We start from the raw sequence: 72,089 nt of genomic DNA, 5'->3' as shown, positions 1-72,089 counted from the left end.
TGATAAAGTTAAACATACAACTTTTACCTGAGCGTTCCACATCAAAGTCAACCTGTGTGTATATAGACATATATAAAATGAATACACACACACACACACACACACACACACACACATGCACAAACACACAAACACATACAAACACACATATACACACATAGAAAGAGAGACAGAGACAAAGACAGAGAGACAGAGACAGAGAGAATAATAACCAACTGCATCTTTATAGCAAGTAGCAAGTAATTTCTTTGTACTATATTCCTTTAAAAGTGTGAATTTAATAAAGCACTCCAACAGACACATATGTAGGTTGTCTATTCATCCAGGTCACACTTATGGTGTGCCAATAGTTTCTGCAAAGAGATGTAAAGGATGTGATTTCCAAAGGTGAAGTAAACTCAGCTGAAACACTGAAAGATGACAAAAAGGAAGTATTCACTCATGTCTGCTTACTCATATCAAGTTGGGATGGCGAAAATCAGAATACAATATACTCTTGAAAACTCTTCTCAAAATTATATCTTGAAATTTTTTTCTCCTATATTACAGAGGAGATGGTATGTGAATGTCATTGATGAGTTAGAAATAAGTCAATCTGCATATATATATGTATATGTGGTATATATACAAAAATATACATACATACATATATGTACACATTCAATTCATATACATATGTGTACATACATATACATACATATATAGATGTATATACATATATATATTGTGTATATATATACATGTATATACATATATATATTATATATATACTGTACAGAGATTAGAGATCATATTATACACTAAAAGTTTGAGCTTATGAGCTTATGATGTAAAACAAATAAATTATGAATATTTATTTCTTTTTTGTCATATTGTTTTCTTATTTGAAACTTGTGCAAATAGTGTTTCTTTCATGAAATTAGCTGTGAGTGACAGAATCCTTAACATTATTTTCAAAAAGAATTGAACCAAAACGTGTTATTTCTGTCTTTAATTTTTTCCTGATTTTATCAGTCCCTTGTGGCACAAAAGATATTAAAATTGTCAGGCAACATATTTTAAGGGCTACTGTTAAAGCAATGTTTTGAAATAAATAAACAAGCCATTTCCCCAAGCTTAATAGGAATGGAATGTCATGTGCCCTCTTCCTCCGTTAGTACCTGTGGCAACAGGCCTAGAGAGACTTGTTACATTTGCTGGAGATTTTCATTAAGTAGACATTATATTACATTCCATGGTATTTATGTTTGGAAGTGTACAAAAGTTCTAGTCCCATGAAAGTACTAATATGTTGTTCATTGCTGTGAATACAAGTAGACTGAACTTCTGGATGCCATACTCTTTATTGAGTGTATTGAAGAACAGCACCCTGAATAGTATAAATTTTAAAGAAATGCATGGCAACAAATGAGAAAGTACCTTCAATTACTTAGCATCAGTGAATTAATATCAGATTAAGGGTTATTAAAACCACACAGTTCAGACTAGGCACTACAGAAATATGATTTGTTTAAAATTGGGAGCAGAGGTCCAGGCTGTGCCATCACTAGTGTCCTTTCCTATTACTCCTCTACCTTGCACCATCCCGTGTTTACTCTTGCAAGCAAGAGAGTTGTATACCTGCTCATGTTCCACTGTAAATTTTACTAATGTACATTTTTTGCCTCCTGAGCATATTAATTAGAGGTTTCTAAATGCTTATTACTTAATAGCACATTTCTAGTAATAATGTTCCAATTCCCACATACAATATATTTTTTATTATTTGCCCCTGTCTTTTTTTTTTGACATATAAAATCCTGATATTGGAATATTGCCTAAACTATTCAAGCAGCTTAGTGCTTTCCTCAGTGTCTGCACACCTTCCCTCTAGAATTTCACAGCAAGCTGTGTCTTATCTTGTCTCTTTCTCAAGTATCTGATGAGAGACAGCTTTGCAATTCTCAAGGCATGCAAAACTTTACACCATTTTTAGCTCAAAAAGTTCCTTCTGTAAAACTTAATAGCATATAAATCCAGCAATTTATTATAATTAAAGATACCCACAATGCTATAAAGATAATATTTCTGATTAAAAATGTGTCTTTAGTATTTCAATACATATAAGTTTAGATATCACTGTAGGATTTTGCAATTCACACTGTTCTTATTACTACTAAAATTAATAAAATATGAATATAATATTTGTTTACATGTAGTCTGATTACTAGGGTATAACTGTATAAACCTCATTAAATATTTTAAATAAATGTGCAAAAGTTCTGTTCATGTAAAACTTCAATTTGAGTTCAAATTCTAATGGAAGGCAGTAGGTTTCCATAAATTATCAGTGATATAATAAAGTCTTTGGATAAAGGAGTACCACATCATAATGGAGACAGGGAATATGCAATAGTGTTAACAGGACAAATAAAGCCACACTGTAGCTTGAGCCAAAATGAGCTGAAATATTAGTAGTAAGTTAAATATGAAAGTAAATAATCAAGCTTAGTTAATGCTGAATTTTGCAAGCCAATCAAAAGATTCGAATCTTCAGTATAAGTGGAACAACAGGTGAAGTGGTCTATGAATCTAGATAGAAGTTTTCCCTCTCTGTCTTGGTACTGTGTGTGTGGTACTGTGTGTGTGTGTGTGTGTGTGTGTGTGTGTGTGTGTGTGTGTGTGTGTGCCTTTCCAGCATTGAATTTACAAGCATAAATCTGTGGTTGGTGTGTTCACTAACTTTAAAATGAATCACCTGGGAGTCAATTTGGGGATGGTTTGTGGAGGTATTCATAAAGTGAGGGAAGTTTCCTCCATCACTCTCCTTGCAAGTTCATGGTGCCTCAGCAAGAATCATAGCCATGGCAATAAAAGAGAGGAAATTCCAGATAAAATTTGAAGGAAAGTCCAAAAGTTTGTAATGGAGTAGATATGTACTATGAGCGAAATATGATGACCCGGAGAGAGACACATCTTGACTTTCAACTATCTGTATCCACTGAGAAAAATGAATAAAATAATGACAAAACTGATCTGCAAGGTAATTAAAATGAAGCTTTCACCCAGAAACACACTACCATGTAATTTCAGAAAATACAAACATCCAGAGAACAATAAAACTTTAGCTAGTGGATCATTGAACTGAAACTTTAATGGTGACTGTGAACACTAGTATTCCATGAGTTCGCAAGGCCTTCAAATGACAGGAATTATTAAATTATTATTGTATACTCAGTGCTTGGAACACACAAACCCATCAATTAACTACGATTTTGAGAACAAAGGTTAAACAATGAACATGCTTCATGAAGAAATGTCTTATTTGTTTAATTCTTAAAATAAAACCAGAGTTTGTAAGGGTGACATTTCTAATCTAAAAGAGAACAAAGGGGGAAAAAGAACTTATTTTATTAAAGTGTTTTTTTTCAAATACATGTTCATTGAGAATCAAATATATTGTCAAAAAATGAAAGAAAAGTATATATAAAATCTTCTAAAAACATATACACACTTATCTACTGTTATTAAATACACCATAAAAATAACAATCTTAAGCAAGGTGGTATTTGTTTTTGCTTGTTTAGCTAAAGTCTCATTTATGTGTACATGTGTAATTATATTTGTGATTGTGTTTCAATGTGTGCATAGACCGCTTCTGTTTTCACATATAACTTGCTTCTTTTTTTTTTAATGGTCAATTTAGTAATTTTTATTTATTTTATTTTCATACACAGGGTTGTATGATCACTTCTTTTTTTTTATTCGATATATTTCAATTGATTTCCCCTTTCCTAGCCCCCCCCCACTCCCAGAAAGTCCCGTAAGCCCCCTTCTCTCCCCCTGTCCTCTCACCCACCCCTTCCCACTTCCCCGTTCTGGTTTTGCTGAATACTTCTTCATTGAGTCTTTCCAGAACAAGGGGCCACTCTTCCTTTCTTCTTGTACCTCATTTGATGTGTAGATTATGTTTTGGGTATTCCAGGTTTCTAGGTTAATATCCACTTATTAGTGAGTGCATACCATGATTCACCTTTTGAGTCTGGGTTACCTCACTTAGTATGATATTCTCTAGCTCCATCCATTTGCCTAAGAATTTCATGAATTCATTGTTTCTAATAGCTGAATAGTACTCCATTGTGTAGATATACCACATTTTTTGCATCCACTCTTCTGTTGAGGGATACCTGGGTTCTTTCCAGCATCTGGCAATTATCAATAGGGCTGCTATGAACATAGTAGAGCATGTATCCTTATTACATTGTGGGGAATCCTCTGGGTATATGCCCAGGAGTGGTATAGCAGGATCTTCTGGAAGTAAGGTGCCCAGTTTTCTGAGGAACCGCCAGACTGATTTCCAGAATGGTTGTACCAATTTGCAACCCCACCAGCAGTGGAGGAGTGTTCCTCTTTCTCCACACCCTCTCTAACACCTGCTATCTCCTGAATTTTTAATCTTAGCCATTCTGACTGGTGTAAGGTGAAATCTCAGGGTTGTTTTGATTTGCATTTCCCTAATGACTAATGAAGTTGAGCATTTTTTAAGATGCTTCTCTGCCATCCGAAGTTCTTCAGGTGAGAATTCTTTGTTTAACTCTGTACCCCATTTTTTAATAGGGTTGTTTGGTTTTCTGGAGTCTAACTTCTTGAGATAACTTGCTTCTTAAAGCAAGATAATCAACTGTCATAAGTTCAATGGATTTAAGTAGACATGTGGTAAGGGATTCTCAAAAATATAAAAAAATAGAATTATTCTGAAGTTATAAACAATATTTTATGACTGTGAATACATACATATTCCAATTTGATGTCTGTTGTGTTTTTTGGATTCTTGTTACATTCTGTTGTAGTTAATCAATTATTAATTTACTAAATCTAGGATCACCTAGAGTTAATGTGGTCAGCCATTATTTTGCTCTTGCTGTAAGGTTTTTCAGCTTGCTACCATGGCTTCCTCATCAGGACAGACTGTAAGCCAATAAAGACTCTTTCTCTATGAGATGATTTTTAAATACATTTTGTAACAACAACAGAAAATGTACATGGAATGCACTTCTCAATAAAAACCTGGAACTATTTATTTCTGGGATATGTAAAGGATAGACTCAGGCTTCACTTCCTCCAAACCCAAACTTCTCAATCACACACTTAGGAGATAAAAACATCTTCAATAGCATGTTGAATTCATAGTATGGTATCTAAACAACTTATCCACGTGGAATGTTCATTACTATCCCTCTGACATTAAATCTGGTGAATAACTGCTCATTTAAGCCTTTGAAGCCATTCCACTTAGATTGCCCATAAATACAACATGCCAATACTTCTAATGCCTAAGAACATTTTTGTAAGCATCCCCTCAGTCTTTACTTTATCTAGTTCAGTTTGCAGCTCGATTACTTTAGAACTGACATTTTCTGATTCTCAACTAAGGGCCCCATCATAAATCATTAGCTATGGGAATACATTACAATTTTCTAATTTCATTTATTTATTTCGATTTTTCTTAAAATAAAAAACAATTTTAGTCATTTACATTTCTAATAATACCTTTTCTGTTACCCCTCTACCAAAGCCACATTCCATCCCCCCTCTCTTTCCCTCCATGAGGATGCTCCTCCAACTATTCACCTACTCCCTCCTTACAGATCTAGCATCCTCCATGCTGGGGTAACAAGCCTCCTACTCCCCACAATGATGTCAGATAGGGCCATCCTCTGCTATATATGTATGTGGAGTCCTTGCTCCCTCCATGTATACTCTTTGGATGGTGGTTCAGTCCCTGGGGGCTCTGGATGGTCCAGTTAGTTTTGTTATTTGTTTTTATTTTAGTATTGTTTGGAAAATGAGCTACACATTGCTTTTAAAGTTATTTTCATGAGCAAAAGTTTCTTTATATGGCTCAGCAGTAAAGACACCTTTTGTTTTTCCTGTTTAACAAAACACTGTAACAGGCTTTATGTAACAGATCTGAAATATCTCTGAAGTGAAGTTATTGAATCAGTTGATGTTAAACAGCACAATTAGGATGATAACACAATGATAACAATATGTGATACAGACTCTCATTGGATGAAATTTTATTCTATCTACAGTCAAGTGTATTTTGGGTATACCTTTCTACCTACTTATCAATATTTCATAATCTTTACAAATATTAACCCATTTGAATAACAAAGTGAATGAAACAAGTAAATAAAATCAATAAATGTCTACATTTTTAAGGAATGGTAAAATGAAAAAGCCTTTGGAATAGTATGAGGACCACTTACAGGGCAGGTTTTAGCAGGAAATGAGAAAATGCAACTCATGATGGAAGCTACCAAGTGATCAAAAGAAAAATGGTCCCATATAACGATGATTTCTGGACATCTAAGCTAGTAAGGAACAGTATAGTTTGGCTCTAAATTATTATATTTAAATGACTTGCAGTTTCCATGAAAAAAAAGTTCTTCAATTTTCACTAGGAGGAATAAACTTTTTCAACAGGAAGATCATCTAACAAAAAAAAATCCCAAATAAAGCATTGAATATAGATATCACACTGAAAGTCTAAAATTGGATATGATTTACTTCCTAAAAAAGATAAGAAAGCTAATTTATTCTTGCACTTCCTTGTTTAGAGACACTGCAACTTACTGATGTATTTATAGTCATCCATAAAGTTTTAGGAAGACAGAAGATTTTGCTGTCAGAGAGAAGCAGCCAGCACTTAACCAGAACTTTCCATGTTCAAAGAAAAAAGTGACAAGTTTTATAAGAAGATAAAAATGATTAAGAGTTAGGATCTTCTTTCAAAGTGTTCACATTATGAAAATATAGATTTCTTTTTCTATTAAATTATTCTATTTACTTACATTGCAAATGTTGCCCCCCTCCCTGTTCCCCAATTTTCATCTGGTCCACCTACCCATACCTGCCTCACCTTTCCCCTGGGGCCACAGGTTTGTACAGGATTAGGCTAGGCACATCCTCTCCCAGTGATGCCAGACAAGGCAATCATCTGCTATGTATGTACCTGGAGCCATGGACCAGCCCATGTGTGCTCCTTGGTTGGTGGCTTAGTAAATTTACAACAGTGGTGAATGAGCTTTTCATACAGGTATGCATGCTCTGTACAGAAATTTTCAGAATGGTGTCTCCCGACCCCCACTAGAAGTAGCAAATAATTTTATACAGACTTGTATCTTTAAGGATATGTAGGAATTCAATACAGAAAATGTGTCTCCAATGTGGAGGGTACTAGAAAGAGAAAACCATAAGTTCCTCTGACAAGAAAAATAAAGGTTTACTGTGAATGCTGGTGATTGAAGATCTAGACAGATATCACATACCAAATTTCAATCAAGAGCAGGTAAACAATCTAAACAGGCCTATATCTCACAAGGAAATGGAAGTCATTAAAAACCTGCCAAACCAAAAAAGCCCACGGCCAGAGGGATTAAATGCAGACTTCTACCAGACCTTAAAAAAAGTCTTGATACCAATTTTCCTCAAACTATTCCATAAATTAGAAAAAGAAGGAACAATAACCAATTTATTCTATGAAGTCACAATTATTCTGATACCTAAACCGCACAAGGACCTGACCAAAAATATCTACGAAAATATACTCAATTAAATTCTTGGAAAACGAATACGAGAACACATCAAAACCATAATTTATGATGATCAATTAGGCTTCATACCAGTGATGCAAGGTTGGTTTAATAAACAAAAATATATTAATGTAATCCAGTATATAAAAATATTCAAAGAAAAAAATTCACATGATCATCTCCTAAGATGCTGAAAAAGCATTTGACAAAATATAACACCCCTCGTGTTAAAAGTATTGGAGAGATCAGGAATTCAAGGCTCATACATAAACATAATAAAAGCAATAATGACAACTACTTCAAGTCTCTCAAGAAAGAAATCAAAGAACAACTCTGAAAATGGAGAGGTCTCCTATGTTCATGGATTGGCAGAATTAACATACTAAAAATGGCCATCCTACCAAAGGCAATCTGTAGATTCAATGCAATCCCCATCAAAATCCCAACACATTCCTTCAAAGACATGGAAAGAGCAATTCTCAAATTCATCTGGAAAGGCAAAAGCCCCATAAGAGAGTAAACAATTCCTAACTATAAAAGAACAGTTGTGGGAATCACCATTTGGTTTTACTACAGAGCAATAGTGATAAAAACTGCGTTTTATTGGTACAGAAACAGACACGTTGATCAATGGAACAGAGTTGAAGACCCAGAAATAAAACCACACATTATAGACACTTGATCTTTGACAAAGAATTCAAAAATATAAAATGAAAAAGGAAAGCATCTTCAATAAATGGTGCTGGTCTAAATGGCTGTCTGTATGTTGAAAAATGAAAATATACCCATATTTGTCACCTTACACAAAGCTCAAGTCCAAGTGGATCAAAGACCTCAACAGAAAACCAGATACATTGTATCTCATAGAAGAGAAATTGGGAAAGAGCCTTGAACTCATTGACACAGGGGCAAGCTTCCTAAACAACTCCAATGGCTTATGCTCTGCAATCAAGAATTGATAAAAGGGACCTCATGAAACTGGAAAGCTTCTGTAAGGCAAAGGATATAGTTAATAAGACAAATCTGCAATCTAGAGAATGGGAAAAAAAAATCTTCACTAACTCCACATCCCATAGAGGGCTAATTTCCAAAATAAATAAAGATCTCAAGAAGCTAACCACCAAAAAAAAAAAAATACCAAAGGACCCAATCAAAAAAAAAAAAAATGACGTATAGAACTAAACTGATTCTTCACAACTGAGGAATCTTGAATGACTGAAAAGCACCTAAAGAAATGTTTAAAATCCTTAGTGATCAGAGAAGTACAAATAAAGAGGATCCTGAGATTCCATCTTATACCAATCAGAATGGCTAAGATCAAAAGATCAAAACCTCAGGTGACAACACATGCTGGAGAGGATGTGGAGAAAGAATACTCCTCCACTGCTGGTGGGATTTCAAATTGGTGCAAGTCTGGATATCAATCTGGAGATTCCTTAGAAAATTGAAAATAGATCTACCTGAAGACCCAACTATACCACTCTTTGGAATATACCCAAAAGATGTGCCACATGCCACAGGGACATGTATTCCACTATGCTCATAGTGGCCTTATTTGTGATAGCCAGAAGCTAGAAACAACCTAGATGTCCCATGACAGAAGAATGGATACAGAAAATGTGGTTCATTTACATAATGGAATACTACTCAGCTATTAAGAGTAAGGACCTCCTGACTCAGTTTTCAGGCAAATAGATAGAACTACAAAGTATCATCCTGAGTGAGGACCCAAAAGGATATACATGGTATATAATCATTGATAAGTGGATGTTGGGAAAAAAAGTGCAGAATACCAGAGATACAGTCCATAGTACTCAAAATAGTCAACAAGTTGATGTACCCAAGTGAGGAGGACTCAGACCCACTTGGGAAGTCACAAGGTGGGAGGGAGGGAGGAAGGGACCTGGGAGGGAAAATGGATGGAGCAAGGGAGTGGGGTAGAGGTAGAGGGAAACCTGATCTGGCATTGGGGGAGGGAAAAGGACTGAAGTCCTTAGGTCTAGCAGAAAGAAGGGAAATCGGCAACCTCAGGAGATAGGAAGTTGGGGGGACCCTTCAGAGTGCACCTGAGACCTGGGAGATGAGAGACTCACACACAGGATGAAAAGGGAGGGACCTTAGATGAAGTGCCTGACAGTAGTAAGAGGTAACTTATAGAGTCTACCTCCAGCAGGAAGACAGGGCATCAAATGAGGGAGAGGGAGCCCATTGCACAGTCATAACTCTGACCCATAATTTTTCCTGTCTGAACGAATTAGATGGATGGAAATGGAGAGGAGCCTAAGGAACAGGATGTACAGCAATAGGCCCAAAGTGAGATAGATCCAGCTGAAGGGGAGGTCCCAAGACCTGAAACTATTACTTAGGAGTTCTTACATAAAGGGGCCTAGCATGACAGCAATCTGGAAGACCCAACAAACAGCTGAAAGAGTCAGATACAGATATTTGCAGTCAGCCAATGGATATAATCAGCTGACCTCTGTTGTTGAATTAGGGAAAACTGAATTAAGCTGAGGGTGACCCTGTAGCAGGACCAGCAGTCTCAATTAATCTGGTCCCCTGGGAACTCTAAAACCCTGGATCACCAAATAGGCAGCATTAAAAAATATTAAGGAATGCTAATGACGGAATTTTCATATGTATTTATCAATTTTGAAAATAACATTCCTTAATGCTATCCAAAATACTGCAGTTTAACCAAACCTGCATCTGTATATGGAAGTTTATTTATCATTTGATGTCATTTGATAATGTAGAGTCTTTTAATCTGCTAATTAGAGGGAAAATTTTGTGCTATTACATGGGTAGATTGTCAGAGCACTAGGATATAATGATATCAGTTATAGCTTCAGGGTCAGGCATGTGCATGGTTTAGTAAGACGTTGTTGTTTTTTGTTTTAGAATGAAAATGACTTAAGAAGTCTTTACTTTCACTCAATAAATAAATGCTCTGTTATAAATCCTGAACTAAGAACTTGTGACTTGGGAAAAAATGGCAGTTGGAAACAGAAAGAGGGTATCTCAGGTTTCAAGACTATCCTTACTCTCCTGAGTAGACTGACTTTCTGTGTAGCAATCATGCATGTGCTGAAGGACATGTGTGCTCTACAACAGGTTAAAATAAGCTTTGCTTCACAGTCTTAACAGTTCAATAAGGGTGTCTCTTTTCCTTCCTTCGATCATGGTTCAGGAATGAACATCCTACCCTTCTTTGCCTACCTGACTATAAAACACATTCTTTGATTTTCTTGGAGGAATCTCTCTTGCAGAAAGCAGAAAACACAGATGGAATAACAAGCTGCAAGTTGTTTATTTTTTCCCAGCTGAAAAAGAGCTCTAAAGCGTTATTTTTTACAAAACGTGTTTTTCATTTGAGGAAGGCAATGAATCAGTAATGAGTCCTAAGTATTCACATCTATATATATACGTGGGTGAAAATAACATACATGTGGATTCAAGTCATATATTCATATATTCATATATATATATATATATATATATATATATATAAAATTTGAGACTAAAGAATCAATAACCTTGAATTCAGAATTTAGTATCTTTCTCTTATTTTTCTGTAATTCCTGATTGACTAGATACATTCCTCATGTCTCAATTGGTATCCTGAGACACTGACTTTTAAAAATTCAAAGCTTTATACATTTTAATTAATCATATTCACAAAAAGGAATGGAATCCCTTCTAAGAAAATGTGCCTTCTACTCCAACATCAGAGGCTAATGCCCTGTGGTCAGCTGTTCTCTTTGCTTGCTCATCCCCTTTTCCTGAACTAAGCTTTCCTGGCATATATTGGAACTGTCAGATACCTGTTCTCCTAAAGTCTGCAAATGCATCACACAGCACTTGCTTGCCTACCTATCTCTGAAACACTGGCACACTTCTCTATGTACATCATGTGGCCAGCATTTGATTTATTGGCTGCTTAAAATGCTTTTGTTTCAGAGAGCTGCCTTGCAAAATGCATTTCTCTCCTGTTCTTCCTGGTTTCAGCTCAAGAGTAGCATGGTTCTGTAAAAGAATTTTCCCAAACCATTTTTAGAATTTTAGGTTCTCTTTGACACATTTCCTTTTAACACTTATTATTCAAAGATGAGCATGCTACTATGAAGAAGTACTTAAACTTTTAGGGGAGTTCTTAATTTTAATTAAACTAGCCTTTGCAACTAGTTTACTTTACATCCATTCTTTTCAAGGAAAAATATAAACAATACAAAGGAGCTCTCAGAATTCAGTTATAAATTTTCCATATTTTTGTCATGCCTCTGTTATGTTCTATGCATCATATGATCTGTGGTCCCACTCCAATGGCTCTGTTTCTTACATTATCATTTCATCTACAGGTTTCTAAATGGTATCAGTGACTACAGTCTTTATTTCTTTATGTATCCCTCAGTGTTATCTTAACCTCTAATTTACACACGGGAGAGTACACCAAGTCACATGCATAAATGTTGTAGCATCATTATACAAAGTCTGCACATTTATGCCTATGGGAATTTATAGGTTTCAATTTCTGAGTTACTTTTGCATACAGAATACAACTCAAGTATTGTTTAGCTACCTACTCCCCATGGTTCTTATTTAGAACCTCAAGAGTAAGCAACAACAAAATCCTAAATAGTAAGATTTCTGTAGACCATATGTGAACCGTGCTCTGAGATTCTCATCAAACCACTTTCTGCACCATAGTATACATATCATTTACATGTCATTACCAAAAGTTACTTATCTTCATTCACACATTTTATATTTTTTCTTGTTTTCATTCTCTTCATAGAAGTTTTCTGCCTTTGAGCACATCTTTTATCTTCTACCTACAAATTTGTTAGAGTCAGCTTAGATATCACCATTTTCCAGAAGATTTTTCTCATTTCCTGAGGCCATCTTCCATATTTTAATGAAAAGGTGGAGACATGATGAAAATACAGAACTTTCTGTGTGAAAATTTATAATTATCAACTGACTATTATATAACTGCAATTACATGCAATATGGTGCAGGAGTTCAGCACACAATAAACTATTGGATAGATGTAGATACATATTGTGCAAGTCAGTATAAAGAATAGTTAGCAAAATAATTATGAGGAAGAAGGTATAAGTTGGATTGGAGGAAAATTGGATCCATAAATTCAGGGGCTTGCTTATAGGTTTCAAAGTAACATACGTCTTTGACTTGTTTTGGCAGACAAAATTGGAAAATTACTCAAATGGTTTAAGTAATAATTTCTGCTTAAAGGCATGATCAGTTACCTTGTTTCTGTTGCATCATTATGACATTTAAGTTACATAATTGGGAATTTACAATAAAGTCATGTTGTCTAATAACATGCTATTACTTTTAGAATACCATAGTGATATATATATATATATATATATATATATATATATATATATATATATATATATATATACTCACACATATATACAAATATGTCATATATGTATACGTATATACCTAATTCATAATTCATAATTTTTCATTGTCTTATGTTTTTTTAACAGTTTAGTCTCTCAGCCTAAGTAGTACTTTCTCTACATTTAGAACCAAATAAACACATTTATGCAACATTTAATGATAGACAGATATTCTGTGAAATTTCATTAGGCAATTATTCAAATATTCCCTCATCATTGCTTGAACAAGTTAGACCACTTAGCATTATAATCTTATGGAAATGACATAGAATGCATGATATATTGCCGTCTCAGTTAGGATTTTACCACTGTGAACAGATACCATGACCATGGCAACTTTTATAAAGAAGAATATTAATTCTGGCTAGCTTACAGGTTAAGAAGCATAGGTCATTATCATCAAGGAGGGAGCATGGCAATATCTGAGCAGGCATGGTGCAGGGAGAGCTGAGAGTTCTACATATTCATCTGAAGGCTGTTAGCAGAATACTGGATTCCATGAAGCTAGGAATGAGGGTCTTAAAGCCCACACCCACAGTGACACATCTACTCCAACAAGGCCACACCTATCTCAAAAGGCTACAAATTGTAATAGTACCACTCCCTTGGCTGAACATATACAAACCGTATCAATTACTGACTGTAGAATACTAAACGTTGAACAAATGTACCTATGTGTCTATGTATTGGTGTGTGGTATATATATTGGAAGTCTAGGGGGTGTAGGGTGTCTTTGTGGTCATCACAGAATTTCACATGAGATTTCTCTATACAGTTTTTATGAATGTTTTATTCCATTCATATTCCTTAATGTTTCATTTATAAAATCACTATGCATTTGTTAAAGATAAGGATTTAGAAGTGTATGCTCACAGCCAACCAATGGACTGTGCACAGGGCTCCCAATGGAGGAACTAGAGAAAGAACCCAAGGCGCTGAAGGGGTTCAGCGCCATAGGAGAAACAACAGTATGAACCATCCAGCACTCCCAGAGCTCCCAGGGACTAGACCACGTACCAAAGAGTACATATGGAGGGACCCATCGCTCCATTCGCGTATGGAGCAGAAGATGGCCTTGTTGGACATCAATGAAAGATGAGGCGCTTGGTCCTATAAAGGCTTGAAGCCCCAGTGTAGGGGAATGCCAGGACAGGGAAGTGGGAGTGGGTGGGTTGGTGAGCATGGGGAGGGGGGATGGGAAGGAGTTTTCCGAGGGGAAATGAGGAAAGGTGATATTTGAAATGTAAATAAAGAAATATCTAATATAAAAAAAAATCAAAAGGGTTCCCTTCACTGTTATGTGACTTAACTTCTAAAATCGTCAGCCATAATATGTAGGTTCACTCTGTGGAAAAAGATTGTTTATTTATCAGTCTATTTCCAAGGTGCAGATGAGAATAAGAGCCTAAGGATGCTCTGACTGTCAGATCAAAAGTACATATCTTTAAGGAACACATACCTTTTTCACCCTCGCTACATAATACATTATAAAATAGATTGCTAGTTTCCTCCAGTGCTCCTGTAGTCTAGACCTTTATCTGCAGTGCAGGCAGGGCCAGAAGTTCAGAAGCTGCCAAGTGGTTTTGTGTTCATTCTTCAGTTACCTGATTTCAGGCTTGTGTGTGTTCTGTGTTAGCAGTAAGGACAGACATTTTTGAGAACTTCATTCATAAGAAGCACTCATATCTGCTCTCTTTCGTTGTTCAGGTGAAAAGGGACCCACTTCTTCATTTCTCTGGACTTTTGCTATGTTTCAAATGTGTCCAGAAGGATTACTGTTGTTCCTTATTTTACCCATTCCTTGTTCCCAAGCATGGAATAAATGTAATAACTTTTTATTTTCATTAGAATTCTGACAAGCTTTGTATTTTCTTGGTCAGGTTTATTACAGGATGTTTTTGAAGCCATTGTTAATAGAATTAGTTTCCTTGTTTTTTACTCAGAATGTTTATCATTTCTACTAGAAGGTTTGTTATTTTCCTGTGTGAATTTTGGATCCTGTTACTTTGATGAATGTGTTTATCAGCTATGGGAGATCTTTGGTGGAGTTTCACTCTCACCAGTGAGGCATCTTTCTAGAGCAGTTTCTGATTAATATAGAGAACTGCGGAGTGTAAATAACAAAACACAGCTCATGAAACCCACCTGTAGAAGAGTACTTATTGGCAATTAATTGGTGCAGGGGAATGCAGGTCCAGTTTTTTTTCCTTTTCGTTTATTTGTTTCAGGGATGTAGCAGCATTGAGGGTACCCAGGATTTAGTAGAATACCAAATAGTTCAAATTGGAATAGTACAGTTTTTTCTTTTTGCTTTTTCTTAATGAATGCTAATATTTTGTTAGGATGATTTTAGATCTCAAAATTGGCTCCACTATGTTCATAGCTGCCCTATTTATAATAGCCAGAAGCTGGAAAGAACCCAGGTATCCCTCAACAGAAGAATGGATGCAAAAAATGTGGTATATCTACACAATGGAGTACTATTCAGCCATTAGAAACAATGAATTCATGAAATTCTTAGGCAAATGGATGGAGCTGGAGAACATCATACTAAGTGAGGTAATCCAGTCTCAAAAGATCAATCATGGTATGCACTCACTAATAAGTGGATATTAACCTAGAAAACTGGAATACCCAAGACATAATCCACACATCAAATGAGGTACAAGAAAAATGGAGGAGTGGCCCCTTGTTCTGGAAAGACTCAGTGTAGCAGTATAGGGCAAAACCAGAACAGGGAAATGGGAAGGAGTGGATGGGAGAACAGGGGGAGGGAAGGGGGCTTATGGGACTTTCAAGGAGTGGGGGACCAGAAAAGGGGAAATCATTTGAAATGTAAATAAAAAATATATCGAATAAAAAAAAGTAAAAAAAAAATGGTTTGTTTTTCATCAGAATTTTCTCAAATACTATGTCAATAAGATATTTTATTCTTACATAGTTTTTATTAGCTTAAACTTTTTAGTGTTTTATTAATCATATTCTTTTTTGTGAAAACTACAACTTTAAACCAAAAACTTAAAATTCTGTAATAATCTATTCAATTTTGTTCTTTGTCTATTTAATATTATGTGGAATTCAAAATAGTACTTTGCATTTCAAACAGCCATATTAGACCAGGAAGGACTCACTGAAGCTTAGCCAATGTCAAGATTTCTCACCAGAGACTTTCTTCTATGCCATCTCATAGGAGATACAGACAGGATCAAGGACTGTCTGGATAGAGGGTTTCCCTTGTGATGCTCAGGACATCTGATAACTTCAATCACAGGCCATCAGACATGACAAGTTTGCCCAAGATGTTACTTCCTTTTTGATATTGAACAACTAAGATGGAAAGATCTCATGGAATCAAAGAGCACAGCAGGTGTATGAAAAAGTTGGCTTAGATAAACTAGGTCACTAGACTGTATGTGGAGCTTCATAATTGAACCCTGGCCCCAGGTTTGTACTTCACTAAGACAGTGCATTAAAATAAACTACATATACTTCAGTGCATTAAAATAAACTACATATACTTCTGCTTGGATAAAGTCACTTTTGTCTTCCCCATTTTATTAGCTTTTTTCTTTTGACCCAGTTGGTGGGGATCTGTTTAGTCTTTCTGCCATCCAGGACTATATGTTGCACTCCTTTTAATCCTGCATCTGTTTGCTTCTTTTCTTTGATCATTGTCATTGTGAACTATGTCTAATACAGATGAATTAAGTTATGTGATTATATATATATATATATATATATATATATATATATATATATATATATATATATAAATTTATTGCATCTACTAAATTGTTTGGTGGTCAAATGTCCTTATGCCTACCTATCACTAAGAAAACCAGGAATGTTATCCATGTGGGAGTGTTTCCTCAAAGGAAGAAATAAGATTTTAAAGGAACTTGGCAGCATTATTCACAAGGTATTGCTTTATAGAAATGTATGCTGCAGGATATTAGGGTCATAGATCATTGTATCAAAGTTCCTGAAGAAGAAATCCTAAGTGGCATGATTAGTGTCTCTTTAAAGAAAGCAATAATAGGCTATTGCTAGAATCTGGGAAAGTAAAAGATACATTCCAGTAGAAATCCTTGGATGTCTAAGATTCCTGGACCAAATTAAGCTTCAAAAAAAATACAGTAGTGATCTAGGCAAAGATATTTGTATGCTACAAGCAACAGAACTGACTAGCTGGGATATCCAGGTTTTTTAGGGGTCAGATCATTCCATTAAAGACCTAATATTCCCATCCATCAATTGTTGATCATAGGCTTGAGTCATTGGTGTTCTGTTCAGGAATGTACCTCCTGTATTAATCCCTACAAGGCTATTTCCCAATTTCTCTTCTATTAGATTTAGTTTATCTGGTTTTCTGTTGAGTTCCTTGACTTAGATTTCATGATTGTTGCAAGGTGATAAGTATAGATCTATTTGCCTTCTTCTACATGCAGACATGCACTTAGGCCAGTACCATTTGTTGAATGTGCTTTTTTTCTTCCACTGTATGGTTTTGCGTTCTTTGTGGAAAATCAAGTATTCATATGTGTGTTGGCTTAATTCTGGGAGTTCAATTCTATTCCATTAATCAACCTGTCTGCTTCTGAATCAATACATTCTGTTTTATCACTACTGCTCTACAGTTCAGCTTGATGTCAGGAATGGTGATTTCTCCAGAGGTACTTTTATCATTTAGGATTATATGGCTATCCTGAGTTTTTTTCCATATGTAGTTGAGAAGACTATTAAAATTCATGCTGGAATTCTTATGGGATTGCATAGAATTTGTAGATTGCTTGTGGTAGGATGGCCATTTCTTTGTGTTAATTCTACTGATCCACAAGCATAGAAGATCTTTACATTTTCTAATATCTTCAATTTCTTTTTCATGGACTTGAAGTTCTTGTCATGTTAATTTCCTTGCTTGGTTAGAGTTAAACAAATATATTTTAAATTATGTGTGGCTATTTTGAAGTGTGGTGTTTCCCTAATTTCTTTCTCTGCCTATTTATCATTTATATAAAAGAGGGTTACTGATTGGGGTTAATTTTATATTCAGCCACTTTGCTAAAGTTGTTTATCAGCTATAGGTGTTCTCTGGCAGAATTTTAAAGATTGCTTATGTAAACTATCATATCATCCATGAATAGTGATACCTTCACCTCATGAAACTAAAAAGCTTCTGTAAGGCAAAGGATACTGTCAACAGAACAAAATGGTAGCCTAGATATTGGGAAAAAATCTTTATATATATATATATATATATATATATATATAATTTGTCCCATAATGAAAAGACTACCTGAATCTCTGAAAAGATTGTAGGATTTTTAACACTTATACAGTGTCTAATGCTGTTAAATATTATGAGATATTTTGAAGTTGTTATATTATGAATTGTCTTGAGTCCATGGATAAAGGGTGTTAGAGTGATATATCTTTTTTCAAATTATCAAGGATTGGATTGTTAACATCATAAAATGTACGTTGTTTAGAATAACTGAAGAGTCAAATAGTTAACAGAAATGAAAATGTACCCTATAATATTGACAATCAACTTGAAAAACAAACAAAATTTATCTAACTTGAAAGCCTCCAAAAATCAAAAGAACAAAAGAAAGAAAGAAAGAAAGAAAGAAAGAAAGAAAGAAAGAAAGAAAGAAAGAAAGAAAGAAAGAAAGAAAGAGAGAAAGAAAGAAAGAAAAAAAGAAAGAGAGGAAGGAAGGAAGGAAGGAAGGAAGGAAGGAAGGAAGGAAGGAAGGAAGAAGAGAGAGAGAAAGAAAGAGAGAGAGAAAGAAAGAAGGAAGGAAGGAAAGAAAGAAAGAAAGAAAGAAAGAAAGAAAGAAAGAAAGAAAGAAAGAAAGAAAGAAAGAAAGAAAGAAAGAAAGAAGCTAACTGAGTATCAACGTTCATCACGTTTTATGAACTGACTTCCCTGACATGATAAACTTTAGCCTATGGAACTCACAACCAACGTGAATGCTCTGCCTTGTTCTCACTCCTCCTCTTATTCTCCTGTTCTTCTTCTTGTCTTCCTCTGCCTCCACAATCTCCTCTTCCTCTCTCTTTTATTACTCGTCCTCTTCCTCCTCCTTCTTTCCTCCTCTTTCTCCCCTCCTCCTTTTCTTTAACAAGTGCTTTCCTTATGTATTCTTGCCTGACCTCAAACTCGTGAAGATTTACCAGTGTCTATCTAGAGCATTGAGATTAACATTGCACCACTACACTCAGCTAATGCTTTCCTCTTCAAGTTATTTTAAAATGATTTTATTTCAACCATGAAACAATGCAGCAACTCTTAATGTGGGCAATGCCATTCAATGAAGTGGTGTCTCCAACTGCCTATAAGAAGAAAACTAAGGGGCACCAGTACTCAGTACTCCCTGATTTGTCAGTCATTTGATCCCAATGAGAAAAATAACTATTAGAATATGTTGCAGCTCATTCTTGTTAATAATATCAATTGGACAAAAACAGTTTTAAGCTACGCATTATAGCCAGGTAATTATATCATATTTGGTTTCTAGAAGAATGTATCTTGATTCAAATTGAAAGTTTACAGGTATATAGTTTTTCAATACTAAATTTATACCATGGGAATTTATACATAATAATGATTATATATGATCCACTTTAAACTGTATGAGTAATGAGTTAAGTTACCTTTAATGAAAGGCAATTATTTTTTAGTTAAGGATTCATCAGTTATTGTATTATAGTGCCTTCACATGGCTTGCTTTTGCTAGTTAAAGAGATCAAATTAATCTTACCTCATTCTACATTCAGATAAGGGAAACTAGAAAAGACATCACTTTGGATATTACTTTATATTATTAAAACTTTATTATTGTTTTTCAAAAAGTAAAATGCCACCTGTAGATGAGATGGAATTAACACAAAAAACTGAATTCTGGCAAAGAAATGTACCTTAAATGTTCCTAGAAGCTTGATGGCTTTGTAACAACATGTAAGAAATCCAAAACAGCAAAAAAAAAAAAATGTGTATCTGTGTGAAAACTATTCCTAGAAGGTACACTAACAGGATGTGTATCACATGCAGATAAATAGACAGGAAATAAATTCAAAGTTAGCAAACCTGTTCATGCATTTCTGAAATGAAAAATGTTCTGGAATAAACATGCACTATATCAGCACATTTTGTTAGGGATGAAAAAATGAAAACACCAATAACTATAAACTGAGAGTTATAAATTACAGTCTCTCTAACAAATGAAGAGTAATGAATAATCTTATCCAGGGTGAAATAGAGAAAGCTAATTGGAGAGTTTAACTGCTAAGCTAATAGCATTGAAATGAAATGAATAGGTTTTTCTGTATTGTAAGTTTTTCTTTTATAATAGCCTCATTAAAAATAAAATGCTTAAGATAGTTTTAAAACTAAATTTATAAACTGCAGTTTCAGGAAGTAAACTAGTTTATCTTGATTAATGGATTTTCTTCTTGAAAACAGGTTTACTTTGCTCAAACCATCTAATGCATGGAAATATTTTAAGGTATTATGAATTTACCATTCTCTAAGTAGGTCTGAATATGTTCAGGATGATTTTAAAGGAATGTTGGAATATATAAGCTTTATATAGAAAAATTAATATGAGAAATTGGTGCCAGAGAAATTGTGAGAGTATTCTGAAGAAATTCAGTTTTCATGCGTTTTCCCAAGTGCTTTTTATGCAAACATTTACATTTCGAGGGGTATTGCTGTCACAGACTTGACCGTGTTGTATTGGGGAAGATTGTGGTAGCGTTTAAACAATGAGCTAGAAAATGTGCTGAGCGATCAAAAAAAAATAATAAAATAAAATATCCCTTGCACAGGGTGATGGTGCTGCTCACTAGTGAATCCTGTTCTCTTTCCCACAAATGAATAACATGCAAATTTCTAAAGGGTATCTTTGAATGACATGGCAATAGGAAAATTGTTATCCTAGAAACAATGTGGTGATGTAGCTCTTAGGTTTTGGGTAGTTTTTTGTATGTGATTGGAGATTAGTTTAATTCTCAGCTCTAAATAATCAAGAATAACCTGAGATAGCAGATCTCCATAAAGGAATGCTTAAGTTACTCTGTGGCTTTCCCTCTGGTATAAAATTCAGTTCTTAAGCTAATGGAGAAGACCTCCCCAATGTGGGTGCACAGCTTTCTATTTAAAGGATCTTGAACCCTATAAAAGCAATAAAGTGAGCAGAGTGTAAGCATGCACACTTTGCTTCATCTTCTGGCTACGCCTCCTTCTGGCTATGTGAACAGTGCTGTCAGGTCCGTGCACTTGTAATGTTTCTGCTATGAAGGATGTTAACATGAGATTGTGAGCTAAAATAAGCATTTCCTCTCTTAAGTTAGTTTTGTAAGGCATTTTATTACAGCTACAGGAAAGAAAGCAAAGATAGCAGGTTATTATCTTCATAAATTTGAAACCGGAACTCATTTTTGTTACCTGGATAGGTCTCTTTGACTGCTGTACTGGGTAACATGAGCATTCTAACATAAAACATGCATGTCTTCTCTTATAGTTCTGGAGAACAGAAGTTGAAATGACGATCAGTTTGATAACATGAAGGGCTGTGATTTTAAATAGATTGTAAAGGAAGGCGTTCCTTACATACTTCAACTTCCAGTGCTTACCTTCTTGCTTAGTCTTTCTCTTCTCTAAGGACAGCATCTGCAAGCTTTTCTATCCTCTGTTTTCAGAAAACCTCCCTCTGTGTTCTTAGAAAAATGAATTTGATGTATCTATAACACAATTATTAATGCATAATAATCTCCTCACTTTCAGATTACTAATTCTGTTGCATCCCAAATCTCTCTTTATGTAGAAATTAGGTCTTGAATATGTTTTTGAGAATTTAATTCGTATCCTCCTGTTTGGATTCAGCATGAAGTAGTACTTAATTGTTATTGTCACCTTTGCTGGGATAAGAATTATCACTCATTTTTCCCTTCCCAGGGAGTTACACATCACACGCTTCCCCCATCCCCAGGAGTCTTCCATGGTACTTAGCCTTTCTGGGTCTGTGAATTTTAGCACAATTATCTTTTACTTTACAGCTTATGTCCATTTATATATGAGTACATACCATGTTTGTTTTCTAGGTCTAGGTATCTAATCTTACTGTAACTTGTTATCCCATGTTCAGTTGATACCACTGGGAGGCCTGATATTTTCTAAAGGAAAATGGTAAAGGAGTATATCTGGGGAAAGGGGAGGGTTGGGGGTAATGGAAGAGTAGAAGAAAGGGTAATTGAAGTTAGATTCATCCTATGAAATAAAAAAAAATAAAAATAATAATCATAAACTACCTAGAAATACAGTTAGGGGAACATTCATGAGGAAGTTGACAGAAACAATAGACCATTCCAAACAAGGGAGGCACAATCCCATAACCTGGGGTTCCAAACTAAGGAAATGGGTAAAGAAAGTATGCTTCACTAATTAGTATGCTTTTCTTCCTGACACTGGAGGCCGCATGACTTGCTGTCTTTTGTTCCTGCCACCAGGCCTGCCTAGCCATGATAAACTGAATACTTTTCAACTCTAATCTACAATAAACCATGTCTTCCTTAATTTACTTCTTATTGGTTATTTTGCTCAAAACAATAAAGAAGTAGATTGTCAAGTAAAATGAGTTAGGCCGCAGCACCTATGACCAGGACATACATAGACAATGGAATGAATAATGTACATAGGATGCATAAAACAAAAACAAAAACAAAACAAAACAAAACAAAAAACCAAAAAATCCCCCCAAACAAAACAAAACAAAACAAATGGTGTTTAACAAGATACAAAATTATTAAAAATCTTGAAATATTAAGTTTAAAGATACGTTATTTACAACGTTTCAGTAATTAAGAGTACCCCTAACCATTTGTGCAAATGGTCATATACACTAATTTGACTCTACCGTTGGTGTTAAGTAATGTAACTTGGATTTGAATATCTCTGTATGTAAGACAATTCCTTCCATCTAGGAGGGAATTCTTGTCATCCCATATTAAATGAGTCATTGAAAAGCAAGTATAAAATCTGTACCAAATGAAGATTTAAATAAGTTACAGGGCTTTTTTTCAGTTAAATATTTTTATTCACTTTATATCCCGGTATCAGCTCCTCCTAATACCCCTTCACACACATCCTCCTCTGAATCTCCCTCCCCTTCTCTTTTGAGAATGGTGATACCCCTCTAGGTATCAACCCTACTATCTCCTTTACTCCCCACCCCAAACTATACTTCAAGTCACTGCAAAACTAGCATCCTCCTCCACAAAAGACAGGTAAGGCCTCCCAGGTATGGGAACTGGATCCACTGACAGGTAGGCCTCCGATTCTGGGATCGCTCCTGCTCATGTCTCTGGGATTCACAATTTGACTGGAGATCAAACTGCCCATCTGCTTCATATGTTCATGGGAAATGGTCCATGTTTGGTGACTCTACTTCTGGGAGCCTCCACGTGTACAGGTTATTTGACTCTATTTGTCTTCTTGTGGAGTTCCTGTCCTCTTGCAGGCCCTCAATCCTTCCCTCAACAATTCCATCTGAATCTTCAAGCTCCATGGAATGTTTGGCTTTGGGTCTCTGCGTATCTTTCAATTGGCTACTGGACGGAGCTTCTCAGAGTACTGTAATGCTAGGCTTCTGTCTGCAAATATAACAGAATATTATTAATAGTGTCAGGGATTGGTTCTTGACAATGGGGTGCATCTCACTTAGGGGAAGTTATTAGTTGGTCATTCTCTCTGTCTCTGCTCTGTCTGTGTCCCAGCACATCTTGTAGACTGGAAATATTTTAATTCAAAGGTTTTTGAGTGACATTTTCTTATTCCTCCTCTGGGAGTCCTGTCTGGGTATAGGAAGTAGCCACTTCAGGATCCATATCCCACACTGCTAGAAATCTCAGCTAGAATCTACCCAAAAGAACTGCTCAGGCCTTCTCCATTCCACATCTATGGCACTTCCTAGAGATTGCCTCCTGCCATCATTGAGTTTTCATTTTCCTTCTACTGTTCTCCAAGTATCTGATATGCCCCCTTCCCTGATTCACATCCCAGTCCCTGCAGAACAAATTCCGAACCTCCATCCATCTCCAATATCTATTTTATTTACACTACTGAAAAGCATTCGACTATCCACCCATGAGCCCTCCTTGTTATTTGTCTTTTTGGGATCTGTTGATTATATAATGACTATCTTGAACTTTATGCCTAGTATCTACTTATAAGTCAGTAAAAACCCTGCATATCATTTAGGGTCTGTTTTTACAACACTCAGCATGATATTTTATAGTTCCATCAAATTGCCTTCAAAATTCACTTACTTAGTAAGTGAGAATAATTTCATTCTGTAAATAAACCACATTAACTTTATCTCTGCTTCATTTGTAGGATATCTAAATTATTTCTAATGTCTGGCTATTATGAATAATAGCTGATATGAATATAGTAGAGCAAGTGTCCTTGTGGAATTTTGGAACATCTTTGAGTTATTTGGTTTGTTGATGTCTACTTTTTTGATTTCTTTATATGTTTTAGATATTGGACTGTTGTCAGATATAGAGTAGTTAAGATCTCTTCTCAATATGTAGGCTATAGTTTTGTCCTAGTGATGGTATCCTTTGCCTTACAGAAGTCTTTCAGGTTCATGAGGTACAATTTATTAATTGTTGATCTTAGGGCCTGAACCACTGGTGTTCTGTTCTTGAAATTGTTTCCTGTATTGATGAGTTAAAGGCTAGTTCCCAATTTCTGTATAATTTAATTTAGTGTATCTTGCTTTATGTAGAGGATATTGATTCACTTGAACTTGAGTTTTGTGCAAGGTGAGAAAAATGAACCTATTTGCATTTTACTACAAAAAGATATCTAGACAGAGCAGCATCTTTTCTGGATGATACGTCCTATTCTCCATGGTAGAATTTTGCCTTCTTTTTCTAAAATCAAGTGTCCAGATATATGTAGGTGTATGGGTTTATTTCTGGGTATTTGATTTGAGTACATTGATTAACATTGCTGTTTTTATACCAGTACCATAGAGATTTGATTACTATTACTCTATAATACAGTTTGACGTCAAAGATTGTGATATATCCAGAAATTCTTTTATTGTGTAGGATTGTTTTTCCATACAAAGCTGAGACTAGTTCTGTAAAGAGTTGTGTTGAAGTTTTAATGAGAACTGCATTAAACCTGTATATATAGCTTCTGGTAAGATGGCCATTTTGCTATGTTAATCCTACTAATCCATAAGCATGGGAAAGCTTTAAATCTTCTAATATCATCCTCAGTTTCTTTCTTCAGAGACTTGAAATTCTTGTCATAAGGTTTTCCTTGCTTAGTTAGACTTACACTAAGATACTTTATATTATTTGCAACTAATTAAATTCTTGTCATAAGGTTTTCCTTGCTTAGTTAGACTTACACTAAGATACTTTATATTATTTGTAACTAATTTTAAGCGTATTTTCTCCCGAACTTCTTTTTCTAGGTTTCCCATCTCCAGGATTGCCTCAGTTTGTGTTGTTTTTACTGCTTCTACTTCCCTATTTTCAGATCTTGGATAATTTTATACATAGCCTTCATTTGTTTGGTTGTATTTTTTGTAATTTCATTTTCTCTTAAAGGCTGATACCATGTGTATAATATTGGTTTTAAGATTATCTTCCTGGACTTTAGTGTCAATAGGATATCTAGGAATTGCTGTCGTCACATAGCTGGGGTCTAATGGTACGATATTGTCCTGGCTCTTGTTTGTGTTCTTACACCTCTTTTTCTTGGTATTGGCTGGATGATACTGATGGCAGCAGGATTTCTCAGGAAGGTGTTGAGTGCTGTGGACCAGACAATAGATGTTAGAGTATCTTGACTCTTCTGGCTGTATCCAGTGGACTGCTCTAAGAAGGGATTGATTGGTAGGGAAGTGTTCAGAGTTTGTTAGTCTTTATTATCCAGGCCTCCACAGATAATCAGGATGCTCTTGGGGTTCAGAAAGAATCCTTAGTACTGGAGGCCAAATGCAGAGTTTGAAAATGGAGGTCATGAGACCACCCACTAGCCACCTCCCTCAGTAAGTAGTTTTAAGAATGTAAAATTTAATAAGCATATCTGAAAAATTAATTCATGATAGTTGTTAGAAAAAAGTCTGAGGGTGGACAGATGTACATCATGGGTGAAGGCTTCTCCTCAGTATATGTGAGGGCCTGGTTTGGATCTTTAACATGTCAACAAGAACAATACCAACAACAACAATAATGACAAAAACAACAAAATTAACAATAATACAATAAAATGTTATAAAGATGAAAAATAGTGCAATTAAACTTAAAAATGAGACCTCTGAAGAGATTAACTTGAGACACCTACAAACTGCTTGATAATATTTAAATAATAAAGTCTGTGCACTGTGACAGACACTTCCAGCAAGGGCTATCAATATAACTGCAATAGAACCTCTATAGTGTAATCCCACTATGAAATTAAAGTATGTCCAAGATAAAGCTGTGTAGTTACTTGACAAAGAAATCCAACTTATCATATACCTGTTGAGGCGAAGTTTTAAGTTTTCATATTCTATTTACTTCAAAAAGAAATAATAAAAATAAAAAGGAAATTTAATGAAGTAATTACCTGTTGGTAAAGACAAAAGAGAATAGGAAGTGTAGAACAGAATATATTTCCAAATTGTAATGTATTCTAAATAATAGTGACTCTAGGGGTATTCATTGTCCAATAGTTTGAGGTAATGTCATAATAAGTGAAGATCATAAAAGATCCAAACAATATTTTTTGTCTTTTGATTATATATATATATATATCACACACACCACACACTCACACACACACACACACACACACACACACACACACACACACACACACACACATATATATATATATATCAATAGACGATATATAGAGAGGTGACAAAAATAAAACAGAAATTAATAGGAATGATTTAGTCTAACTGTAGAAAAAAGTTAGATACTGAAATATGTTAAAGTTAGAGAATAAAGTGCTTGGGAACATTTGGGAATGTATTTAGTATCTTGAAAGACAAGTGTGTTGGCATAGAATTATTAAATAACTCTAAGTATGTAAAACATCAATAAAATTTCAACTATTGAAAGACAGAGGATAAGGCAACCCTTTGTCAAAAGATTTCACAAGTACTTTAATAACCGATGTATGTTTTCTTTTTTTTTTATTCGATATATTTTTTTATTTACATTTCAAATGGTGTTCTGTTGAAATGTGGCAGGTATTAAAATCAAGAACTTATATTGCAAAAATAATTTAGAACTATGATATTCTATCCAGTTCTTAGAAACAACAGAATAAAAGTAAGTTAGTTAAGAAAAATATTGAAGTTTATAAATACACATGAACAACTATGAGTATTTGTGAAGATTACCTGAAAAGTTTAAATAAAAACATTCTGGACAATAGAGTTAGTGTATATATAGATATATATATATATAATGTCAATACATGTTAAATATTCATTACATATCTATCTTTATATATATTATCTATCTGTCTGTTTATGATCTCTAGCCCAATTACTAAGAAGTACTGGTTAATGAACTGAATATACATGTAGTTAACATGCTTTTCATTTTATTAATAATATATGTAGCTTTATAGAGAGCTTGAGTAAGAGTTATCTCTTTAGTGATCCAGAACAAAAGAATAAATTTCATATTAACCCTGCATGTATGAACAATGCTGTTCAATTAGGCAGTAAATGAATGTTGTTTTATAAGACATGTGATATAGAACTTCAAATTATTGGTCAGGGATTAGGTGCACAGACTTCTTGAAATAACTCAGGCTCTTGTTTTTAGTCTTGGATGTTCACCATAATTATATTGTAAGACCCTATTGATAAAGATAACACAAACGTTGATTAAAAGTATTAAATAAATCAATCTTAAACCCAGTGGAAAACTTTTTCCCTATTGACTAACTTTATAATGCTTAAATTTGCTTTGAAGGCTATTAAGCAAGAAAAAACATCTCAATGACATAGTTAGGCTAGAAGATCAGCCTGCTGCACCCCTTGTGATAGTTTCTGGATTAGGGTATATCATTCAAGTTTAAGGATATAGCCGCAGGTAGATTTTCCTTGTCCCAGTAGGTAAGCTGATGCCAATGTGCATATGGGTAACACCAACTGGATATAATAGTTTATCAAAAACAAAGCTGATATGAAGTTGGGAAGATGGCATTTGGTTTGCATATGCAAGAAGTTAGAGAGGTAATCAGAATGTAAATAATATATTTAATTCTAGTATTTTTGAAATTCTGAAAACAGGAAAACTCTTTTAAAAGCAATGTAAAAAAATACGTTAGACCTTCTGTATTTTAAAAGTTTCCAAAGAAAAACCTTCCATTTCTATTGAAGAAAAATTTACTCAGTGAGAATTAGAAAGGATAAATTATTTCCCTTTCTTCAACTCATAGTAAAATCTTTAGGTAAAAATTAGATTTCAAAGAAATGACAGACATAAAAAGTGAATGATACTGGATCCAAAAGCTCTCAAGAAGTCTGACATCATCTAGTATTGGGTCAGTAAGGAAAATGGAAAACTTGAATGTATTTCTAAAATTCTCAAGTATGATATTCAGTAAATGTCTTTATTTCTAGAATAAATTTCCAAAACACTTTTGGAATCACATTAAGAAACAAATCTTTTTATACCAGATCTTTGCATATCATTGTTATCCTATATCATTTTCTGATGTTTTCAGAATTTCAAGTTTTAAGCTTTTTATTGCACATTGTGTTGCCATTTCTATATGGTAAGATATTCATTAATTCTCACAGAGGTTTTTCAGTAAATATCTGAGCATCAAATAGGCTTTAGGCACTATGACTCTAGGCTTAGGATCATAGATGTGACATGTTTCTTGAGAAGCTTATAGTCTATTGAAATGTCATTTCCAATAGAAATTAAGGTTCATTTAAATATTTATTGATAGCCTTTATGATGTTGATTCATATTACTCCAGTCATTTATTTTGATCATTATGTTAATGTTATGTTTGATAGACTGTTGATCAGCATAGCATTGGTAATTGTGTCCATAAAGAATAAGTCCATTCTTGGTTCAGACTTTTACCCTCATTATCCAGTAACAATTATGTTGTTAGATTCTGATGAGTGATTCTATCTTAACCTGTAACAAAGTAACATGTGTCACTTCTGGGTAAGTGCATTTGAGAAAAAGAATAATGAGGATGCCAGTAATATTTTTTTTTCTTCCACCAATGACAGGTTGATTTTTGTCTGACTATGAAATGACTATATACATCGACATACATTGTTTTATAGTTATTTTTCTGAAATGTAACAGTCCCTCAAGGAGGGAAGCTTGGAGAGCAAAGCTCTTTAAGACACAGAAAGTTCTATGTTAATATTTTTGAGATGGGTGGGTGGTGCCATCCCTGAACGGGGGCCACGCCTAACCTCTAGATATGGTCTCTATAGGTTCTTTCTCCCCTTTGTTGGGTATTTCAGCTAATGTCATTCCTGATGGGTTCTGGGATCCTCTTGATTTCCTTGCATCTGGGACTTTCTAATGACTACCCTCAGTTCCCCACCCCCGACTGCTATACACCTCCTTTCAATTTTCTCACCCTCTATGCTTCTCCTCAGTCTCCTCCCATAACTGACCCTGTCCACCTTTTTCTTTCTCCCTTCTTCTCCCTTTAGGTCTCCCCTCCTTCTTCTTCCCCTGATTATTTTGTTTCCCCTTCTAAACAGGACTTAAGCATCCATGCTATGGCATTCATTCTTCTTGAAATCAAAAGTTTATTTTATTTTATTTTATTTTATTTTATTTTATTTTATTTTATTTTATTTTTTGGTTTTGAGGGTTCAGTTTTTTTCTAGACAAGCTTTCTCTGTATAGCTCTGGCTGTCCTGGAACTCACTCTGTAGACCAGGCTGGTTGGCCTTGAATGCAGAAATCCACCTGCCTCTGCCACCCGGAGTACTGGGATTACAGGCGTACACCACCACCGACCAGCTGAAATCAAAACTATTAACACAGACTTTTTCCTCTTTCAAGGAAGTGCAGGGTCAAAGAGTGGAGCAGAGACTGAAGGAAAGGCCATCCAGAGACTACCCCACCTAAGGAACCATTCCATTGCAGACAAACCCAGACACTATTGCTGATGCCAAGCAGTGCTTGCTGACAGGAGCATGGTATGGCTGTCCTCTGAGAGGTTATGCCACAGTCTGACCAATACATACAAGGATGCTTGCAGCTAACCGTCATACTGAGCAAGGGCACCCAAATGGAGGAATAAGGGGAAGAACTGAAGGAGCTGAAGTGGTTTACACACCCATAGGAAGAACAACAATATCAACCAACCCGACCACTCAGAGCTCTCAGGGACTAAGCCACCTACCAAAAATTTTACATTGGATGTACCCATGGCTCCAGATGCCTATGTAGCAGTGGATTGCCTTATCTGGAATCAATGAGAGGTGAGGCCCTAGGTTTTATGGAGACTTGATTCCCTAGCATAGGGGAATGATAGGGTGGTGAGGTTGGAGTGGGTAGGTCAGTGTGTGTTCCTTCACAGAAGCAGGAGGGGAGAGAAGGAATAGGGCATTTGTAGAAAGGACATCAGGAAAATTGATAATATTTGAAATGTAAATAAATGAAATAACCATAAAAAAGTATGTTTAAAGACATAAAAGTAAAAAGGAGGTGAAGCAACAGATTACTTAAAGGAGATACAACATTAGGTCTTGCAAGAAACTTCCATAAGCTCAGGGAGTAAACAAGTACAAAAACTTGCCTACCTGAAATTGACAAGTTTCACTTCCTCAGCCATATAAAAGCTATAAAAACTGATGAGCAATATCAAAACACAAGATGAGTGTCATGGAAGAGGCTCATATCAGCCAAGGAGCATGGAAAAAGCACAGACCAGAACAGATTTCTGTAAGAGGAACAGACAGACCACATGAGTTGTTTAAAAGAAACACAACTCCAATCTGTGGCTGAACATTCTGCAGGTTGTTCAGTAAGATCTAGGTTTCATAAGCCATTAGCCATACTCGCAGGAAGCATTTGTGATGCAACTATATTTGGATAATTTTTGCTCCTATTCTTAACTCTCACTCATTCTCCTGCAAATGTTCCCCTGCAATGTCATTAGTTCACTTTGGTGACAATATTCCTTTGTTCTGTCATAAGCTATATTAGTGATATAAATCTGTTCACATCTCCCCAAGAAAAGTGTTACAAAAACAGAAGTCTTGCAACAAAATAGTTTCTGTAATGAGCAACTGAGAGTACAGAAATGAATTGCCAATATAGTATAACTTAGTGCATTCAATTGTAGGATGCATTGTAGCTTTATGCAGACCACTGTTTCATTTTAATACAATCTTCCTGTCATCATTCATTTAACCCAGAAACGCTAATTTTTTATTTCTGATTCTTGGTAGTCTCATCTTGGAACCAGTAATATAAGCTATGAGTCATAACTTTGTTATCAAAAATTGAAAGAACCTAGATGCGATTTTCTGATTTTCCTTGAATCCTCTTGACTACATACTATTTAGGCTATCTCAGTCACCTGCCACTTTTACTTTTTCTAGATGGTTTTGAATAGTTCATCATCCTTGCTAAGCGATTGAAAATTATAAGCTTCAATTTATCACTGCCATATCCACTGTTCTGTGTATGCAGTTTTCCTTAGGTGATCTAATTTCTTTAATTAACTTCAATTTACTTGCATTTTTCTTTTTAATTTATTATTTTATTTATTATAACCCAAATGTTGCCCACCCTCCTGGTTACCCCTCAGAATTCTTCCCCCAACCCCTCTCACCTTTGCCTCTGAGAGTGTTGCCCACCCTCCAGTATTCACCTACTCTTGGGCATCAAGACTCTACAGGATTAGGCATATCCTCTCTTGTAGACAGGAGCCTAGCATGGCTGTCCTCTGAGAGCCTCATATTATATTTCTACAATCTTAGTCCCAGATTTATGTATACACACACACACACACACACACACACACACACACACACATATATATATATATATATATATATATATATATATATATATCTTCGTTACAACTACATCTGAAATCCTGTTTCCAAACTATAAGCAGCCGATCTTATATTCTGTCCTAATAGTTCTAGTACATATTCCATAAAGTAAAGGATGTTTTAGCCTGGAAAAAATCAGTATAAGATCATAGGACATTGATGTTTCCCACTTCTATCCTCAAAGGATATTTGAATATAAAAAGGTATAAATATAAAATGTTGCTTGTTGGCAATAGAAAATTGTAGGAAAATATTATCAGATATAAGGACATCTTTCTTTGACCTCATATAGAATGCCCTTCTTGCATTACAGCTTTACCACTTTATACTTTTGTGAATTAATGTTTATAGATTCTTTGTTAAAAAACATTATAACAACATCATATTGAAAAAACAAGGAATGCTTTCTTATACATATTATAGAACATTAGTAGCAACTGGAAGTTTAAATGGGTCTAGGTGCAAAATACTAACTGAAAGAATAAAATTAACAATTCATAATTGATTAGATTCATTGGAGATATAAGATTTGTTACATTTCCATTTTATAACATTTTCTTAGAACATGCTAAAACACATATGATAGAGAGCCTATAAAATAGTATTAATCTTTACCATATTATCTATATAAATTAAAATGTTTTTGAATATAAAAATTATATGGGCTATTCCCATAATGTACATAATCTAATTTTAGATCTCACATAAATATTATGGATGTGGAAGATATATCCTAACCCCATACAATACTGTATATCTAACAGCTAAGAATTTATTTCAAACAATTTTTGTTATAAAAATTTGAAATATAGAAATTATTTTTATGTGGAGGGTTTGTCTTTTATGGTACTTTTTCCTGTTCATATCTTCTGTTTAGCTAGAACACATGCTACTCTTAAATACATAGAAAATCACAGGTTAAGTTTTTAAAACTAATAAAAATGTCCATTGTGATCTACATACTAAATGGCTAAAGTGAGAAAGATGACATCAAGTGTTGTCAGAATTTCTATTCACAGAAATTGTATGGTAACGTTCAATTACAAATTGTTCAGAAACCTTCAGCTACAAATTATTCTTTTCTAATAAGTTCCAGTTATAAGTAGAGTTGCAAGCTTTATCAAACACACTGACAAATAATCTCAATTATTTTATATATACTGGACAATCTATGTATTTTGTATATGCAAAATATATTCCAAGTAACATAAGAAAAATAACAGCTAAGTCATGTTAACCTACTTAATTCTAGAAGAAGGTAGAAACTGTCCCTTAGTCCTTCTAAGGGACAATACATGGAAGTGGCTAGACCTTCTTGATAACCTCTGACAAGGGATATTATATAATTTGTTTTGGAACAGAGATTCCTTTTTGTCTCCTTTATTTATGGGAATTATATTTTTGTTTGAAACATTACCATGTTCCTGAAATACGCTTGTTTTTAAAAGAATGCAAAGTTGAATAATTTTTAGCAAATCCAGACTTATTAATGATGCACAAATAATTATAATAGACAGCCTAGGTTTATGTTTATTTACTTTATTTAGGAAATTATTTTCCTGCAAGTATAAATATATTTCTTCTATTTTCTGGTAAATTTGAATCACTAAACATTTACAATAATAGCACAAATAAGTTTCAGGAATATCAGGAAGTGAAAATTAAAATCATAGCCATAATTATCAAATTGCTCATGAATATATATTTTGAGTATGACTTTAATTTCTAATCTTGATGGATTTAGACAGTGTGGCAGCCATATTTTAACTAGTTTTTATGTGATGTGATAACTTACATTAGACGTGATCAGCAGTCCCAAAAGAAAGAAATGTGGCTAGGTTGCTGAGAGACAAATCCTACTTCTTAAAAGATATCTTGAAGAAGTGCATTCTTCCACAAATGCTGATGAAATGGTCATTCATTAGGTGCTTCTTGTTTATTTAGAGTTTAATCACAACATCACACTGAAGCAGAACATACATGCTCAGTATTCATTGATACCCAAGATTATAATTTTTTCACCCAATACCACTTTGATGATTATGAAGGAATAGTAATGATAGCATATAGTGATTCTCTTAAAATCTAATTTATTTGATATGATTGTGTGCTTTGTCTGCATTAATGTTTATATATCAGGTTTGTGCCTGGTGCCTATGGTGGACAAAGATAGATAATGTATATGATTGCAGTATAAGATATCGCTGGTAGGAATTGAACTAGGGTCCTATGGAAGAACAGCCAGTGCTCTTAACTGAGGAACAAACTCTCCAGTCCCAAGTAACCAAATTTTATACAATCAGTTGATCTAAAGAGCCCTGAAATCTGATTATATTGAGGGTTATGACTTCTTGTTAAATACTGTCATCCGGATGCTCAATGGATCTCATGGCATTGGAGCAATAGAAAGGGAAAATGTTACCATCAATTTTGAATTTGTAGGGTTGACATAAGAGGGGAGCAGGTTCCACTTGGTTATTGCACTACTCCTTATTTCTCCCTGTGAAAAGCAAAAGAATAATATTCCTGTTGTGCAAAGAATATATGAGAAAAGATAATAAATATTCCCCACTTAAAGAAGTTTGAAATGATCGAAAAAGGCCAAAATTAAACAAAAACCAGGGATTAATCGTGAACAAGAAATAAATGAGATCACTGGCACAGTAAAAAATTGGTCTGTTGGCTTATATTTTATACTAGTTTTATTTTTTGCCAGTAATAGTGATATTTGTAAATCACAAGAAATAGCCAGATTAGATTTTATCCATTTCAAAATACTATTCCTTGAGCTAATACATTTACTATTTGCTTGACAGAACAAAAGTCACAAGACAAGAACTGAAGGTAACCACAAAAATGTAGTAACAAATAGACACAAGCTGGCTTGGATGTTGGAGAAGTGCAAACAATATTCTGTATGACGTATTCACCATGAGAAATGAATACACGCTATGCAGGTGGTGATATATATTTTCATAGGAGAAGCCTGGCCTAAAGAAATTGACTAGATGTGGTAATACTTTCTTTTTTTTTCTTTTTTTTTAAATTATATATATTCTTTATTTACATTTCAAATGTTCCCTTTTCTGGTTCCTCGCGCCCCCCCACCCGAAAATCCCATAAGCCATCTCCCCTCCCTCTGTTCCCCAATCAACCCTCTCCAGCTTCTCTGACCTGGTATCACCCTACATTGCAGCATCGAGCCTTCCTAGAGCCAAGGGCCTCTCCTCCCTTTGATATCCAAAGGCCATCCTCTGCTGTCTATGCATCTGGAGCCATGGGTAACTCCATGTGTACTCTGGTTGATGGTTTTGTCCCTGGGAGCTCTGGGGGTACTGGATGTCTCATATTGTTCTTCCTTTGGCGCTGCAAATCCCTTCAGCTCCTTGAATCCTTTCTCTAGCTCCTCCATTGGGGACCCTGTGCTCAGTTCATGGCTGGCTGAGAGTGTCCCTCTCTGTAGTTGTCATGCACTAGCAGAGCTTCCCAGGTGACACCTATATTAGGCTGCAGTCAGCAAGCACTTGTGGGCAATGGGAATACTTTCAAACATGGATGGAGATGCAAGGAGGGCTAGGAAACAGTTATCCCTGTGGGCTGCTTTGTAATTTATGTATCAGAACAAATTTAATCACTGATTACAGAAAACATATGGCATATTATTACGCTTGAGTGTCATACAGTACATTCTGTACAGAAGAGCCCGATACAAAATAGTCACTCAAATAATTTTCTTATAATTGGCATATGGGTAAAAAAATATATAAAATGGGGCTGTGGAGAAGAACAAAACAAAAATGAGAAGGCAATTTGGAGAAAAATAACAGTGGCAGAGAGAGAGGCTGAGAGAGAAAGAGAAACAGATTGCTGATAGAAACATTTGATCTACTAATGTATTTTTAAAAGTATTGTTTGCATATGAACTATACTTCCTTGTCAAAGGCATATTCTCTATATTTATGTTATTTGAAGTTTTCATTTTTTTGATCATACTTACCATATACCTTAGAGCATGTTACAGTAGGTATAAAAGGATTAGATGTCTTGGATTTAGAAAATCATTTGCTGTTTTCCCCTAATCTTAGTTACCTACATACTAGATCTCTCTCCCTCCCTCCCTCCCTCCTGCTCCCTCCCTCCCTCTCCCCCCTCTCTCTCTCCCTTCTGCCCTCCCTCCCTCTCCCTCTCTCTCCTCTCTCTCTCTCTCTCTCTCTCTCTCTCTCTCTCTCTCTCTCTCTCGCCCGCCCTCCCTCTCCCTCTCTCCTTCTCTCTCTCCTGTCTCTCTCTCCTCTCTCTCTCTCTCTCTCTCTCTCTCTCTCTCTCTCTCTCTCTCTCTCTCTCTCATCTTTTCCACTCCATTGCTTTATATTGACCAGCAAAGATGCCATATGACTGCCCAGGACTTGTTAAACTGAAATCTCAGAAAGCTCAGCACCTTGTTTTGGATGGAACTTGATAATATTAATCTTGTTTTCTCTCCTTTCTGTGTATACAGATGCTCTTGGGGAGGAAGGAAGGGAGGGAGGGATGGAGGGAAGAAGGGAGGGTGGGAGGTAGGGAGGGTGGGAGGGAGGGAAGGAAGGAGGAAAGCCATTTTAAAATTGAATACATAAAATACATAGGTAACAACTATAGCCTATCAGCTTGCAATGGTTAAACCCAAATGAATTAGCAACCTGTGCTATGTGGTAGCATTTTAAAAATGAACATATTACTTTATTAAAAATGTAATCAGTTTGGTGATGCAAGACTGTCATTTACCAAGAGAAATCCTGGCAGAGTTTCCACAAACAAAATATTATGTTATTATTTTAATATTATGCAGATCTGACCAATAACAATTTGTATTTCACAGCAACAATATGTCACAGCTTCCCCTTTCTTCATATCACAGGGCTGGGTTTCTGTTGTCTTTCTTTTTATATTTATATTACATATATTTTTATGTATGTGTGCATGTATACATGGAGGTGTTTGTTAGAGAGTAAGGGAGGTTAGCATTAAGTATCTCCCCCAATAGCTGTATATCTTATTTTGCCTGATGGAACCAGGTAGATGAACTGACTAGTAAGTTCCAGGCTTCAGGATTCAGGGATCTAGCTTTCTCTGCTTCACCAGTACTGTAATAGTACAACCCATACTGCCATACCATGTTCTATATATGTATATATGTATGTATATATGTATATATGTATGTATGCATGTATCTGTCTATTTTATGCATGTATTATGTATCTGTCTATTTTATGTATGATGTATCTATCAATGTATCTGTCAATCTATTATCTATCATCTATCTCTATATCTATCTATCATCTATCTATCATCTATCTTTCTATCTATCTCATCATTTTTTTTTATTTAATGTAGGTTCTGGAGATCTTCTCATTTGAGTAAAACTTTCCCCACAACATGTAGTCTTCTTGATGATAACTATTCTTAGTGAAGTAAAGTGATAATGATACCTTACTGCAGATTTTATTTCTATTTTTCAGGAGGTGGTTATGTTCAGCAAATGTTGAACATTGTACGCCATTGTTGTAAATGCCTATTCAAGTCATTTAGTAATACTTTAAATCTGAGTATGTTTTGTGTTTTCTTTCACTGGTAAATCGTTTGGGTGTTGAATATGTATTCTAAGTGTTAATCCCCTGTCAAATGAAGAATTTGCAAATATTTTCTCCCATTGTGTAGGTCTTCTCCCTACTCTGTCCATTGTTCCTTTTCTGTAGAGAAGCTTTTTAGTTCCATGTAATTCCTTTGTTTATTTTTGCTTTTGTGTTTTCTGCTTTGAAGTCTTAGCAAAATACTCTTTGTACAGAGCAATATCCTGAAGTGTTTGCTTTCTGCTTTCTTCTTGTCTGTTACTTTGAGGACTTCTGTTTAAGGCTTTGATCCCAGAAACCACTTTTCTTCATAATGATTTGTAAAATAGAAGGAACATAGAAAAGATGTCTGGACTATTGTTGAAAGTAATAAAAGACTTCCAGAGAAATTCGCTTCATTTTTGACCTGAAATTGTTAGGCATTATTAGTATAGTACACAGGTGAAATTTTTATTCAAATACAGTAACCCTTACAGCAAACTGTGGAAGGGAGTTAATGCTCAACGTGAGAACTGAAGCAGTAGTATATCTTGAAGTAGGAAGTAAGTAAAGAGAATGTGGCAAACCAGGTGTTGAGACTGTTCTTTTTTTTTTTTTTCCATAGTTTTAATGGATATTTTCTTTAGTTACATTTCGAATGTTATCCCCTTTCCTGGTCACCCCCTCAAGACCCCTCAAGATCCCTATTCCATCCCACTCCCCCTGATTCTATGAGGGTGCTCCCCCTCCCTCCCACCCCTACACTCCTGCCTTTCCACTCTGGCATTCACCTACACTAGGACATCAAGCCTTCACAGGACCAAGGGTCTCTCTTCCCATTAATGCCAACTAGGCCATCCTCTGCTACATATGCGGCTGGAGCCATGGGTCCCTCCGTGTGTACTCTATGGTTGGTGGTTATTAACATTAGACAAACTCTGGGAGCCACAGCTGACTGAGGACACAACCATGTCCAGCTAGTGACATCCTCCCTTAATGTCCCTTTAACTCACTATTCTGCTTCCTGCCCCTCATCTGTGCTCACGGGCATTCTACTACCCTGTCACTGTGGTTTTTGTTGTTTGTTTTTAAATGACTTGTGAGATACTAGGCTTACACATACTTTTTCAAAACCTCTTCTTTGGGATAGGCTTTTCTTTCACTGTGTCATTTCCTATGTGCACCCACACGTCCATGCTTTATGTCCCTGCTATTCTATCTTCTATTATTTAATCTAAATTCTATTCTTCTATTTTAAGTCTCCCCACAAAGCCCTTTGCTCCTTTCCTGGGTTCCACTTGTACTTCTAGTTAAATACACAAAACAAAAGAATTGAAGTTAAGATCTGCTTATAAGAGAGAACACAGATGTTTGTCTTTCTAAGCCTGACTTATAGCAGTCAGTATTAACTTTCCCACTTTGATCCACTGAACTGCAATATTTATATTTAATTTTCTTGTATAGCTGAGTAATTTCCAATTATGTTTCTATATCACATATTTTTCATCCATTAGTCTATTTATGGGCATAGAGATTGCTTCCATTTCTTAGGTACTCTGAGTACAACAGCCATGAATATGGATGTGAATGTATATCTTTAGTAAGATATAGATACCTGAAGGCAGTTATATGCTCAGGTGTACTATCTTATGTCATATGTGAGTTTTTTTACTATGTTCTGCAAAAACTCCAGAGAGATTTCTTTTTTTTTCTTTTTATTTTTTTATTCGATATAATTTATTTACATTTCAAATGATTTCCCTTTTCTAGTGCCCCATTCCCCGAAAGTCCCGTAAGCCCCCTTCTCTTCCCCTGTCCTCCCACCCACCCCTTCCCACTCCCCCATTCTGGTTTTGCCGAATACTGTTTCACTGAGTCTTTCCAGAACGAGGGGCCACTCCTCCTTTCTTCTTGTATCTCATTTGATGTGTGGATTATGTTTTGGGTATTCCAGTTTTCTAGGTTAATATCCACTTATTAGTGAGTGCATACCATGATTCACCTTTTGAGTCTGGGTTACCTCACTTAGTATGATATTCTCTAGCTCCATCCATTTGCCTAAGAATTTCATGAATTCATTGTTTCTAATGGCTGAATAGTACTCCATTGTGTAGATATACCACATTTTTTGCATCCACTCTTCTGTTGAGGGATACCTGGGTTCTTTCCAGCATCTGGCAATTATAAATAGGGCTGCTATGAACATAGTAGAACATGTATCCTTATTACATGGTGGGGAGTCTTCTGGGTATATGCCCAGGAGTGGTATAACAGGATCTTCTGGAAGTGAGGTGCCCAATTTTCGGAGGAACCGCCAGACTGCTTTCCAGAGTGGTTGTACCAATTTGTAACCCCACCAGCAGTGGAGGAGTGTTCCTCTTTCTCCACACCCTCTCCAACACCTGCTGTCTCCTGAATTTTTAATCTTAGCCATTCTGACTGGTGTAAGATGAAATCTTAGGGTTGTTTTGATTTGCATTTCCCTAATGACTAATGAAGTTGAGCATTTTTTAAGATGCTTCTCCGCCATCCGAAGTTCTTCAGGTGAGAATTCTTTGTTTAACTCTGTACCCCATTTTTTAATAGGGTTGTTTGGTTTTCTGGAGTCTAACTTCTTGAGTTCTTTATATATATTGGATATTAGCCCTCTATCTGATGTAGGATTGGTGAAGATCTTTTCCCAATTTGTTGGTTGCTGATTTGTCCTCTTGATGGTGTCCTTTGCCTTACAGAAACTTTGTAATTTTATGAGGTCCCATTTGTCAATTCTTGCTCTTAGAGCATACGCTATTGGTGTTCTGTTCAGAAACTTTCTCCCTGTACCGATGTCCTCAAGGGTCTTCCCCAGTTTCTTTTCTATTAGCTTCAGACTGTCTGGCTTTATGTGGAGGTCCTTGATCCATTTGGATTTGAGCTTAGTACAAGGAGACAAGGATGGATCAATTCGCATTCTTCTGCATGCTGACCTCCAGTTGAACCAGCACCATTTGTTGAAAAGGCTATCTTTTTTCCATTGGATGTTTTCAGCCTCTTTGTCGAGGATCAAGTGGCCATAGGTGTGTGGGTTCATTTCTGGATCTTCAATCCTGTTCCATTGATCCTCCTGCCTGTCACTGTACCAATACCATGCAGTTTTTAACACTATTGATCTGTAGTATTGCTTGAGGTCAGGGATACTGATTCCCCCAGATTTTCTTTTGTTGCTGAGAACAGTTTTAGCTATCCTGGGTTTTTTGTTGTTCCAGATGAATTTGATAATTGCTCTTTCTAACTCTGTGAAGAATTGAGTTGGGATTTTGATGGGTATTGCATTGAATCTGTATAGTGCTTTAGGCAAAATGGCCATTTTAACTATATTGATTCTACCGATCCATGAGCATGGGAGGTTTTCCTATTTTTTGAGGTCTTCTTCCATTTCCTTCTTCAGAGTCTTGAAGTTCTTGTCATACAGATCTTTCACATGTTTGGTAAGAGTCACCCCAAGATACTTTATACTGTTTGTGGCTATTGTGAATGGGGTCATTTCCCTAATTTCTTTCTCAGCCTGCTTATCCTTTGAGTATAGAAGGCCACTGATTTGCTCGAGTTGATTTTATAACCTGCCACTTTGCTGAAGTTGTTTATCAGCTGTAGGAGCTCTCTAGTGGAGTTCTTTGGGTCACTTAGGTAGACAATTATGTCGTCTGCAAATAATGATAGTTTGACTTCTTCCTTTCCAATTTGTATCCCTTTGACCTCCTTATGTTGTCGAATTGCCAGAGCTAGTACCTCAAGTACAATATTGAAAAGATAAGGAGAAAGGGGGCAGCCTTGTCTGGTCCCTGATTTCAGTGGGATTGCTTCAAGTTTCTCTCCATTTAGTTTGATGCTGGCTACCGGTTCGCTGTATATTGCTTTTACTATGTTTAGGTATGGGCCTTGAATTCCTGTTCTCTCCAGAGAGATTTCTAAAGTAGCTTTCACCAGTTTACATTCCCACCAACAGTGCATATTCCCCGTTCATCATTTCCATAGGAGTTTCATTTGTAATTTCTATTCCTGATGATTTTTTTTGATGGGCATGAAGTAGAATCTTGGTTTTAATCTGAATTTCTCTGATGATTAAGGATGCTGAATATTCCTTTAAAACATATGTTATCCAATTATATTTCTTCTTTTGATAATTTTCTATTCAGTTCTGTAACACTTTTTAAGTTATTTATTAAATTAACTTAATTACTTAATTAATAAGAAATGCTGAAGTTATATATTTAATTATTTTATCATTATTTGGTTGTTTTGGGGATTTCTAGATTCTAGACACTAATAATGTCTCAGATAAGTAACTCAGAAAACATTTCCCCAGTCTTTCCTTCATATTCACTCATCTTATTTTTCCTTGCTGTTCAGAATCATTTTAGTTTCCTGAGATACTGTATGTTGACCATTTGTCTTAATTCATGTGTTACCATTCAAACCCTCACCTCTTCCTGTAATTCAGTGCCTGCCCCCCACTTTCTCCTCTGCCAGGTTCAGAGCATCAACCTCATGTTGAAGTTATTGACCTATTTAATACTGAGATTTTTGTTTAGTAAAAGGTCACTTTTTTGTTGTGGTGGTGGTTTTACTTTATCTTTTGTAAGTTTATCGAGAAACAGGTAGCCTTCTTCTAAGGAAGTATTTGCTCCATTATAAGAACTGACCAATGTGTCACTTTTTATGAAAGTACAGTCCTGTAATTACCATAGCACAGTAACATAACTTAAAACTGTATGTTATAATATATCCTCCAGAATTCTTTGTTTTTAATGAATGTTTGAATATTCTTGATACTATTTCATAGTTTGGATCTTTACAATTGATTTAGTTTCATTTTTTATTGTTGTAAACAGCCACCATGTTCAAAGCAAGTCTTATAAAGGAAAACATTTAACTGAGAAAGGCTGAGAGTTTGAGAGGATTATTTCATTATCATCATGGTGGAAAGCATGAGAGTGTGCAGATAGAAATAGTACTGCAGAGGAGTTAAGAGTTCTGCATCTTTATGCTTTGGGAGCCAAGACAGTCCTTTTCAGTATATTAATTTCTCCCATATAAAATCATGCAGTGTGTTTTCATTTTCTAGTATCTTCCTCAATTTCTTTCTTCAAATTTTTGAATTTTATTATAGAGATTTCTGTTTTCTTTATGTTTTTTCCTAAGGTATTTTTTTTTTCTCTGTGAAAATATTATTACTTCGCTTTCATTTTTTTCCTCAATTGTAAAGAGGAGAGCTGCTGGTTTATCAAGGTGCATTTTGTATTCTTTTACTATGCTAAACTATTTCAGCTCTAAGAATGATTTGGTGGAACATTTAGAGTCTTACATATAAAGAATCAAACCATCTGCCATTAGGGATACTTTGATGTCTTCTTTACACATTCATTTATATTCTTTCATTTTCTTTCTCCCTCTTATTCCTTGAGCTAAGTCTTTAAGCAGTATAATGAGTATAATGACTACAACTTAAGACAGTGGACATTGATCTTGATATTAGTCAAAACTCTTGATTTTTTTTCTACCTAATATATTGTTGGGTATAGCCTTGTTGAGTATAACATGTATTATGCTGCAGGGTATTTCCTCCACCACTAAAATCTTTTGAATTGTAATATAATTTTGCCAGAAGTTAGAAAAGCTACATATGCTAATTTCCTACATCCTTTTACTAAGAATATATATTTTATTACCTTGTTATGGTGTCTATTTTGATAAAAATGTGCTTTTCTTTGAGGCAAAGCCATGAATTCGATTGTCTTATTCAATAAGCTAGTCCTGGCTTTTTACAATGGGAAATGGGGACCATGAATATTTAGTTATTATTGAAAGATATTTGTTTATTCCTGATGTTTTGTTCTATTTTTCATTTACTTTCTCAATGTTTTGTGTGTGTGTGTGTCTGTGTGTGTGTGTTTGTACGTGTGTGTGTGTGTGTGTGTGTGTGTGTGTGTGTGTGTTTCCCTGTGGCCTTTTGGAAAATAGTGAGCTTGCTTGCTTCTTCCCTTTGTTCACTTAAATGTATACTTATCAGGAAAATTATTAAAATAATCTCATTCTAAGATCCTGAACTTTCATTCTTTCTATATCTTGAACCTGCCTAAATTCACATATACAGTAGGCTGGTTATGGAGTAAAAACATCCCTTGAGATACCCTTTCTTCCTAGTTCATATAGTCTCAATCTTTCCTCATATTACATTTGCTGCCTTTATCTTTTCCACATGGTAGTAACTTTTTAAATTAAAGCTTTCTTAGTTTGTGATTTAAAAATTATGATATTACTCAATTGTTTACATTTAACTTAAACTGATAATTCCTGACACCTTCACTTAAGCTTCTCATAAGATCTAAATTCTATCTTTGAAAACTTGAATTACTGTATGCTAATATCTGTGATTGAATGATTATACATTTCCAGGACTTATGCATGTAAAACAACTTTAATCATCCTTCCACACTTCTGAGAGCTCAAGTACTCTTACAGCCAATCTTTCCAAATGCAGTATCAGAGTTGCAGTGTGTGTAGTAGAAAAATAAAAATGTTATGTAAAATTATAAAGCTGAAACATTCTTGGAATTCAAGAATTTTAAGCTCCTCATTTTAGAGGAGACTTAGTAAAAAGGTGAGATAATACGAGTAAACACTGTTACTTGTTATATGAACTGTGAAGTGACACTTAAATCTTTTCAGATTTCTTTGGCACACTATATATCTTATATTTCTAATTTATCTAAAACTTGAAAAACATTCTGAAAAGTTGACTAGTAGAGGAGAGATCTAGTTAAATTTTTTTAAACCTAGATACAGCTGTGTAAAAGCACACTTTTATCCCATTGAATGTGCCACAGGTAAAAGTCAAGTCTTAAGACTGTCAACTTATAAAGCCTCCAGAAGAGCAAAAGAGCACACTGTCTGATCCAAGGCAGTGTGACATTCAGCAATTTGGACTGCACTATGATGTGCCACTTAGCAACTATGTGACATCTGATATGGATTAACCTTTAAAAGGTCAGACTGGCCATTTTTAAAGGGGATGATACCCCTCTGTGAACTACTGAAAGATAAGAAAAGATAATTTGAAATGTAGAAAATAAGCCAACTATGTATTACAGACTGTAAAACCTTTTTAGTTATTATCACTATGAGAATCTGTTAAATTGGCTGCCTGAAGAATATCACTTGATTCACTAAAAATAGGTTACTTTAGAATACTTCTTCATTCCTGCACCCTTTGCCATCTTGTTTGTGACTAATTGCCAATTTTTAGGGTCAATATCCCTACTTCTGGGCTTTCAAAACCTTGCCAAATACCCATGATAATTGCCTCAACAATTTCTGATGTTGCTTTTGCATTTAGTTTTATTCAACATTCATATTATTTACCACTAATTGCCTTCCTTTCACACGTTTTCTACAGTGTCAATTATTCTTTTCAACTCTTTTCTAGTTCTTCATTTTCTCTCAGGCACCTTGAGCATAGTGTCTGCTCTTATCTACCAGTTACCAAGAAGATCAATACAAGCAAGTCTTTGAAATCCTTCAACCCCTTTCCCCCATCTATTTGATAGCCCAGGTCTATACAAATGACTATCCCTACTCTCTGTCTGATCTTTGGTTTAAATCATCTTTTGAATTCATACGATTGTGTGACTTTTTATTCTTCCTTAGTTATCCCTACAGAGTTTGTGATGACACATACTTTCTTGAACATGGGACACCAGGATCCTTTAATTTCAATTGACTCAAATATACCTGTCTCTATAATTCTTTTTAACTTCCATTTTCTTCTTTGGTTTTTCCATTTTTAATCATTTTCAAAATGAATCTAAGCTTAGAGAATGAAAGCCAGAACTATTGCAACAAATGTTATAGTTAAAAATGAAAAGAGAAAGAAAATGGGAACATGCCCATTGGACTTTTAGTAATCAGATATTTTTTTGTTTTTATTTTGGTTTTGGTTTGTTTTAACAGATAATAGCATTGCTCTTTTGTCATGTTTCTAAAATTATATGTGGAGAATACTCTGCAATATGTACTTATTTGAATAAATTATATCAGTGCTTTTGAAGTACATTGGTAGCAGTTCAGGATTTTAAAGTTTCTTCTGGGTAATCCTAAACTAGAAAGAAATTTTTTATTTCTACTTTTGAGACAACACAATCAGGATATTTTCTTGGTGTTGCACAACTTCAGAGTGACAATTGATGAAATCGCCAGTGGGTGTTCTGTCTTCCATTATTATTTTTAAGCTATTTCATTCTGGGTGTGAAATATATTTTTCTAACAGAAATGGAAAAGTGTAAGTGAATGGTGAAGAAATTCAACTTCATAAGTCTTGAATTTTAAGAGTATATGAAGAATTTTAAGAGTATGTAATTTTTCAAATACATACATACCCTAACTGATCATGTTTGTTTTTATATATTTTTCCAGAAATGTGGAAGGATGATTAAAATTTTATTACATGCATAAGTCCTGTTTATATGTTTATATATACATAATAATAACATGAGGTCAAGATATTATTGCTAAGAGGATTAAGTGTTATGAAATGATCAAATGAAAGGGCAGGATTGGAGATTTGTGAATGATGTTTCAATATTCACATATAATATCTACAATTCATTTCAGAAATAAGTGAAGAATAACTTAGAGTCAAAGGTAGGCCATACATAAAAGGAGTTTGGAATTTTATAGTGTCTTAGTCACTGTTCTACTAAGGTAAAGAGACTCTATGAGCAAGGTAATACTTATAAAAGAAAACATTTAAGTAGGGACTTCTTAAAGTTTCAGAGTCTTAGTCCATTATTTTCAAGGCAAAAAGCATGGCGACAGGTGTGACAGACATAATACTGGAAAATAATTTAAGAGCTATACCTGATCCATAGGCAAAGACACGTGGACTTGTGTGGGCTTTTAAAATCAAAGCCCACCACCAGTGACACTTGTCCTCTAACAAGTCTACATCTACACTAACAAGACCACAACTACTCCAAAAAGGCCAGTCCTCCAAATCATTCTAATCCTTTAAAACAGTGACACTCTATGGTTCCTAATCATTCAAATGTATGAGCCCTTTAGGCATATTTTTATTTAACTATCACATTTATAAACAATGGCTTAATAGATCAACAATAAAAATTCCATTTATTATCATTCAGATAAAATAGCTATTTTCCTTATAAATCTCTGTTCTAGAAATCCTATTTGTGTTATAACAACATTCCTTATGAATTGACAGCCATAAAACACAGTGTTTTGACAAAATTGTTAATTCTCAAAATGTCTCAAAGAATATCATTTACATAAAGCAATATTACATAGATATACTTCACATGGACTATTTTTAAATCAACATACAAAACTTTGTGCAGGTTTTCTATAATTGCCACATTAAAAAATAGACATTAATGATAAATTTGACTCTTCTCCTACATCAAAGGCCAAAATATAGAACCAGAAAACCAAAATCACCATGGGAACAAAAATTCTTTCAATAAAATTATTCTTTTCATGGGCAAAAAATATTCTTATATTTTTGCATGAGATTGAATCGATGCAGCCTTATTCTACTCATCTCAGACAATACATAGAAAAATCAACTTCACAAAATTTGGTGATACTTCTTTAATTAGATATTTAATATAAAGTTATTACAATCTATTACCAAATTGCCTTTTCTTTGTTTAAATAAACATGATAAAATGAATGCAAGAATGAATTGTTTATTTTTGCAAGCTAAAATGCAACTGAGATCTACTATAAAAATTATTTTATTAAATATTAAGGAAAACTGGCCTATGAGATGGCTCGGTAGGCTAAAGTGCTTGACAGCAAGCCTGATGATCTGACTCAATAATTCCAAGTATAATAAAAATCTGTCACAGACCATGTGAAGCTCAGGAAGAAGGAAGACCAATGTGTAGATGCTTCTGCCCTTCTTAGAATAAGGAACAAGATACTCACTGGAGCTAATACTGAGACAAAGTATAGAGCAGAGACTGAAGAAAAGGCCATCCAGAGACTGCCCCATCTATATATGGGCTTTATCCCATATACAGACACCAAACCCAGACACTAGTGAGGATGCCAAGAAGTGCTTGCTGACAGGTGACTGATATAGCTGTCTCCTGAGAGGCTCTTTCAGAGACTGGCAAATACATTGTGGATGCTTGCAGCCAACCATTGTACTGAGGATGGGGTCACCAATGGAGGAGTTAGAGAAAGGACTGAAGGAGCTGAAGGGGTTTGAAACCCATTGGAAGAACAAGAATATCAACCAAACAGACACCCCAGAGCTCCCAGAAACTAAACCACCCACCAAAGAGTACAGATGGAAGGACCCATGGCTCCATCCACATTTGTTGTAGAGGATGGCCTTGTTGAACATCAATGAGAAGAGAGGCCCTTGGTCTTGAACACCCTCATAGAAGCAGGGGGAGGGAGTATGGAATAGGGGCTTTCTAGAGGGAAAACCAGGAGCGAGGATAGCATTTGAAATGTAAATAAATAAAATAACAAAATAAAAGAATCTGTCCTTTAAGTTGCTCTTCAGAGTATTCAAAGATTCTCACAAAATAATACAGGCTGTTCCTGATGACTTTGAGAATCTGGAGGTAATACACTATTGCTGTAGATACCACAGCACTTCAGATGTAGGACTGAAAGGAATCAAGCTGGAACTGGCATGGAAGCCTCCTTGCTGAGGTTTAGTTCTCACAGTACCTGAAGGTGTTTAAAACCTGCCAAAAGGGAAAAGCAATCTATAGTAATACTCAGAAGGAAACTCTACAAGCCAACACAAAGATTAGCATTACAAGATAACACCAAGGGTCTAATAGTGGTATTTATGTCTTTGGATAATGAATAGCATCTTGCTTATTTGACCTAGTTGTATGTTGAGTAGTTTTTAATGTCAACATAACACAAGCTATAGTTATTGTCATTGGGGAATATCTCTGTCTCTGTCTCAGTATCTGTTTCTGTCTCTGTCTTTCTCACTCACACACACATATATACACACACAGAGACACAAAAACACACACATACACACACACACACACACACACACACACACACACACCACAATAACAGATCATGATCTTAACAAAACCTTTCAATATATAGTGAAAGCTTATAGTTTCTGGATCATATTAAAAAGTCCCTTTTCTTTGTGTAAAATAAAAACCCAAGTAATTAAAGAAATAAAATCTAGTTCTAATTCTGCTTAGATATTTTTCTTTAATTTTGATTATATATAGGTCAATAAAAATGGACTTGATAAGGAAAGTAGAAAATCCAATATGAAATCCTGCAGCTTCTCTTCTAAAAGACTACTGTAACTGTTCAGAAGTGTCCTGGCTATTTTTATGTCAATTTGACATAAGTTATAGTTATCTGTAAGGATGAAACCTCAATTGAAAATAATGCCCCACTAAGAACTGGCTATAAGGAATTTTCTTTTCTTTTTTATTAATTATTATCTTCTATATTATTTGTTTACATTCCAAATGAATTTCCCTTTCCTGGTTCCCCCCTCCCCATAAGTTTCATAAGCCCTCTTTCCTCTGCCCATTCCCCAATCAACTCCCTCCCACTTCTCTGTCCTGGCAATCCCCTACAGTGCTACATCAAGCCTTTCCAGGACAAATGCTCTATCCTTCCTTCTTCTAGGGAATGATTTGATATGTAAGTTGTGTCTTGGGTATTCAGCGCTTCCGGGTAATATCCACTTCTCAGTGACTGCATTCCATGTGTGTTCTTTTGTGAATGAGTTACCTCACTTAGGATGATATTTTCCAGTTCCAACCATTTGCCTAAGAATTTCATGAATTCATTGTTTTTAATTGCTAAGTAGTGTTCCATTCTGTAAATATACCACATTTTTTGTGTCCATTCCTCCATTGAGGAACATCTGGATTCTTTCCTGATTCTGGCTATTATAAATAAGGCTGCTATGAACATAGTGGAGCATGTGTCCTTATTGCATGCCAGGCAATCCTCTGGGTATATGCCCAGGAGTGGTATAGCAGGTCCTCCGGAAGTGTCATGTCCAGATTTCTGAGGAACCACCAGACTGATTTCCAGAGTGGTTGTACCAACTTGCATTCCCACCAGCAGTGGAGGAGTATTCCTCTTTCTCCACATCCTTGCCAACAGCTACTGTCTCCTGAGTTTCTAATCTTAGCCATTCTGACTGGTGTAAGGTAAAATCTCAGGATTGTTTTGATTTTCCTTTCACTAATGACTAATGATGTTGAACACTTCTTACGGTGCTTCTCAGCTATTCGAAGTTCTTTAGGAGAAAATTCTTTGTTTAGCTCTGTACCCCATTTTTAATAGGGTTATTTGGTTCTCTGGAGTCTAACTTCTTGAGATCTTTGTATATATTGGATATTAGCCCTCTGTCTGATTAATATAGTTAAAATGGCCATCTTGCCAAAAGCAATATACAGATTCAACACAATCCTCATCAAAACCCCAAGTCAGTTCTTCATAGAGTTAGAAAGAGCAATTCTCAAATTCAACTGGAATAACAAAAAACCCAAGATATCTAAAACTATTCTTAACAGTAAAAGAACTTCTGGGGGAATCAGTATCCCAGACCTCAAACATTACTACAGAGCAATAGTGATAAAAACTGCATGGTATTGGTACAGTGACAGGCAGGTATATCAATGGAATAGGATTGAAGACCCAGAAATGAACCCACACACCTATGGTCACTTGATCTTTGACAAAGGAGCTGAAACCATCCAGTGGAAAAAAGATAACCTTTTCAAGAAATGGTGCTGGTTCAACTGGAGGTCAGTATGTAGAAGAATGTGAATTGATCCATTCTTATCTCCATGTGCTAAGCTCAACACCAAGTGGATCAAGACCTCCGCATAAAACCAGACACACTGAAACTAATAGAAAAGAAACTGGGGAAGACCCTTGAGGACATGGGCACATGGGAAAGTTTCCTGAACCGAACACCAATAGCTTATGCTCTAAGATCAAGAATTAACAAATGGGACCTCACAAAATTACAAAGATTCTGTAAGGCAAAGGACACTATCAAAAGGACAAAATGGCAATCAGCAAATTGGGAAAAGATATTCATCAACTATAAGGAATTTTGTTAACTAGCAATGCTTGAGGGTGGGGCAGTTCACTGTAGTTAGTGGCATTCCTGGAAGGTTGTTTCTAGGTTTTATGAGAGAGTAGGTTGAGCAAGTCTTTGTGAGCAAGCCAGTAAGTAACACTCCTCCATGGCCTCTCTATCAGCCTCTGCATCTAGGTGCCTGCCCTGTTTGAGTTCTTGTCCTGATTTTCTCTAGTGATAAACAGATGCTGTGAAAGTAGAAGCCAAATATCTCTTTGTCTTCAAACTTTCTTCAAGTCATGCTATTTTATCTGAACAATAGTAACTATAGCTAAGACAAGTTGGTATCAGGAGTACAGTGTGGTGGTAACAGACCTGACCATGTTTTGTGGAGGATTGTGGAAGAGCAGCCATTGGACGTTCAATGTTTGGTGAATTGTTCTATTGGAGCCTGGAAGATAAAAATATTGAAGCCCATGCAGAAAATGGAGGCCTGGTTTATGGCATTTCAGAGGGAAGTTTAAATACTTTATTGGACTATTTGTTATTTTTAATTAAGGTTTTATCCTTTGGTCAGGGGGTCTGAAGATTCATTTGTGATGAACAAGAAACCAGAACTAAAAGGAGACCTTTGCATTGCTGGCATAATTGAAGCTGGTTTGCTGGAGCTGAATACTTGGTGGTTAAGAAGACCATGGCAGTTCAAGGCCCAGAATTGATAGGGTCATACAGAAATGTTGAGGCTTGGCACCATGAAGAGAAAGTATGAGAGGCTGTTGGTGACAGTGTAGCCCAGGTATAGCAGAAGACCCTAGTATTTTGGAGATGAAAACACCACGGGGTGACCAACAAAATCAGCAGTAGCAGCAGAGAGTGGAGCTAGCCAGACCTCAAAAATTATGAGTGAATGCCAGACATTGGACACGGAGTTATTTACATCTTTGGAATTTGCTTTTGCATTTCTTTGATGGAAACTGAGTCCTGATTTTTCCCTCTTGAATTGAGAATGCATTTAACTCACTATTTTTTTTATTTTACAGAAGCCCACCGTTGATAGCATAATCTTTTAAAGATATTTTAGGTATTAAATGAGACTTTGGACTTTTTAAAAATAGTTTGATTTTTTTTTGAATCTATGGTTATGCTTTTAATAGATTATTAAGATGCCCTTGTTTAAGAGAAAACAAAGCATTCAAACTTTACAAGTAAAATTTTAGCAGATGAAAGTGTTGAACCAGGCTCAGCATCCCAGCTGAGCTGTCCCTTGCCATAGTGAAGTAACATGGATGCTGTGTCTATGCTCAGCCTATCCCTGAACAGTCAACTCTTTTTTTTTCCTTTTCTTTTTTTTTATTCGAAATAATTTATTTACATTTCAAATGATTTCCCCTTTTCTAGCCCCCCCACTCCCCAAAAGTCCCGTAAGCCCCCTTCTCTTCCCCTGTCCTCCCACCCACCCCTTCCCACTTCCCCGTTCCGGTTTTGCTGAATACTGTTTCACTGAGTCTTTCCAGAACCAGGGGCCACTCCTCCTTTCTTCTTGTACCTCATTTGATGTGTGGATTATGTTTTGGGTATTCCAGTTTTCTAGGTTAATATCCACTTATTAGTGAGTGCATACCATGATTCACCTTTTGAGTCTGGGTTACCTCACTTAGTATGATATTCTCTAGCTCCATCCATTTGCCTAAGAATTTCATGAATTCATTGTTTCTAATGGCTGAATAGTACTCCATTGTGTATATATACCACATTTTTTGCATCCACTCTTCTGTTGAGGGATACCTGGGTTCTTTCCAGCATCTGGCAATTATAAATAGGGCTGCTATGAACATAGTAGAACATGTATCCTTATTACATGGTGGGGAGTCTTCTGGGTATATGCCCAGGAGTGGTATAGCAGGATCTTCTGGAAGTGAGGTGCCCAGTTTTCGGAGGAACCGCCAGACTGCTTTCCAGAGTGGTTGTACCAATTTGCAACCCCACCAGCAGTGGAGGAGTGTTCCTCTTTCTCCACACCCTCTCCAACACCTGCTGTCTCCTGAATTTTTAATCTTAGCCATTCTGACTGGTGTAAGATGAAATCTTAGGGTTGTTTTGATTTGCATTTCCCTAATGACTAATGAAGTTGAACATTTTTTAAGATGCTTCTCCGCCATCCGAAGTTCTTCAGGTGTGAATTCTTTGTTTAACTCTGTACCCCATTTTTAATAGGGTTGTTTGGTTTTCTGGAGTCTAACTTCTTGAGTTCAACATAAGGAGGTCAAAGGGATACAAATTGGAAAGGAAGAAGTCAAACTATCATTATTTGCAGACGACATGATCGTCTACCTAAGTGACCCAAAGAACTCCACTAGAGACCTCCTACAGCTGATAAACAACTTCAGCAAAGTGGCAGGTTATAAAATCAACTCAAGCAAATCAGTGGCCTTCCTATACTCAAAGGATAAGCAGGCTGAGAAAGAAATTAGGGAAATGACCCCCTTCACAATAGCCACAAACAGTATAAAGTATTTTGGGGTGACTCTTACCAAACATGTGAAAGATCTGTATGACAAGAACTTCAAGACTCTGAAGAAGGAAATGGAAGAAGACCTCAAAAAATGGGAAAACCTCCCATGCTCATGGATCGGTAGAATCAATATAGTTAAAATGGCCATTTTGCCTAAAGCACTATACAGATTCAATGCAATACCCATCAAAATCCCAACTCAATTCTTCACAGAGTTAGAAAAAGCAATTATCAAATTCATCTGGAACAACAAAAAACCCAGGATAGCTAAAACTATTCTCAGCAACAAAAGAAAATCTGGGGGAATCAGTATCCCTGACCTCAAGCAATACTACAGAGCAATAGTGTTAAAAACTGCATGGTATTGGTACAGTGACAGGCAGGAGGATCAATGGAACAGGATTGAAGATCCAGAAATGAACCCACACACCTATGGCCACTTGATCCTCGACAAAGAGGCTGAAAACATCCAATGGAAAAAAGATAGCCTTTTCAACAAATGGTGCTGGTTCAACTGGAGGTCAGCATGCAGAAGAATGCGAATTTATCCATCCTTGTCTCCTTGTACTAAGCTCAAATCCAAATGGATCAAGGACCTCCACATAAAGCCAGACACTCTGAAGCAAATAGAAAAGAAACTGGGGAAGACCCTTGAGGACATCGGTACAGGGAGAAAGTTTCTGAACAGAGCACCAATAGCGTATGCTCTAAGAGCAAGAATTGACAAATGGGACCTCATAAAATTACAAAGTTTCTGTAAGGCAAAGGACACCATCAAGAGGACAAATCGGCAACCAACAAATTGAGAAAAGATCTTCACCAATCCTACATCAGATAGAGGGCTAATATCCAATATATATAAATAGTTTGATTTTTAAGGTGTTTGGATTTGTAAAGACTGTGGGAATTTTACAGTTTGTGACATGTCTTATAATTGTGGTATTGATGCAAGTGTGTGATCTTGGGCATGCAAAGCAAGGAAAAGTCTTAACAGTGATACATTTTTATGTCAAGTTGAAAAGGGGTCAGTTTTCCTGGATTTTTAAAAATAATACATTAAATGTAGATCATTTGCACAGTGAAATATTATTTTTAGCATTAATGTATTTAAATAGATGTGTTGAAAACATCTATTAAAAACAATGAATTTGTCAGGCAAATGGATGGAACTAGAAAATAACCCGAATAATTTAAGCCAGTCCCAAAAGGATGTGCACAGTTTGTACTCACTGATACATTGATATTAGCCCTTGGGAATCACACTATAATCCACAGAACTAAAGAATCCAAATAACAAAGAGAATCCAAGGAAGGATGATTGAATCCTTCTCAGAAGGTAAAATAAAAAGCTATTGAAGGTGTATGTCGGAGGGTACCTGTGTGGGAAAGAGGAAGGAGAGAAGAATCAATACTAGAACTATCTTGTCTTGAAAGAAGACAACCTCAATGAAAATAGTTGGGTTGGGGGTGGGTTGTGGGGACATCCTCCTGGATACAGAGGGTGGGGAGGAGGTATGGGATGTGGGGCAGTTGGAGGGAGGACTGGGGGAGCAAATGAAGTCTGGAGTGTAAATAAATAAATAAATATATATGCCAGACGGTGGTGGTGCACACCTTTACTCCCAGCACTTGGGAGGCAGAGGCAAGCAGATTTCTGAGTTCAAGGCCAGACTGGTGTGCAGAGTGAGTTCCAGGACAACCCGGGGAAAAGCTGTCTTGAAAAATACAAATAATAATAATAGTAATAGTAATAATAATAATAATAAAAAATACTTGCATAAGATCGGGCTATAAGGTATTTTTTTAACTTAGTGAACAATAACTACTTTTTTCCTATTTAACTCTGAAATTATTTTAAAAGGTGATTATTTAAATAATTTATGATATTGAAACTTTTATAACCAAATATGTTCAAGATCTTTAAAACTTTTCATTACACATGGCTTCATTTCAGGTTACATATAGTTTAGAAACTTAAAACTGAAAATAATATTTTTAATATATTTAATGAAAAATAACAGTTTACTATTGAACAAATAATCACAACTTTATAAAATAAAGAATATTTTCTAAATATAAATAAAAGTGCATTTTATATATCTTAAATTTTTTGAATATCCAGTATAATAGCAAGAAAAATCAACACCCCCTCCCCCCCACACACACACACATTCCATTTAAGGGGTTGAAGAAGATTGAATGTCACATAGATATGCATTGGGGGCAGGGGAAATGTACTTTGCTCCTCTTTCTGTAGACTGTCAGTACTCACGGCTTCCCAGATTACATCAGGATTTATTATAGAAAAACTTCTAAATAAGGTTCCACTATCTCCTTCATAGTGGAACTGGACTTTTAAAATATTGTTGCATATATGATTTTTAAAATTATTTTAAGTATTTTTATAAAAATCAAATATTCATACCATATATTCTGACCATATTTTCTCTTTCCCATCTCCTCCCAGATCTTCCCTGTCTCTTCTTTCATTCAATGTTACTCCTTATACATCTCTCTTTTTAGAAAGAGTCAATTAAAACAATTAAGAATTTTAAAAAAGAATTATATAAAAATTAAAGCACAAGAAACACGCATATAGGGATATACATACATACATACACAAAGCATGAAAATCCAAAATTGGAAAAAATAACATACAAGCAAAGAATAAAGAAGATAAACAAGTATACAAGCAAATCAATATAAGCAAAAAACAAAACTAAACAGACAAACAAAAAAAAAAACAACTTCTTAGTTAAGGTTGCTATTGCCGCAATGAAGCAATATGACCAGAAGGATGTTAGTGAGAAAAAGTTGTATTTGACTTGTACTTCCACAGCAGTTGTTCAGCATTAGTGGCAGGACAAAAGTACAAACAGGGCAGCATCCAAGAGGTTGTGGGTGCATATGCTGATCTATAAGCCATGGACGTGTTCTGCTTACTGGTTTATTCTCTATGGCTTGCTCAACATGCTCTGTTCTAGAATCCAGGACCAACAGTCCAGAAATCGCACCACCCACAATGGTCTGAGCTCTCCCTCTCACATTGATCAGGAAACGCCTATAATAGGCTCTCAGGTGTAATATATCACAATGTGAAGACAGGGCAATGGGTGTTCTGAAGTATCAAAAGCATAAAATTAAATATAATATTCTAATACTAACTTTTCTAGACTCCAAAATGCCATGATTATTACCATGGTGGATTGGAAGACTGGCTTCTATTTCAAAAGGGACCCGTATATCCTGTCATGACTAAGGAAGGTGATTCAAATCATTCTTCTGTAGTAATAAAGACATAGCCTGACTGAAAAGAGTTAAGAGGTAATGAGAATGAAGGACTAGGAAATAAATCATTTTAGACATACAGAAAAGTAAATTTACTTAAATGTTTGTATGTATGGGAAATTCTGGAAAGTACCACAAACAGGGTTTGTGATTTTAGTCATATGAATAGGCATGTCTTGACATTTTTTTTATTCTGTGTAACTTCCAACATAATTTACAAAATTTGCACCGTTTATTGATTCTAGAGTTATTATTGAAACTATCTTTGAACTTTTACTGCACATTTGAGTATTTTTCTTTCCTAAGGGCATAAAAGTTGAAAGAAGTGGATTAGAATATTCTCTTCAAAGAGTAATAGATTTGCATTTTATATCAGAAGCCAAAGACATTTAAGTGTTTGAAAAATTGACAATGAAAAGAATGTAGAATATCTCAATTATTGGAGTTAAATCTAAATTTGTAACAAAAAAATTATTTAATAGTTTCTGGAACTCTTAATTACAAGAACAAAGTCAGGTTTAAGGCACTTGCATTAGCATGTAGGAGCAATGAACTAGAAATTAATGTGAAACATTCAGATAATTTATGCTGCATTCCTGTTTACAATCTGGAATCCCTCAATGAAGGGAAAGATTAAAGTGATGAACTCTAAATAAAAATGTCATGGGTAGTACATTTGCAGGAGTAAAGTGGAACTGACATTTTAATATAACATTACATTTATTTGAATTAGTGGAAAAAACAGAGAATATGCATATCAATGGAGCAGTTTATGATTTTTGCTACATGTATATTTTTTTAAAGTTAAAATCTGGTCAAACATATCTTTTCTTAGTGGTAAAAAGTATTCTGACTCACATTTTCTACATGATTTGGCATGTATCTAACAGTTGCAAACTTTACAATAGCAGACTATATTTTCTTACTCCTATATGTGGCATGAACACACTAATCTGTGTTTCTCCATTACCCACTCATTTACTTTATGAAGCCCTTGTAACAATCAATTATCCTCTTAAATTCTTTGACATTAACTCTTTAGTTCACATGTGAGTATGATCATGTAGAGGCCATCTTTCTCTTCCTGGCTCATTTTATCAAACACAGTGAGATTCAGCTCGCATTCCATGCACATTAATAAAAATGACAACATTTCACTCATTTTTATTACTGAATACAATTATGTGTGTACATATTCAATACATTCATCCATTCATCCAAATAGTTATTTTTTAAAGATTTCTTTATTTATTATATGCAAGTGCACTGTAGCTGTCTTCAGACACCAGAAGAGGGTGTCAGATCCCTTTACAGATGGTTGTGAGCCACCACATGGGTGCTAGGATTTGAACTCATGACCTTTGGAAGAGTAGTCGGTTCTCTTAGCCCCTGAGCCATCTCTCCAGCCCTAAATAGGATTTTATATGAACGTGTCATAGTGTTTGTAGTTACTGAATGGTTATTATTTTGTGCAATTCAGACTGCAGATATTATTCTATTTAAAAATAAACTTGAGTTAGTACATAATCGAGGTTAGTAAAAAATACTTTTAATATGACAAGTTCTTTATTTTGCTTATGTTAATTGATAAGAAGTGATCAGGAAACTGTAGAAGTAAACAAAATACAGGAGAAATTAATAGAAGTTTCTAAAGGGGAAGAATAAAAGGAAACAATGCAAGCATTGATATCTTCAGAAACCCATTATTTTAGCAGTATTTTATTTAATCTGTGTAGATTTCTCATGTTGTATTTAGAATATATTCAATTTCCTCCCTTATTTCTCCTCATTACTACCTTCTCCGTCCTCCTATCTTTTTCCATTAAACTTAGAGATTTCTTCCTGTTCCTTTCCTTCTCCCCACAACAAGTTTTTCCTCCACTTTTTGTTGTCCACCTGGCCTTTGGAGTGTGGTTGCTCTGAAGTGTGTTCTACCTGCCATGTGTACCATCATTAAGCAAAACAGATCCCCCTTCCATAGAAGCTTTCAAATATAGACAGCACCCCCACTACTGGTGGTATTGTTTGTGAATCGTCCTTTCTTTAATGTAAGAATTTTGTCTTGCTGTAAATTGAGCATGCTTGTGATCCCAAGTGCTGAGTTCATATAAGCATATACAGTCTCAGGTCTGGAAAAGAGTTTCTTTGAAATTTTCCACCATCTCTTTTCACTTTTTTGTCCATGATGACCCCTGAGGTTTGAAAGTAGAGGTGTTATCTGATGGACCACCCTGATCTCCAAGGGACTAAACCACCAACCAAACAGTATGCATGGAGGGAGCCAGAACTCCAGATGCGCACGGCCTTATTTGACATAAATGGAAGAGGAGGGAGGCTTGATGCCCCAGTGTATGGGGATGTTAGAGGTGTGAGGCAGGAGTGGGTGAATGGAGGAGAAGCACCCACACAGAGGCAAAAGGGAGTGGGATTAGGGGAGATGGAATATTGGGAAGGGGGATATAATTTGAAATGTAAAAGAATAAAATGATTAATTAAAAAGTTGAAAGTTATAGAATCTATATCAATATTTTCTGTAAGAAAGAACTTCTCAGAAGTGGGTTGAGAGATGCTGTGGTTTGTATCAATAAGTCATTAAGTCAATAAGAATTGGCTAAATATTATACTCATTTAGCAGAATAATAATATTGGATCCTTCCTTAAAGACCCTGACCCATCTAGTCAAAGTATTTTTGGTCCCACCTACAGTGCCATTATTGAGTTCTGTTTCAGGATTTGGGCTTGATATCCAATCAAATAGTGGCTATTTACTCCCATAATATCCATGACAATGTTTTATCTGTGACCATATCGTGTGAGGCCATTGTTGTAAGTTGCAGAGTTTACTGTTGGGTGGGATCGAGTATTACCTTCCTCTTCTGACATAGTCCATAACACTTTGCATCATCATGAAAGATAACTACTGGAGATGAAGCTCTCAGGGGAGTACCAACATTATTTATTCATGATCTAAAAGACTCAAGTATGTTCACCAACAGAGACTTATTGTACGATTCCGGAGATTAACTAAGTATTGAAAATCAACTGTAATGTTGGGGGATAGTCTGTAACCCAATGGTTAGCAACTCAACAAGAGTTATTCTATTCTCTGTGTTGCTTTTTTATTAGTTGTTCTTTTTTATTTACTGGTTACTTATTTACATTTCCAATGTTATCCCTCTTCCCAGTTTCTCCTTTGCAAGTCTCCTATCTTATCCTATATATCTACTCCTTCTTTGAAGTTGCTCCCCTACCCACCCACTGACCCTCCCTCATGACCCTAGCATTCCTCTATACTAGAGTATCAAGCCAGCAAAGGACAAAAGACCTCCCCTCCCACTAATGCCAGATAAGGCCATCCTCTGCTACATACACACCTGGAGTCATGGGTCACTGCATGTGTACTCTTGGGTTGGTGGTTTAGTCTCTGGTATTTCTGGGGGCTCTGTTTGGTTGATATTGTTGTTCTTCCTATTGGGTTGCAAACACATTGAGCTCTTTGAGTCCTTCCCTTGACTTCTCTACTGGGGTTCCAGTGCTCAGTCAGATGGTTGGCATTAAGCTTCCTCATATGTATTGGTCAGGCTCTGTCAGAGTCTCTCAGGGTCAGCTATATCAGGAACCTGTATTTACTACCATGTCATATCTGTTTTGAACTCTTCTCTTGTAGAGTAATTCCATTAAGCATATTTTTATGTATGCATATGTATGTTTGAACAATTCTACAGTACTAGGTTTCTATATGACTTTTATTGAAACACCTATAGTGTTAGTTAATGCAATATTTTGTATGTATAAATCATAAGTTAATTTTAAAGGGGGAAAGGGAATTCATAATTTCTTTCTGTTTAGGAAAGAATGGAATATATTTACATAATTCAGGAGTACTGGTCATATGTTTTGTTTTCTGTGAACAAAATCTTATATTTTAGAAGAATGCATTCACAAACAACAGATATTTAGCATCACTAGTGATTTAGCATCATTCCGATATATATATAAGTGAACAGTTGTATGAAGCAGGAAGAAAATTACAGAGTAAAAAGTGTTCACAAATATACATGATTAGTGGCTTCTACATTCTTCTGGTATCCTTTTGTCTTTTATTTATTTACATTTTTACACTCTAGATTTTATCACGACCATCCACCTGCTGACTGTGCCACCTCCCATACCTCCTCCCCAACTCCTTGTCTCCAAGAGGATGTCCCCACTCCCAACCCAACCAGACCTCTAAACTCCCTTGGGCCTCCAGTCTCTTGAGTGTTAGGTATATGATCTCTGACTGAATCCATACAGTCCTCTGCTGTATATGTGTTGAGGGCCTCATATCAGCTGGTGTATGCTGCCTCGTTGGTGGTCCAGTGTTTGAGAGATCTCAGGGGTTCAGGTTAATTGAGACCACTGGTTTTCTCACAGGGCCACCCTCCTCCTTCTCAAATTCTTCCTGCCTCTGCCCAATTTAACCACAAGACTCAGCAGCTTCTGTTTATTGGTTGGATGTAAATATCTGCATCTGACTCTTTCAACTGCTTGTTGGGTCTTCCTGAGTGCAATTATGATAGGTCCCTTTTTCTGAGTACTCCATATCCTCAGTAATAGTGTCAGGCCTTGGGGCCTCCCCTTGAGCTGAATCCCACTATCGGACTATCTCTGGACCTTCTGTTCCTCAGGGTCCTCTCCATTTCCATCCCTGCAGTTCTTTCAGACAGGAACAATTATGGGTCAGAGTTTTGACTGTGGGATTGCAACCTCCTCCCTCACTTGATTGCTAATCTTCCTGCTGGAGGTGGGCTTTAATAGTTCTCTTTCCCTACTATTGAGCATTGCATAGAAAGTCCCTCCCTTTCAGTCCTGAGAGTCTCTCACCTCTCAGGACTCTGGTGCATTCTGGAGGGTCCCCCCCAACCTCCTACCTCCTGAGTTTGCCTGTTTCCATTCTTTCTGCTGGCCCACAGGGCTTCAGTCCTTTTCCCTTCCCCAATACAAAACTGGGAAGCTTCTGTAAGTCAAAGGACATAGTCAATAAGACAAAGTGGCAAAGTACAGATTGGAAAAAAAATGTTTACTAATCCCACATCTGATAGAGCTAATATCTAAATCCCACATTTAGATAGGCTAATATCTAAATTATATAAAGAACTCAAGATGTTAAAACCAAACAACCCAATCAAAAAATGGTGTGTATAACTAAACAAAGATTTCACCACAGAAGAATCTTGAATGGCTGAGAAACACCTAAAAAAAAAAAAAAAAAAAAAAAAAAAAAAAAAAAAAAAAAAAGAAAAGTTCAAATATTACTAATCAGAGAAATGCAAATCAAAATAAGCCTGATACACCAATTAGAATGGCTAAAATGAAAACTTCAGGTGAAAACACTTGTTAGCAATGATGTGGAGAAACAGGAACACACCTCCATTGCTGGTGGGATTGCAAGCTGCTACAACCACTCTGGAAATTAATCTGGAAGGTCCTCAGAAAATTGGAAATAGATCTGCCTGAAGATCCAGCAATACCACTCTTGGGAATATACTCAAAAGATTCTTCCACAATGGAAGAATGGATAGAGAAAATTTGGTTCATTTACACAATGGTATACTGCTCAGCTACGAAGGACAAGGACCTCCTAAGTTTTTCTGGGAAATGGATGGAACTAGAAAATATTATCCTGAGTGAGGTAACTCAGACCCAAAAATACATGCATAGTATGTACTCACTCATAATTGATATTAGCAAAAAAAGTACACAATATACAAGATATAATCCACAGAACTCAAAAAGTTCAACAAGCTGAAGAGGTCAAGTGAGGAAGCAGAAGTACCATATGGGAGGGAGAAGAATGCAATGACAAGTAGAGAGGGAAGAAGGGACATGGGAGGGAATGTGGACTGGGGTGAGGAGGTGAGTGGAAGAGGTGAACTTGATCTGGTGTCTTCTGTTCTCTTGAGTGTCTAATTTTATATTTATCAGGTAATAATGGCAAATATTAAAAGAAACAAATGGCAGAAATCATAATCCAATTTTGGTAATACATATACCAATAATACTAGTACTATATTTCATATTTTGTGGAATTTATATAGACTTACATGCAAAGTATATTAAATATTTGTAAAGCAAAGAGTGACTCAGATATATTTGGAGGTATAATTTATATGCAAATATTGTACAATTATGTATCTTTACTTAGAAATGAGTTATAGATCCATAAAGAGCAATAAGAAGCAAATTAATCTGAGTCAGGCACAGAAAAGTTCTTCATTTTTTATTTCTTGTTACTGGTTGATTGCATTACATATAAGTTTCATTGTAACTGCAAAATCAGTCTTAAACAATAGAATTTATTACATCCATGTTTCAATGATTATGTACATATTAGGAATGCACTATGCAAGTAAGTATACTCAGTTTATCATACATGTAGAGTTGTAAATTAAACAATTGCACTTGCTTTTTGATCAAAAATGTATAACTGTCAATTATAGTAATTGCATATTCAAAGACATTGATTTTAGGATGTGTATGTCAAACCATTAGTTTATATAGAAATCATATACCTATTTGAATATCAAAGAGACTACTTTATTTTCACTTTTTTTGTTTTTTGTTTTTTCGAGACAGGGTTTCTCTATGCACCCCTGGCTGTCCTGGAACTCACTCTGTAGACCAGGCTGGCCTCAAACTGAGAAATCTTCCTGCCTCTGCCTCCCAAGTGCTGGAATTAGAGGCATGCGCCACCACGCCCAGCTCCAAATTTAATAGGGACTAAATTACTATAAACATTAAAACAGAATTGGTATTAAGGCCTCAGTTCTACTCTACTTGGAGATAAAATAGATAGCTACCTCTTTTTCACAGTCTCTAGTGCTGCAGAAGATTGTTTTATTTTTAGAAGCATACTATGTTTGATACATATTTACAGTGACTAATCTGATTTCTTTTCATTGTAGCACTTTCCTGGGAGAGCTGTGTAGGAGCAAAATGTGGAACTTAGAAATCAAATGCTACTGTCACTGGCCATGTGCAAGTGGCTGCGGAGAGACCTCTTTTTTTAAATCTATAATTTCACTCTAAAACGCCTTAAGCAAACTGACAAATGTCAAGAAAGCCTGTCTATAAGGACGTCGGGATGCTAGAGTTGGCACGATCATCCTTAGGTCCAGTCATGTGGGAAGAGTGTATGTGACCTAAATGATAAAAGCAGACAGTACCAGCGACGGCCTTCTCAAGGTTAAATAGGACAGTTACTACGCTACAAGTCAAGCATTTTTCCCTACATCATTCTTACATGAGTTAGACCATATTTTATGTGTGTAACTATAAAATTACTAATAATCAAGAAAACAAGAAAGCACAAACATTCCCATGTGATTGTATTAGTGATGCTTCTGAACTCCATAGCTTAAGGGTTAAAGTACATCAAAGTCACCCAAGCGATATCACAGTACTCACAGGGTGCTTAGGCTCAATCTCTCTTCTGCTTGGTCCAAGCCTGGTGGGGAAATCATTTTGGCATAAGAAAGCGTATTTGTCCTTTCATTACAGTCAAAAGCTGGTGGGTGGAAAAACAATTTTTTCCTCATCTTCCTTTGTTTCTCCGAGGCTGTGTAGGTACCAGTATCAATTGGGAAATTTTCTATCCCACATTTTCCACTTGGCAATAAAATTTAGAAAATGTCAATAGCAGATTTTCATCATGTAGAAATAAACAAATAAATCAAATATATTTTATTATATACAAATAAACAATCCAGACAATCCTAGTTTTACAAGAGAGTTTACATGTTATAGATTTCAAATCCAGTATCAGAAAATATCACAATGGTATATATCTTTAATGTGTGTGATTGCTTTTTGACAATTAAATGAAATCTATTCTTTTATTTGTCTTAATTAAAGGCCTGATTCAGCTTGCCTCACAATTTTTTTTTCTATTTCAGTTGCTTCATATAACATACAATATTACTCACATGGTACATCACCACTATAGTTTCTAGTATATGGCATATACTAATCAAACAGGGATGATTGCTTCTGTTTGAAAGCATTCTTAGCAGATGGAATATTTGGGACATAATAGTGATCGTGTCCCAGGCAACTGTTTACATGAGCACTAATTGTAGAGACTTTTCATTGTTATTTTCAATGTCTAGTGGAACAAGCAGTGTCTCTGTGTAAATGGATGTGCCAAACCTACATTCTGGAAATTCTAAAATTAATTAATTAATTAATTAACTAATTTCTCTCACACATATAATGTTGTCTTATCTTCCATTTTTCAGGGTATTCCAATTCAACCAGTATTTAAATAGAAAGTAACATTTAAAAAGCAAGAACATGTTTAAATGTATGAATTTGTTCTTAGAACTGTATTATTTATATAAACTTGTTTATACTATTATTTTTATCATATTAATACATTTTTTGCACAAAATGTTGCTTATGAAAAAATATTTTAGACTATATTTATCCTTTATCCACTAACTTTTAACTTTTTTCCTCTAATTGTTCCATTTTTTATTACCTAATAATACCCATTGTATTTCTATGTTTAATTTGTTTTAAATTACATATATGACAAAAGATGAATTGATAATTCTGGATTATTTTGCTTAATATCATTATATATATATTTTTTTCCATCTACTTTTCTAAAAACATCAATTTGTTTTTGATTGTTAAATTATACCATATACATTTTCATAAGCATTTCTCTTTTCCTGTATCTTCTTACTGATTGCTATAGGACTAATAAAAATTACATATAATACACAGTTCATAAATGCTGCTTTCCCTATTTATCTACTTCATCCTTGCCAACATTTGCTACTGTTGCCTCTCTTAATAGTAGCTGGTTTTAGATAGGTTTTCCATTGCTGTTTGGAGACTCTATAACCAAGGCCAGTCTATTTTTATTTTTGTTAATAGATAATTTCTTTAGTTACATTACAAATGTTATCACTTATCCTCATTTCCACTTCAAAATCCCCCTATCCTATCCTCTCTCCCCCTGTTTCCTAACCCACGCACTCCAGTTTCCCTGTCCTGATAGTCTCCTACACTGGGGCATCTGGCCTTCAAGAGGCACAAGCAGTGTCTCTGTGTAAATGGATGTGCCAAATCTACATTCTGGAAATTCATTCTATCTTATTAATTAATTAATCAATCAATTAACTAATTTCTAGCTAATTGATTGATTGATCGATTAACTAATTAACTAATTTCCAAGGTCCTCTTCTCTCATTGATGCCCTACAACTCTGTCCTCTGCTACATATGCAGCTGGGGCCAGAGATCCCTCCATGTTTACTCTTTGGTTGGTGGTTTAGCCCCTTGGAGCTCTGGCAGTACTGGTTGGTTTACATTGTTGTTCCTCCTATGGAGCTGCAAACCCCTTCAGCTCCTTGAGTCCTTTCTTAAGCTCCTCCATTGGGGACCCTGTGCTCTGTCCATGGTTGACTGCAAGCATCCCCCCTTCTGCATTTGCCAGACACTAGAAGAGCCTCTCAGGGGACAGCTGTATCAGGCTCCTTTTAGCAAGGACTTACTGGCATCCATAATTTTTTCTGGGTTTGGTAACTGTATATGGGATGGATTGCTGGTGGGGCAGTCTCTAGATGGCCTTTCCTTCAGTATCTGCTCCACACTTTGTCTCTGTGTCTCCTTCCATGGGTATTTTGTTCCCCCTTCTAAGAACCAAAATCTCCACACTTCGTTATTCCTTCTTGAGCTTCATGTGGTCTGTAAATTTTTTCTTGGGTATTCTGCGCTTCTAGGCTAGTATCTACTTATCAGTGAATGCATACCATGTGTGTTCTTTTGTGATTGGGTTATCTCACTCATGATGACATTTTCTAGTTCCATCCATTTCCCTAAGAATTTTATCAGTTCATTGTGTTTAATAGCTGAGTAGTACTCCATTGTGTAAATGTACCACCAAGGAAACGCTTAAGGAGATCATTTAATTGGGGCTAGCTTATAGAATCTGATGTTCAGTCCATTATTATAAAGGCAGAAAGCTTGCCAGTATCAAGGCAGTTATTACACTGGAAAATATTAGAACTCTACATCTTGTTGTGAATCCAAACAGAAGACTGGCTTCCAGGCAGCTAAGAAGAGGGTCTTAAAGCCCATGTCCACAGTTTGACACACTTCTTCCAAAATGACCCCACCTGTTCCAACAAGGTCAAACCTCCTAATATTGCTGCTACCGGGGGGGGGGGATATTCATGTATATTTAACCTTCTTTAGCTGCCACTTTAACTAAAATGAGGAAAACCTACAATGTAGTTTTTGCTTGATATTTTTCCTGATAAGGGCATTTCCTTATGTAGTTGGTCTGAAACTATGAACTCAAGGCTAGTTCTGCTTCCGTAGTATTGTGACTTGATAGTATTATGATGTGCAAGCTGTCTGCTATTACTAATGCTTGGTACACATGTCTCAAGTATTTCTATTTGAAACTATAATTTTGAAAAGTTCAAGGTTCTGTTTATTGTGTGGCCCTATTCTCTTTTATGCCCCCCTGTCCCACTAAAAATTACTGGTTCACTGGAGCAGCGGACACTTGCTGTTAGATATTGATACTTCTCTTACATTTCTCTGTTACTGGATTTCATTCAGATGCTAACCATTTCCTTTGCTTTCTAGTTCCTTACAGCAATTTAATCTCTATATACCATGAACCTTTTTTCTTCATCACCAGTCTTTTGGGGAGGACATGGATAAGTACTGTCCACTTTTCCAGATATTTGTAATTTTTATTCTCAATTGTATCATAACAGTGATACTTTATAAGAAGTAATGCTGTTTAGGGGCTGGAGATATGGTTTAGCAGTTTTGAAAACTTGCTGCTTTTTTGTGAAGATCGAGGTACCCTTTGCTGAACGCCCACATAGAAGCTCACAAGTATCTGCAATTCCTCTTCCAGGAAACCCATGCCTTCTTCTGGCCTACAGGAACACCAGACACAGACCTGGTACAGATAATGGTATGAGAACAAAAACAAATCAAAAAAAGCCTGTAAAATACAGTTAAATTAAATTTAATTTTAAAAGTATTAATGGTTTCAAAATTAAATTAAAAACTATTGACAAGGAAAAAGGCAAATACTTTTCAGACTATTAAAGATTTCTGATTTAGAATTTCACTAAGCTAATTAACTATCACTTGTAAAATACACTTTGTTCAGAATTATGTCAGTGAAAACGTTTCTGGTACTATAACAGTATCTGAATATGTAAAAGTGGCTTTGTAAGTGGGTAATAAGTATAATGTAGAAGGAGTTGGGAATGACTTAAGGGGAGAGAGAGAGAGAGAGAGAGAGAGAGAGAGAGAGAGAGAGAGAGAGAGGAGAGAGAGAGAGAGAGAGAGAGAGAGGGAGGGAGAGGGAGGGAGAGGGAAAGGGAGGGAGAGGGAGAGGGAGAGGGAGGGAGGGAGGGAGGGGGAGAGAGAGAAAGAGAAAGAGGGAGGGGGAGAGAGAGAAAGAGAGAGAGAGAGAGAGAGAGAGAGAGAGAGAGAGAGAGATTGAAGAGAGGGAAGGGGGAAAGAGGGAGGGACAAAGGGAGCAAGAGTGATGAAATTTGTAGAATAAAGTAGCTTTTTGAGAGCTCCTAGGGATTTGAAAACTACAGAAGGCAAAATAGCCATGGAGATGTACATTGGGGTACTATATACCCAAACATAATGCCTGGCTAGTTCTGTGGAGGGAGAAAGAAGAAAATAGAAATCATTCACGTTTTGTACTTAGGGGTAACAAGGTTTTGGCAGCATCTTGATCTATGGTTGCTTGAGCGTGATATCATATCCCTAGTCTATGGAGTTTAAGATTAAGCAAAACATTTGGGGTTTCAGACCTCCAAGATGGAAGTAACTTGTGATTTCAATGACAGGAAAAAGAATCCAGACTTGACTGGGATATCAGTCTACACATCTCTGAATGATAGCAAGGAAATAGAAGTGGAATATTTTTGTACCTACTTATTATTCTTTGAAGTAGAAGATAACTAGTAGAATATATAATATGCCCATGAAAACATTCATTTGCTCATTCATTCATTTTGGCCATTTTGAAAACTAAGGTGAATGAACTAATTTACAATATTACTTTGATAGATATATAGATCCTAGGACCTGGAGAAATACTAGCAAATGTTTTCTATCATAACTGTCGTTTTGTGTAGGGGGTTTGACATATACAGAGGAATATTATATCCCTGAAGAGTGCTTTAGAGAAGTCAACCTTCTGAAGTCTTGCTTTCCCTCTGCTTCCTCTGGCATATTTCTGTGTATTACTGGTGGGTAGAGTAGTAATATGGAGGCAGAAAGTCATTTTTATAGGAAACATTAACCAGAGGTATTTGAGCAATTGGCACAAAGATGAAATGTAGTTAAACAACGCCAATACAAAGTGAAAAAAACAAGATGGGTGATAGAAAGGGACAAACAAAAGGATAGAAGGTAGGTGGATGGAGTAAGGGAGGGAGGGAGGAAGGATAGAAGGAAAAAGTCAAGGGAAGGAGGGAGGGAAGGAGTAAAAGATGGAACAGAATAGGAACATGATAGTACAATGGTTACAGAAAAGAAATTTCTGTGTTTTAGAGTCTGACCACAGTTTCTATGGGGTGCCAATGGAAATAAATTACTAGCTAGGGGATTGTGTGTCTATGTGCATGTGTGTGTGTGTGTGTGTGAGTGTGTGTGTGTGTGCATATATGTGTTTGTGTGAGTGCATGTATGTGTGTTTATGCACAAGCACACACATAATTTTTTCTCATTCTATAACTTGGAGCAAATTCCTTAATTTGGTTGACCATGAAATTGAAATGTTGATAATGCAAATATATAATATGTCCATGATATATTTTATATAGCTCATCTCTTAACAATCAAATATGAAAAAAATTAAGTGAGATAGACATGAAAACTAAGAAATATGGACCCCTGTGAATATTTCCTAGTACTTCTCTCCCAGTTCTCCTAATTCTCCACCTAAGAATTTTATCAATGCTGAAAATAAACTCTTCATCCCAAACATGCCCATCATTCCCAGGTATATGGAGGAATCACAGTGCCTTTGGAGAGAAGAGTTCCAGAATTTAAGGTTTCATGGCATTGTCTACTATCCCTGAGGACTCATCTTTCTGTTCAAGCAATCAATATTTGATAGAGATAGTGCTCTTTTAATAAGTTAGAGGGCAGCAGGCTAGAGCATCAAATCCAAATTGTCTTCATCCTTCAGGATTACAATAAAGCAATTAAGAATGCCTTTAAAGTTCAATTCCTTCACTTAAATATTTAGAGCATCATTAATGATCCTGAGGATTTTAAAACTATGAGCCAGAACTGAAAGTCTGACTCATAGGTGTTCCCAGCTGGGACACTTGATGAAGTCACTTTTCTGTGTCATTGTCTGGTCTAAAAATAAGTGCATGTTTTCATTTAAAGGGTTTCTATTGAAACCAATTCTTCCCTTCTTCCTCTGACACATTTAAGGAATAATATATATCTTATAATAATATTGTGCTTTTCTCTGTGATTTTTTTTATCTTCACACTGTTTATGAGGACATCTCTAACTTAACCTCTGAGTGTTAGATAATTGGTCATGTCTTTCTTGTTCATTAGTCACAGATTGCAAAATATCTTGGCTGGAAAACAAGCTAATCCACAGAGCTCTGAAAATTTATAATACTTTAAGAGCAGTGGTATTATCTGTCTTTCATATAAATATTTAAAATTAGCTGCTGTATCCCCAGTAGTAGAAATTTTGCTTAAGGGATTATATCTAATTTTCTTTCTATCTCTTGAGTCATAGGATGCTATACATTTTATTAAAACATAAAAGAAAATATGAAATTTACAAATTGTGTTAATTATTTTGAATAAGTAGTGCTTTGTAGTAAAAGAAAACTGTTGAGTGATGAATCAGGGAATATTGTTCTAAAGGTTTTTGATACATGTGATTTTAGGAAAAAATGAGTTTTTTGTTGAGGGGAAATATCTCTCACAAACAAATTATAATATGAATCAAATTATCCCAATATTTGTTGCTAGTGGTTTAAAATGGGAAAGTACTATTAATAATGATGGGACATTGGCACATCTTTTTTTACCTTATAATATTAAGCTCATGATTTTTCAAAATATTTTACATGATAAGATCTATTAAACTATCATTCAGTAGAATTCAAATTACATGTCATTTTACACATTGCTGAAATTTTTTTATTCATTTGTTTAATGGTCATTATATAGAAGCACTTCTGTCACTTCTGTTTGATTTAGTTGTTATAACAATAAATTGAATATAAATGACTGTGTGTATGTGTGTGTGTGTGTGTGTGTGTGTTTATGTGTGGATGCATTCATGTATACAATGGTATTGAGTATGTATATTTTGTTATAAAATTAAATATCAGTAAAGAACAGTTAAACATCAACTTTTAATCGTTCGGATGTGACATAATGTAGAAATTTCAATATAATTTTAGAGAAGTGAGAAAGAATAAAGTAAGGAGGAACAAGAGCCATGGTTTGAGTCCAGGAACAGAACCTCAGTATATTGGGGAAAATAAGTATATCAAAAGAATAGAAAGTAAAGTAATTGACTAAATCAACAATGGACACAATTATCAGAAAGGATCATACTACAATGTAAAAAGAAGCTCTAGTGGTATAAACATGAATGTCACCATCCTACATTTTGGGAAGGGTGCTAGCCTCCTCAGTATTCAGGGCAGATAAGTTATAATTTAAGGAACATACCTCATAAAATGTTGAGCTAAAATGCTGACTTACATTAGTCCACTCTGTGCTTCCATAGATTCAGCCCTGAGAATTTAGTGCCTTTTCACAGAAGGAGAACAATTATTGCTTTTTTGAGGTTAAAACAAAAACAAAAACAAAAGCAAAAACTTGGATTGAGAATAAGGTTCATTCATTTCTTCTTCTTCTTCTTCTTCTTCTTCTTCTTCTTCTTCTTCTTCTTCTTCTTCTTCTTCTTCTTCTTCTTCTTCTTCTTCTTCTTCTTCTTCTCCTTCCTCCTCCTCCTCCTCCTCCTCCCCTCCTCCTCCTCCCCTCCTCCTCCTCCTCCTCCTCCTCCTCCTCCTCCTCCTCCTCCTCCTTCTTCTTCTTTTTGTTGTTTTGTTTTTGTTTTTGTTTTTTTTTCCAGACAGGATTTCTCTATGTAATCCTGGCTGTCCTGGAACTCACTCTGGCTGGCCTTGAACTCAGAAATCCACCTGCCTCTGCCTCCCTAGTGCTGGTATTAAAGGCATGCACCGCCACCACCCTGCTTCATTCACTTCTTATAACCACAATTTTTGAACTTCAAATGGAATACATGGTGATTTTGCAATTCTTGCATTCCCAAAGACCTCAATCTCCAATTCCTAAAGGAAATTTTGGCTAATATATCATTAGAAGATATATTTAGAATGTATTTAGTCTTTTTTGGGAGTGATATCAAAGAATTGACTGGCCCTGAAAAAGTTTTAAGGCAGTATT

This window comes from Apodemus sylvaticus, chromosome 12 (genome assembly GCF_947179515.1).
Source record: "Apodemus sylvaticus chromosome 12, mApoSyl1.1, whole genome shotgun sequence".
Taxonomy (NCBI): domain Eukaryota; kingdom Metazoa; phylum Chordata; class Mammalia; order Rodentia; family Muridae; genus Apodemus; species Apodemus sylvaticus.
This window is presented reverse-complemented; position numbering follows the sequence as displayed.